The sequence below is a fragment of the Canis lupus genome, chromosome 34 (assembly GCF_011100685.1).
Source record: "Canis lupus familiaris isolate Mischka breed German Shepherd chromosome 34, alternate assembly UU_Cfam_GSD_1.0, whole genome shotgun sequence".
NCBI lineage: Eukaryota > Metazoa > Chordata > Mammalia > Carnivora > Canidae > Canis > Canis lupus.
Genome location: NC_049255.1, coordinates 30405873 through 30477961, shown reverse-complemented (window position 1 = coordinate 30477961; position 72089 = coordinate 30405873). Strand labels below are relative to the sequence as shown.

The following is a 72089-nucleotide window of genomic DNA, read 5'->3' as shown; positions in this document are numbered from 1 at the left end:
GAAATTAACAGTTAAAGAAGATTTTCTAAGCTGATTTGGCCAAAGCAGCCTTATTTAGGGCCATGTTAAAATTTGATTTTTATGATGAAAATTATATTTTCTGATGAAGTTTTGGAATAAGGTGAGGCTTGATGGAGTGAGGTCTAGAGCCAATGACCAAGAAAACTTGAGATGTCTTTGGTGCAAAATGGTGGTTTTATCAAAGCACAGGGACAGGATCTGTAGGCAGGAAGAGCCACTGCCCTGGGCTGTGAGAGGTGGCTGATTATATACCTGGCAGTGGGGAAGGGTTTGAGGTTTTCGAGGTCCCTAAGGAATTTTGGAAACAAGGTTACCAGGACCTTGAGGGGGCTGGCTATTGCTGGGAAAGGTCACTTATTACCATCTAATAAAACCTGAGTTATGAGACCCTTCAGATGTATATTGATGGGCCATGTGCTTGGGGTATGGTTGCCAACACTTATCTTGGGGAATTCAGAGATAAAGGAAATTTCTAAAGGAATTTTTACATGTTAAAATAGACTTATAAGATCCTGAAGGTCAGGCTAAGATTGCCTTTTGCCCTTACAAAGTATTAACATGGAAGCAATTGAATCCGTAGAGGAATGTCCTTCTGCCTGTCTCAAGGATATGTCAATGTGCTCCCCTGGGCTTGTGCTTTGTCCTCAGCTACCCCTGTGTTCCCCCGTCATTTTCTACTGATAAACTTGATAACAGAGCAATAAAACCATGCCAACTGCTAATATATACACATACTTGTTCACTTGGCCATAATTCTGAAAGCTTACTTCAGAGTGACAAAATATTGGAAAAACATAACTCTATAAGGCAAGCTTGTCATGTTGTGTGGTGTTTTTTTTTTTTTTTTGAAGTTTTATGAACACTTTGTTTCTGTATTCCTTAATTCATTTTAATAACTAATAGAAGTTAGGGCTCTTCAACTAGCATGGGTAAATCACATTTATAAATTCATACTGTAATAGATAAGTAGGAATAATCTGCCCTTTAGAGATGTAAAAACAGTTTTAAAAATAATTTTCAAAAAATATATTTTCAGAAACAATTCAGCTGTATATTTCTGATTAGTTATTTATTCAATTATTATGCGTTTACTGACTCCATATGTTCATTGAGTGTCTATATTGTGATTAATAAAGTACAAAATAAATTTTAGAGGGAAATTAAATTGTTGTTATAATAAAAATTATAATGAAGTCATAATTTTACTGCAAACACAGATTGGCGTGATATAACATTCTCATATGGGAGCAATTTTTTTTCCCTAAGGGACAATTTAGTGTCAAAGTTGAGAAACCTTGGTATAGTAGAATGTAATTTTTCTTGAAATTTAACATAGGGCTAGCTGATAAGCAAGTTAATGCTGTTTTATTATTTCTAAAAAGATTCTTTTCAGATCAACTATTTCAAATGCACAGATAAAATTCTAAGATACTGCCTAATTTAAAGGAATTATAACTAAAAAAAAAAAAAACTCAAGTTTCTGTTAGCTAAGGATACAGTTTCATAGTAACTGCTTAAATTTTGCCAGTTGTTTACTGATATATTCTTTAATGGGCCCAGGAATAATTTGGTAAAACAAAACAAACAAAAAAGATAACTCCAATTCTATTGTAAAATTTCTAGAGAAATCCTGAAATAATCAACTTTTATGCCCCACATGCTTTTTCCCCAGCGGTCTTCCTTCCTGTGGTGTTTCTCCAACTTTAATAGCAGAACAATGGAGAGTAGCTGAAATTTTGCCTCTTGGGCCCTATTCCCATTGATTGTGATTCAGTAGTTGAGGGTGTAAACTTGAATTTTACATTAAAAAAATATTTCACAGATATCTTATGTAGGTGGTCCATGAGCCAGACTTTGAGAAACACTAGCCAATTCCATTCCTGTTCTAAACTGATTTCATAATCTAAAAATCAGTGCGTGCTTAACAGTCCCCTACTAACTTACTCGCATAGAGCCCTAATTAGGTATTCCAAAAGTGTGAAGTATTACAACCTACAGATTTTTTCTTTCTTAAATAATTTTGGAAACATTTTCTCGTACTCCTGGAAAATGTCCAAGTGATGAAAATATCAGTATAAATTGGAGCATCAAGGGTATTCCAGAGTAACCTGCAACCAAGGTCAGATATTTAGAGTGAAACATTACCAGTATTTCGTTTTCCCCATGAATGTAAAATAATTTCTTCTAATGCATTTCACATTATTTGATTTGGTATTATGAAAATAGGAATAAAACTCACCTACTATAAATGAGACTGTTTTGTAGCAAAAATCTTAGCATATTCTTGGACTTCTGATGGCAAAGTAGCAGGAACACATAGAAATCTTACGCTCTTTCAGAAAATTTACAAGAGAATAAAAACATAATTCCTTTCTATTTCTTTTTTGTACTTATTTTTAAAATCTTATATAATTCATATAAACATAGTTACATTTTATATATGTATACACATAGATGTGAATAAGTGTATATGTGTGAGTGATATGTCACTTTGAATTTTACTCATTTCAAATCAGGTATTATAAGAAATAATGTGGTCTTATAGAAGAAGGTTTTTAGGACACTGAAGTCTACAAAGTAGTGCAGAGTCAAAATACAAGGAGTAGAGGCATCCAGCTCCATATATTGATAGGACAGAAATAGTAGATGAAATTCAATGGAAGAATTAGTATTAATAAGGGTCAGTTCTAACGCTATGGTGATAATCATTTTGCAATTTGTGAGTGCATCAAATTATCATGCTGTATACCTTGAACTTGCATAATGTTATCGGTCAATTCTATTTCAATAAAGCTGGAAAGAAAAATGGAATAAAGTAAAATGGTCTAAGTAGTCAAAAAGAAGAAAAAAAAACAAGAAAAACAAAAGAAAAGAGAACAATGGGCAACAACCTCTTTATCTTTAAAGATGGAATTCAGCACACATGGTAGTTCAGTCATGTGATGGAGTTTTATGCAATCATGAAGAATTTTGGAGGTCTACTTTTGATATTAACAAATGTCTATATGGGTAGTCAAGCTTAAAAAGCAAATTATTAAACATAAATATACTATGCTCCCCTAAAAAAAGTCAGTTTGTGCTAATGTAAGGAATTTCTGAATTATGTTTTCATATACTGTGGGGGACTCGGAGTTGGCAAGTGTGAAATTGTCTGTCTTTATTCAATTTATCACAACATAGAACCACTATATAATAAGAACCTCCTTAGTGGAAAATTTATGGCTATTTTAATTTATCACTGGTGCTGGCTTTTAAATTAATATTTTCTATTGAGGAATAGAAGAAATCTGATTTCCCAAAGTCTCTCATGAGTTTTGTACTCCTGATGTTCATGTTATATATGTAATATCTAGTGCATAAGATCCAGCCTGTAAGAACTATACATATTTTCATGAAGTACTTTTTCTTTAAGTCATGAGTTTCAGCATCAGAATTTTATAAATAAACTAAAATTATAAGTTTATTTTATTTACTATTACTTTAAATTTTCAAGTCTTACAAACATTTCTTCTGGTAAAGAAAACATTTAGTAGAAAACTAATAGTAATGCAAAATTTCTCAAAATACTTTAAACATATTACACTTTTTTATGAAAGAAAATGAAATGTTATTGAACATGCATCTCTTAATGCACTTAATGGGACTTCTCTCAATTCTTGTATCTGTGAGTTAACATAAACTACTAATTCAATGAGATAGAATTCACTATCAATTACACTCTTATTTTTCTCTTTTAAGTATTATTCAAATTGATAAACCTTGTTCACACAAATAAAATAACTAAAGGGTTTGGTATAAGACAGGTCACTCAGTTCTTTAAAATTATCTGAACACGTTTAAACACGTAATTGTATACCAGCAAAAGAATTACTTTTTTTAAAAAGATTTTATTTATTTATTTATTTGTGAGAGACACAGAGAGAGAGGCAGAGACATAGACAGAAGGAGAAGCAAGCTTCCTGTGAGGACCCTGATGCAGGACTCGATCCCAGGACCCTGGGAACATGCCTTGAGCCAAAGGCAGATGCTCAACCACTGAGCCACCCAGGTGTTCTCAGCAAAAGGATTCATTTAAAAATATAAACAGTTATTTCTTCTTCTTTTCTCTCTCTCTCCTTCTTTCTTTCTTTCTTTCTTTCTTTCTTCTTTCTTTCTTTCTTTCTTCTTTCTTTCTTTCTTTCTTTCTTTCTTTCTTTCTTTCTTTCTTTCTCTTTTCTTTTCTTTCTTTCTTTCTTTCTTTCTTTCTTTCTTTCTTTCTTTCTTTCTTTCTTTCTTTCTTTTTTTTTGTTTTTGAACTGCAAATAATTGGAAACATCTGACTTTGAAAATGTCATGTTACTCATTCATTAGAGTTATTCAGGCTATCAAAGACTGAGTCTATTCATAACACTTAGCCAAGATTTAGCAAATAGCACTTACATTTTGATTTACCTGGCTTAATCCAATATTCTCAGATAGGGTTGAAAAAAATAAAAATATAACTAGTTTCAATAAATTTTTCATAAACATTATTTTCATGATTCATCTTATCACATGTCAAAAATCCAGAAATAGCAAAATTATAACTGCTAAATCAATAAATAGTGTTAGTAGAAGTTTATTGTGCATACACTGTTACAAAAGTAGGTTAAGATTTCATGAACTAAGAGCTTTCAAGTTCAAAGACTTAAATGAAGCTCAGGGGCATGGCACTATAGGATGGCTTATAAAGAGAAATGGGGGAAATTGCTTAAGTTTTGCAATAATTGTTATTACAAGCAGTTTCCAGATAGCAGAGTATTGATTAAAAGTTATTATCTCATTCCATTTTTAGAAAGGTAATTTAAGGTTCTCTTATGATTATCAGAGACATTTACAATAATATATCAATTAAGTTTAGCTTATGTTCATGAAATGAACTAGCTTTAGTTTGGCTTATATGGCTTAAATGTTTCTTTTCTGCTCATGAAATTCTCAAGACCTGTCTTCATTTAATATTTCATTTTAGCAGCACATCATTCAAACAAGTTTTCATTAAATATGGGGAGCTAAAATTTTAGCTTATTTGATTTATAGAAAATGTCCAGAATTTGCAGTTCCAGTACAATGTAATGTAATTGCAAAACAGTCTTTGTGGTCAAATACACTTAAAGGAACAACAACAGCAGCAATAATAATAAAAAAAAAGACACTCAAATGAATTATGGAACATATTTTGCCAGGAAAGTTGTTAGAAATAGAAGTTAAATTGTGCAGATATCAAGATTTTATCTCTAATGAAATTACCTAATCATTTTTATTAGTATAAAATGAGATCAAAATGGTATTTCTCATTACTTATTTTGAAATTATATTCTATGTCCCAACTTTTTTAACCATCTTGAAAACAAAGAGTGTTGTAAGAGAACACCAAAGTTTGATATATGTATGCACACCTTTGCCCACCATACACCTAATGCACACACACCTAATGAATTTCAATTGAAACACAGAATTTAAAAAGAATGTGAAGGAAACACTTACCAGAATTTGAAAATGATAACCACCTAGGCCTGATATATCTTTTTCCTCTCTTTAGAAGACTTTCAAGGTGCTAAAAATAATTTTTAGCTTTGTGATTTATCCTCATTTCATTTTGGATGTCATATCAGTGCATATTTATATAAATTCCTTTCCTGTAAAATCATTTTGCTGCACTTGATAAAGGTCATTACCTTGATACAGGTCTTACTGCTCATTACATTATGTTCTGTAAATGCTCGAGCATCTCCGAGGTTGTATACACATGAGAATCTGGCTATGAATGTATTTTCCCTTAAAAAGCAAGTGCTTTGCAAAGATTAATTACTAGCAGTTTAATTGATTATTATTTACCTATATAACGAAGGTTAATAAATATAGCCATCTCTGTTCAGAGTTTTATAATAAATTGCAGGAAGCTTACAATTTCCCATTGTATATGTGTTATTAAGATATCCAATTCCTTGATCACTTATTACATACCATATACCGTGCCAACACTTACATGCGTTGTCACAGTTAATACTCACTCTACAATTTTAGGAAGGTAGAATGATAAGCTTTGTTCAGATATGGGTGGTGGAGGCTGTGGTATTTTAGCTAAACCACATATTTGCTACTGAGGCAGATTTGCAGTTCCAGTCTCTGGCTCTCTGAGGGATTTTTTTCCCCCCACTAAACCCTACTGAGTTTTACGATAAAGCACATTTTGAAGAAAAGAGAGATGAGAATTTTCAGTAGCATGGGCCAAATGAAGCTCTATGTGAACATTTTAGGTTGACATAATAGGAAATGGCAAATAATGCAATTCTTTGTGATGCTTTAACAGGCAGTGTATGAACAGCGCGGCGGCAGTTGGCATCCACTGAATGAGTCTTTCCTTCCCTGGTCCTTCTTTGCAGACAATCATGGCTATAAAGTTGACCAAAAGACAACAGCAAATGCTGGTTGAGGCAGACTTTTCTTTACAAAAACAACAATCTCTTTAATTACACAGTCCTATAGGGGTGTTCATGTATGCTCTCTCTTTAGCTTTCTCTCTTTTTTTTTTTTTTTTCCTCTCTATTTCTTTTCAGGGTTAGAATTTAAATTTAGCAGGACAAATTTACCCACTTTGTTTGGAAATGATATTAACAGTGTGCTGCTCACAGCACAAAGACACACAATTGTTTCCAGTTCAAGGTATGGTTTTCAAGTTGTTCAAGTTAAATTTTTCTTACCTGTGCAAATTATTTGTAATAGGCTCATTTATATTTCTTGACAAAAGTGATGTGTTAAGAAGGAGGGAGTTTATGGATTCCATTTAGGATTGAATCACAGAAATTTGGAAATAAAATGGACCATGTGACAATCTATTTTAGTTTTTTTTTCTCTCTCTCTCTTTCTCTGTAATTCTTAATTTGAGACACTAATAATAGCTATAGACTCCTTTCCCCAAAGATGCACATGCAAACTAAATTTTGCACTGTAGTTTCAGGGAAATTCTGGAGATGCATCCATGAAACATCCACTGGTTGAGAGCTAGTGGTCTAATCAAATCAAGCTAATTTTAAGCTAAGAAATTAAAATTTCAGAAGATGATGCCTCTATTCTAGAAAATTAGCATAGAGATTTAAAATGAGCATTTATATTTTGCCCCTAGAGGCTTTTTGCTGTTCTACCACAAATATGTATGGTATTACCAGTTATTATCATTATGTTTGCATAGGTTTCATAAAAATTTTGCCTTAATTATATTCATCTTAATGGTCATTTTATGCCCAGATACTAACTAACCACCATTCATATCCACTCTATACTTTTTAGAAGGTAAGAATGAAAAATAAAATAAAATAAAATAAAAATTTACATTAAAATAAATCTACCACCTAGAAATATCATTAGATTCAGAGGTGAATTTCTCTAGGAACAGTGATTCTTATATCATGTATTGTACACTGACCTGTTATATGAATTTTTTTGTCCCCCAAAGTTAGCAAAGGAAAATGATCAATTAATACTTTTAAAATGTGAAACTATATAAATACCTTCAATATTGCTTTAAGTCTAATATTTGCAAGAAAGAAATTAAATGGCAAAATAAATATGATTAGTGAAATTAGAAAAGCAGATTTGGCTGCTATACATAAACCTCTGTAAACACTTACTTAGTTTAGGCAATAGTAATGTCAGTAGCAACAAAGTTCCATCAATTTTAAAACAATGTGCATTGAAAAGAAAAAAAAGCTATTCAAAAACATGTAAAATACCATAACTTCAGGGTAGCTCAGGTGGCTCAGAGGTTTAGCGCCACCTTCGGCCCAGGGCTTGATCCTGGAGACCTGGGATTGAGTCCCACGTCGGGCTCCCTGCATAGAGCCTGCTTCTTCCTCTGCCTGTGTCTCTGCCTCTCTCTCTCTCTCTGTGTCTCTCATGAATAAATAAATAAAAATCTTTAAAAAATACTATAACTTCAAATTATATTGTCTACTTTTACACTAAAATTTATGAATATTAGTTTAAATATTCTGGTAACATATGCCTATAGACTTAGGTTTATCTTAATTCAAAAATGACACATTTCAGCCAAATTTTATTTACAGATTGACCAGAAAATTAGAAAATATTCACTGACTATGTCACCTAAACATTTTAAAAGTAACATTTCTTGAATTTTAAATAATGTATTCCCTCAGCTGCAGATAACTTCAATTTACTAATTATGCAGACTGGATATGTAACAATCTTGTTCTATATTTAATTAATGAACATCTGACCATTGGAAAATAGCAAATGTCCAACTATACTTATTACATATATGTGAATCTTTTTTAGATTATAGATCCCAATGACAAAAGATACAGTCCCTCATCAATATTTTAGAGTTCAGTGGATCAGCAGCTTCGAACACCCAGTTATCTCTGGAAGTCACTGACTGTCCATTCAGTAGCATTAAAGTGATCAGAAAAAGTAACAATAACATTTTGTAAGTGACTTTTAATTTGACATTTCTCTAGTTTCAAACATGTATCTGACCTTTATTATCATCACCTAGAAATCAAGTATAAAAAATATACTCTTTTTTTTTTTCTGGTAGACAATGTTTTTCTCAAATATGAGATACTTTGTTATTTCTTTTTTTTTTTTTTTAGTTTTATAACTTTGTTATTTCTTTAGCAGGCCCTTCTATACAAAATATGAAAATTCTTCTACATTATTCCAATGTTGTCATTTAAATATTTTGACAAATGTTGCTAGGAAAACAAATTTTTTAACAAAGATGAAGTGGGGATGGGATATTGAGAAAGAGACAAAAGTAATTGTAACAGTACAGTTAATATTTAGGAAATATCAAAGATCAGTTTGTCAGAAAATATGTTTGGAAACTATCAGAGATTAAAACTAATTATTTTTAAACTATGTCTGTTTTTAAGGCGTATGAACGCACCTTGTAGAAAGGAAGGTAAATAGAGTAATTTTATTATGACAATGACTGTCTAAATTGACGCTGACATGGAAAACAAAGAGGCAGGTATAACAACATACTTAATAAGCATAAATAAGTTCTTTAAAATTATAAATGCATTTGAATATGGCATTTTCCAACTCTGAACCACCTTCTAGACATTTAGTAAGTTTACAAAAAGGTAAACATGATTTACTTCTTTTTCATCACAGATTACCTCCAAATTCTGAAATTTCACTTATCTTGACTTTAGGCCCTTCTACTGCATTTGTCTTTCTTTCAAACCATTGCTCTCAGTTATAAAAATTCATAACATGGCAATATGCCAGGAGCTACTTAGGTTTAAAAAATAGCTTCTCATTTAAATAACTCTGCCGAAGCTTCCTCCTAGACTTGCTTACTGGAAATGGTAACATAAAAAGAGGCTGTGTCTGTTTTAGATTGTGGCTTAGGTTTAAATGACTCAGTCACCTAAATTTTTTTTTTTCTATATACATGTTGCTGCTAAAGTGTAAAGTGGCAGGGAAGATTTCTCTAGTAAGGTTATATTTGCACAGTGACCTATAGAAAGGGAGATGCTTGAGTGTCTGGGGAAGAGGATTTCCAGACATAGTGGCCAGCAAGAACAAAAAAGAGCTTGGGACCATCTTGGCTTGTGTGATTGGTAAAACAAAACTTGATAGATGAGATAACAAAAGGAAGCTGGGTAGGTTGTTTCAGTCAGTGGAAGGGTTTCAATTTTTACTCAGTGGTTAGGCACCTATTGTTGTGGGTAGGTAGGAAAATATTTAGATGGAGCAAGGGTGCAAGCAAGCAGAATGAACAAGCTATAATTGTAATAATCAAAATTGACTGGATGAAGGTGGCAGTATTGGAATTTGAGACCTTAAGAAAGTCTAGTAGGAAGGAAGGATTTGCTGATAGATGGATGTAGACTATAAAACAGAGGGCCCTGGAGATTTTTTGGCCTGAGAAACAATGGTCAGACACTTAGTCGTAGATGAATTGGAAAGGAGCAGATTTGTTTGAGTAGATAGATGAGAACAGAAAGCTTGTTTCTAGACATATTACTCCTTAATTGTCTGTTAGACATGTAAGTGATGATGTAGAATAAGCAGTTGGATTTTTGAATTTGGGGACCAGAGGAGTACTAGAGGCCTTACTTGGGAATCTTCAGAGTATAGATGATCACTAAAGCCATGATACTGTAGTGAGATCATCTGAGAAATCATTGCATTCCAGACCTCCACCTGGGAACATGTCAACCTCTGTAGACTGGGAAGAGGAAAAGGATCCAGGAAAGAAGACAAAGAAGGAACATCAGATGAGAATGTAATGAGGGCAAGAAGCAAATTATCTTGTTACTAACTAAGCTTTTTCGACAATGGCCAGCATTACCATAGCTTATTGCACCACTTTATGGAGATTCAACTATAAGAAGAACTCTGGTTGAGAAAAATAAATCTAATGAGAAAGGCATACCCATTTCTTTAAAAGGTCCATCCAGGGGACAAATTCTAATAATGTAAGAGCTGGACTTATCTTTGAAAAATAGCCTTCTGGAATTACAGATTTTAAATATGTTATATGAAGAAACTTTATAAAATGAAGATGAGTATGCATGTGTAATTTTTTTCATTTATTTTATGATTTAGGCTTGACACTAGCATTGGGCCTCTAGTTTTTTTCAGTTCAGCATTTACACATCTCAACTGAACTTCACAATGACTACTTTTATGACCAGGAAACACAGTCACAATGATTTTTTCATGACCCAAATGGAAATTGGCCCATCTTTATCTGAAATACATTGCCAGATCAGGAAACATACCATACATTTTTTTTCAAAAGTTATTAGATATCAATCATATTAAATTTTTGTGAGTCTTAAAGTTTTATCTATCACTAAAAGTATGTAATTTCTAAAATCAATAAATGAGGAAACGACTTCCTAGAAATTTCCACTAATACATATAAAGCACTTTGTAAATGTTGGATACGTTATGAGCATTCAATGATAGTTGGTTTCTAGTCACTTTATTTTGGAATCATGACCTTTTTTACCCTAATAGGATACATTGAAATAGGTAAGGATATAAATACCTTGATCTACTGGTGTATAGATACATTACTTTAAGCTATTAAATAAAATAATGTTCTGATTAAAGAAAATTGTGAAATATCAATTAAAATATTGAAATATCACAATTTTCTTTAATCAGAATATTATTTTATTGGTATTGAATGGTTTTATAAAAATTTTGTTGTATTTTACATATTTTCCCTTCAGTCCTTTATACTTAGTAATAATGGCACATCTCATTTTTTTCTAAACAATTTTTTTTCCACATACTAAGTTGATTTAAGAATTTCCCCATGAAATTATTTGGTCCCCATAAGCATCATTATTGGTGACTACACACAATTCCCATTGTCTTCTGTTATAAATAATAGTGTAAGTATCATTTGTTCCAAAACTTTTTCTGGTATTTCAAAGGCAAGTGATTTTAACATATCACTTATATCACTTAACATCATTTGTAGTTCTTTTGATTGTGTCAAAAAGTCATGGTTGCTAATGTCAACATTAGCACTAGATGATAGCTTTTGCTTTTCATACCCCATAGGGCTTTTTTAAGTTATTCTGACTTTTTTTTTTTTTTGCAAATATAAGACATCTTCCACCTCTGACACAGTATTAACAGTAGTAGAAAAATAATTGCTATTAGAATTTAAAAGTTATAGCATTTATTGGATATAATGTTTCAGGTATTACATGCTCATGATACTGGACATATTCTTTCAGAAATTTCTCTCCATTTGGTTTTTCTTGATGAGTGTTTTTGCCTTTATTTTATCTTAAAATATTTATGTATTTTAAAACTGCCTTAAGTCACTTGGGAAACAAATTTTTGGATTAGTAAAGACAACTAAGTCACTCTTACAATTATAGTGGAACACATTCAACTAGAAAAAGAATTGCCTAATTAAAATGACTTTTTGAGGGGTGCCTGGGTGGCTCAGTTGGTTAAACGTCTGCCTTCAGCTCAGGTTTTGATCCCAGGGTCCTGGAATCAAGCCTCACATTGGGCTCCCAGGTGGGAACTGCTTCTCCTTCTCCTTCTGCCTGCCTCTCCCCCTGCTTCTGCTCTCTCTCTCTGTGTCAAATAAATAAAATCTTTAAAATATAAATAAAATTATTTTTGAAACAATTTAATAGGCTTTTACATATTACATGATTGAATAGAATGAATTTGAGGTAAATAGGCCATATAGAGAAAGAAGATAAATTAAATAATTAGTGCTAGAATTTTACTATTCTTTAAATGTTCAATTAAAAATAATGTATTTGAATATTTGTATTTTCAAAAATTCTGTTTTCCTTCCAGAATAATCACCGTTTATATGGCCATCACACATTCTTCTTATGCTTGATATATGTCACTTTATCTAATTCTTATAGCTTTACGTACATCAATTAAAATACATAAGGGTAAGATAACAAGTCAAGTTTGTCGAACTTTATTAGGCCTCAAGGTAAGGCATTTATAGCTCTGAGTAAACACAGGAGCTTTATTTTTCACAATTCAGGGAAATTTGAACACTTACTAAAATTTCTCAAATCAATTCCTTAATTCTTACTTCTATTTTTATTGCTTTGTTTAAGCTTACTCGAGTACCACTGATACCTTAATACTAGGTGCTTGAACTCCACTTGAGCCACTGAAATTAACTACAAATGATGTGAAAGAGATGGTGGCTAGAAATTGGGAAGCAGGCATTTCTTTTGTTAACTTAGTGACTGAATGTTTTACCAAACATTTAATTTCCAAAATGACCAATATTGACATTATTTCTTCATATGTACATGAGTATATTTAAATATGTATGTATGTATATTTTATATTTGTACATAAAATGATTTCATTTGATAGATTTGAACACTAGATAGAAAGTCAATATTTTATCAGTATATTTATTGCCTTGTTTTTTCATGAGCATTAAAATTTAAAAAGTAATTATAACTCGGTAAAAATGCAGTGTTTCATGTCTATGTGTAACTTCTTATGTGAAAAAGCCCGACCTCACAGCATGGTTATCTAGTTCAGTTACAATTTCTTGAACCCTCTGAAAAAAAATATTTATGCTGTCTCGTGAAACAAAATATATAGTAATATCATTCAAATTTTGAAAACTTTTAAAGAATATGTTGATGCTATGAATGATTTGTATTAAAAGTAATTTCAAAGAAATGTCTATATTTTTCATGACTCCAAAGCTATGAAATGCATATTGGATGTTGAATATTTTAAACCTCAAAAAACATGTAATTTTTTCTTTCCCCCATCCACATGGGCTTTATTTGGGGACAGTTGGGGGAAGGGATTGGGGGGAGCTAGGACTGTGGGTTGATGGGGAGGGCCTTCTCAACTTGCTTTCTAATTTAGTGTGTGTTGCCTGGAGGTTAGGATGAATGAGAACAGATGAAGTTGTAGCTCTTGGGTCCATCTTTGTGGATCTCCGCTCTAGGTCGCAGTCCCTGGTGTGGCTGGCCTTCCAGCTAAGGGGATCTCTGTAGTCCACCTGTGAATCAGGGCGATGGTGTGAGTCAGTAGGACACATCTGCCCATGATCAAGGCTGAGGGAGGCCACTGGGACCCCACGAAAGACATCCCTGATGCTGAGTTCAGAGGACCAGGAGGACACAGCTTGCCAGCATCATGCCCTACTCAGGTGTAACAGTGATAAGCCTCTGCTTGGACAGCTCCCTCAGCGTGGCCAGATTGGCCAGCAAGTCCAGTTCACAGCCAACCAGCACAACCTTGGCATTGGAGCAAAACTCTCCCCTTGCCGCTTCTTGAGGACACTGTCCCCAAGCCTAAAATTGATTACTGATAAGCACGATTGCCTTTCAGTATGTTCAGTTCACTGATATTGGCATGAAAAACTTCAGTTATGGTGAAATCAAATTCAAAGGCCTTCCTGAATTTGCTCAGGATTTTCACAACCATGGTCAAAAATACGCCAGAATTCTGGAAGTGATAGAAGATACTACTTAAAGTTCCTCCTTTGAAAATATAATTGTCTTTTTCTATGTCCTCCTTTTTTCTTTTGTTAAGAATCATGGTGTTTTCATAGAAAAAAATAAAGAAATGGAGGAGCATATGAATTCAATGATAAAGGAACAGCACAAAAAGTGTAGATTAATCAGTCTGATGGCATTACATTGATTATTGAAGAGGTAACTAGTAAAAACCTAGTTTTGAACCAACCACTATGTTATTTAATTTGTTGGAAGGGAGATTAAATCGAGAGGTTAAGATGGTCCCATTTCATTTGCCTCCATCATATAACTCAGAACCTCAGAATCACTCTGCTAAACACCTGCCAGGTGGAGAGTTATTGTCAAAATTGCAACAAATCTATCCTAAATGTATCAGAAGAGAACATAAAAAAGACAGGCATGATGTTGCCAGGAAAATTATAGTAATTTTTCTGTTGATCCTTTGTTCTGGAAAGTTCAGCCCTCATTTCCTGCACTATATTTTTCTCCATGGACTTCCTCTTTCCATCCAATCCGAGTGCCCACAGATCTCTGTAGATTCTTTGGAAATTATTTATAGAGGCCAATAATTTACCAGATTAGTCGGTTCCTCTTCTTGAGACCTAGACCTTCTTGTTTTCTGTCTCTTTTTCCCTGAGGAACAGAAATACCTTAACAATGGAATATATTATTTTCTTCTGAAAGTAATTGTTTCTCTGAACTAACCTTAGTTCATTTTTCCTTCTCAAACTCTAGTCTCAAAAGGGACCTGGAAAACCTGTTTCTGAATCCAGTGTCCTCCCTGGGGTTGAACACAGTCGGCCATGTGGGGGCTTGGTCACATTATTGCTTCTCAACAACAGTTTAGTAGCGTACACGGTCAGAGCTCCCAGGGCACCTTGCCGGGCTGATAGTCACGAGGCACTTAACTAAAACAGTCCCTTGGCTACTAAAGGACAAGTTGAAGTATCAGAGGCTCTGAGATACATGTGGGGGCATGCTTTCTAGGTCCCAAGAAGAATTAAGAATCAAATCTTAAAAGGTTTATTGTGCTCAAAGGGACCATTTTGATGTCATGTTTTGTAGCCAAATCACCTGACGTTTGTGTGGGTCACTCTTGCCCACAAGAGAATGTGATTCCCAAAACAACCCTGGTAATAGCTACTAATAGAAATCATTATTTTCATTGTATAAGTTGAAAAAAGAAGTGTGGGGAAGCTCAAGTTTCTCATTTTAAAATAGAGGTCACACATTTCTTGCAGGGTTGTTATGAGTTTATAAATGATTCAACTCGCATAATGCATCGAGCTAAAAGGACAGGTTTAACACATGGAATGTACTTAATAACTACTTGCCAATAGCGGTATAATGAAAAGTAATATTATGTTAAAAATTTTACCTGGGATTCCCATTTTCTGATTTGTGACCAAACATAATTTCCAGTACTCTTGCTCAACTCCTTATCATAATTCAGTGTCATGCTTGGCACATAATAGTCAATCAAAGTTTTCCAAGTACATAGGTGCTTCTAAAACTCTGTATATGAAAAGAAATAATAGGTATACCAAATAGCCAAATATTGCAAAATTTACATTTTTTTCTTTAAAACTATTATTATTTCATAATTGGAGAGCTAGCAATGGAAGAAAGGAAAATGATTGATAATAATACCAGAACTACATAATTTTGGAGTTAGTTCATGCATATGATTTATTTCATTATTGAAGAGTTATATTTTTTGAACCATAAATGATAGTTGGTAGTATTCTCTAGGGGTGGTGGAAGGGGAGGAGGGCGGGGGGTGGGGGTGACTGGGTGGTAGGCACTGAGGAGGGCACTTGACAGGATGAACACTGGGTGTTATTTTGTATGTTGGAAAATTGAACACCAATAAAAAATAAATTTATTACTAAAAAAAAAAAGAAAGTTGGTAGTATTCAAAACTGCCCATCTTACAGTATGAATATGCCATTATATTAAATTCTGAGAATTAAAGATTATATTCTTAATATGTGAAATATACTGTGCAGTGTAGTTTTATGTTGATGTTAATTGATATTAATCATATGATAGTTTAAACTCTAATTGGATGTCAAAAGTTGTACATGCATTAAGCCACTCTAAGCATTTCCTACTGAGAAATATTTGATAAATAGGATAACCATTTTCCAACTCTAAGCCTTAAAAAGGTATTATTAATGTAATTTTTACTTTTGGCTACAGATATATGGCATGTTACATATTACTAAACTCTTAGCTTTTAGTTGCAGTCAGGATTTACTGTGTACCTTGACTTTACCAATCCGGCATTTGTTATTTGGTGGGTGAATGAGAGTGAGTTTTTTCTCCAAAAAATGAAATTCAGTGGTCTTAAATTTGTAAGTAATTGTTTTACATTTTGTTTCAGTTAAAAAAAATAGTATCAATTGCTAGTACTATTCATAGATAATAAAATATATTTCCTATCAGGTTTAATAAACTTCTTTTCTTAGTAATTCTAATCATTTTGATCTAGAAGTTCAGTTCAGAAATAATCCCTAATCATCCAGGGGAAGAAAGATGAAGAAAACTCAAGATTTGTCTCTGTCTACTTCACTTTGTCCTTCCCACTCATGGATTCAAGGTGTAAAAAATATGTCCTTCTCCCTCTTGAGCTTATTAATTCTAAATCTAAGATAATCTCTCAATAATCAATGACATAAAATTTTGAGGTAATAGTAAAAGTTGCAGTAAAAGAATAAAATTCATTAGGACACCTGAGGATTAAAACCAGTAATTTAGCTTCATGTGAGCTATGCTGTTCTTGAGACTTTTAGTAAAATAAACTTCAAAATTGTTTTTGAATTTATGGTATGTACCTCGGACTTGAATTAGGTAACAGCAGTGGTTTTTACCCAAGGGTGATTTTGTTCCATTCAGGGACACTTAGCAACATTGATGTCTTGTTTGGTTGTCACATACGAGGAATCCTATGGGCATCAAATGACTGGAGGCCAAGGATGCTGTTAAAACATTATAATGCAGGGGATAGGCACCTCCACAAACAATTATCTGGCCCAAAATGTCAATATTGCCAACATTGAAAAATGGTGGGCTGCAGTGATATAAAGACGAAGTAAACCTAGCCATGTATTTAAAAATTGGAACTACAATATGCTAAGCTCTATGGTTATCACTTTGCACAATGTTATCTTATTGCCATATGATTATGTGAGAAAAGGCTTTACTCACAATTATATGGCTTTATGTGGGTATCAGCAGACTCCACTTGTTAGCAATGGGCAAGGCTTTACATCTATTTACCCATGACCTAGCTACTACTAGGAGATATATTTCAACTGAATGCAAGTCATATAACAGTTTGCCTACATAAAGACCTTTCTTAGCATGCAGGCTCAGTAACAATCTCCATCCCATTCTCTAGGCTCCGCAAAGAACTAGCCTTCTATCCTTGATGTGCTCTCACACAATTCTCATTGCACGGAATGCTTTTCTGACACATGCAACAGTATTCGAGCAGAAATGTCAATAAGATTTCTTGTCAACTTTAATTACAAGTATGATCAGGATCCTAAGTTTTAGGTGCATTTCTAAAGGATAGAAGTTAGTGGTTGCTCTAGATTCTTTTATCTGGTATGTATAAGGTAGAAGCCTGAAGAAAATATTTCTAGCCAAGGTACAAACCTTGAATATCTCATTTAACAATGAAAAAAAATAATTAAATATTTATAATGCTAATTAACGAACTCTTTGATATTTAACAAAAATAAAGATAATTGAAGCCATTGGAGTAGCTTCATGTTGATGTGGATGTCTGATTAGAATCTTTCAAACACTAATTTGCCCCTCGGGGGGTAAGTGTATATTTCTGATCAGTTAAATATTGTGCACATGCTGAGATAGTTTAAAATAAATAATAGGCAATCTTAAACTCACTTATATCTCACAATTACTCATTTTACTCAAGTACAAAAATTGATGTACAGAGAGCTTCAATACATGCCCATTATTACAAAGTAGTATATTACTAATCAAAATATGACAAAAGCTTGTTTAACTTCAAAGTTCTCACTCTTATGCAATATATAATTCCTTTTATAAGAGCTACTACCCATGTGGGCAGATAGATAATAACAGTGCAATTTAATAAGTGTAACTATAGTGTTTTTGTTCAAGATGTAACTGAACCAGATAAAATTGCTATATAGTTGAGTTGGAGGAAAAGAAGGAAGAGCCATTACCATACCTTTCTGGAAATTCATACCCTTATGGTATGGAAAAACCAGATTAACTGAAGACAACACTGGCTATTACTGTGAAAATATATCTGTGAAGATAGAAGATGAAGTAGTGCAAAATTAATTTGCTGCATTAAATAAGTTGCATTAATAAGTTGCAGAGTACTACAGCCAAAGGGAAACATTGATGGATTTTAAATAAGAGATTTACATCTTTAATAGATCTCTCTGGCAAATGCAGGGATGACTGATTTGGGAAGAATGAATTTAAGATATGTGTGAACCTCAATGTTTATAGCAGCAGTGTCCACAATAGCCTAATATGGAAAGAGCCCAGATGTCCATCAACTGATGAATAGATAAGCAAGAGGTAATATATATCACATATGCATATACATGTATGTAACATATACTGGAATATTACTCAGCCATCAAAAAAGAATCCATTTGCAACAACATGGATGGAACTAGAGGGTATTTTGCTAAGTGAAATAAGTCAGTCAGAGAAAGACAAATACCATATGATTTCATTCATATGTGGAATTTAAGAAACAAAACAGATAAACATAGGGGACGGGGAGGAAAATAAAAATAAGTGAATACAGAGAGAGACGCAAATCATAAGAGTCTCTTAACTTGAGGAAGCAAACTGTGAGTTGCTGGAGGGGAGTTGGGAGCAGAGATAGGGTAGCTGGGTGATAGGAACTAAGGAAGACACATGATGTAATGACCACTGGGTGTTATATGCAACTGATCAATCACTAAGTGCTACCTCTGAAACTCCTAAAGAAAAACACTTATGTCATAGATACTTTAAAGCTGATATTATGGTGTATTTCAATATATCATTTTGCCAAAAAATTACTTTTAGTCATAAGGAAAGAAGGCTCAATGGGTTTATAGTCAACAAATATTTTCTGTGCCAGATTGTTATTTCTCTCCTAGATTATAATGAATAATAAGTAATAAATGTAACACCATGTTTTGTTTAGCCACTATTATTGTGCTCTTTCCACAATTCATTCATTTTTCTGTTTGCTTTATTCTTTTAGGTAGCTGCTTATTCCTATTTTCCAAAGAGTGTTATGTAATGCTACATATTAAGGCAGCATGTTCTATAAGGTTCATGTTCTCTGTCCTTACATAGCATTAACCAGCGATATGTTATGAGTCAGTTTTTTTTCATATCCTGGAATAAAAGTGTCAGTGACTATCAGCAGGTTTTCACACACATAATTAATCTCATTACTGAAATAATGGTTTCCCAAGTGGAACTCATCTTCAGTTTTGCAGCCTGAAGGGTATCCTAATGAGCTATTAATTATTCAGAGTGAAGTTGAAAATTCAGGCCAATTAGGTTTGGTGATTCTATGCACATGCACAGTAAGGTGGGTAGAATTATTCTTAATATGTGTATTCAGATTTAGATGTAGATGTACTCAAGTAGTTAAATTGGAATTCTATGACTGAAAATTATAATTCTCAACATTAGTTTTCCATATAATTTCAATGATCACTCTTGCTATCATTTCGGGCAGCACTTAATCCTGTAGAGGGTGAGAATAATAATATAGCTCAGTATATACCACATACTCTATTAAGTGTTTTACATTTAGTTATCTACTTTCTCTTTTAATCCTCATAACAACTCTATGAAGGAATATTAATCTTACACCATTTTGAGAGATGAAAAATTTGAGGCGTACAGAAAGACAAAGTAAACTAAGTTGACATAACTGATGGTGGCAGAACTGGATTTAGACTTAGGTGTTCTGGCCCTGGAATTTGTGATTTCAGTTGATAAGATATTGAAAGGTAATCTTGTTATAAATATTGTTTGATCTCCTCTAAATAAGGAGATGCAAGTATTGGTATTTTACTGTGATAGCTACTTTTTATTTCATTCTACTATGGATAGTCACACTCTTGTGTATCATGACACTGTTGTTGAAAATACAGAAAAAATTATTGGAACATAGACCATTTTAAAAATAACTAAAAGCAAAACAACAACAAAATAGCTTATAATGCAGTGCTAGTATTCAGTCAGCACGCAAACAATATTTGGAGAATAAATGGAAGGAATGACCATTGGTCCATCTGGATTATCTACATAAAAACTGAATAAACAAGGCTCTTAGATAGAATTATTTAGTATTATATATTGAGCATGAAGAAAATGTGTGCTATGAACAAATTATTGAGTTTTAGTATTATTCATCCCGAGCAATTTTTCTGATATCAATTAAACCAGAGTACCATTTTCCTAGTTGTTCATTTTAAAGTAATTGTTTATACTGCAAAAATATATTCATTTATACATGAAAATATATTGCAAAGTATACAGTTAAGAAAATAAAATCACCTGTAATGAAACTATTCAAAGACCACACTGTTAGCATTTTAGTGAATATTCTCACATTTTAATTTTTTTCTTTAAAACCTGTGTTAATATTTTACACTTGAGATGAGCACCAAGTGTTGTATGAAAGTGTTGAATCATTATATTGTACATCTGAAACTAATATTAGGAGGCATTGCCATCCTAATGATAATAAGTGTCAAAACATTAATCATATAAATCATGGGACTGTATAAGAAACTTATGCACACCTTGACTCCTTCCGCTTTTTTGACTAATAGTTAATTCCCTGGGTTCTTTTTTACTGCCTAGGTAGGCAAATTCATAAACAAAAACAAAACCATGAATGTCCTGCAAAAGTGATTTCTATAGGTTAGAAGTTAATTTTTTTTAAAGATTTTATTTATTCATGTGTGAGAGAAAGACAGAGAGAGAGACAGAGAGACAGAGAGACAGAGACATAGGGAGAAGTAGGCTCCATGCAGGGAGCCTGACGTGGGACTCGATCCCAGGACTCTAGGATCACGCCCTGGGTCGAATGCAGGGGCCAAACCACCGAGCCACCCAGAGATCCCCAGAAGTTATTTTTTTTTTAACAAAAGTTGCCAGTAGTTGCTTTTACTTGATATGAGACCATCAACATCTAAATGCTAACATGATTAATTTTCTATCTAAGCATAACTGGTAAAATTTTAGGATGCAATAATATTATGTACCTCAAATACAACAGTGTTAAATATGCAAAAGAGTAGGTTTAAACAATAGAAAGTAATATGCTCCTTTTAAATAAATACATTATTTTATTTTCACTTTCAAATGTATACAATGTACTATTAAATGCGCAAATGCTGTATTCAGCTTCATTAATGTTTATATGTTTATATCCTTATAACCCTGGAAATGTAATTTTTAAATAATAGACACTATTTAAGTCTTAATTTCCTTTCCAAAATATAGATTTCATGAGAATTAAAGTGCAAATACTTGGCTGATTCAGTAAAAAGTGATCCGCTGTATTGCACAGTTAAGACATAGTCCATATCTATGTTCATTAAAACTTGAATTAATTTGTAGTGAAATATGATCCCTTGATAATAATTATTGATAAAAATTAAGCAGTAAAATATGGAAATATTTTCATGAGTAAAGTACACGTACTTGACAGTTTTCCTTAAATGAGGATAAGATTTGAATTATGGAATATTATTTATAGAAATTTAATTTGATTAGTTTCTAGTAACACTACATGAATCAGAGATTATCTCCAGCTTCAGATTCATAACTCTAGGATCCTTTCTGGGTTTAAATGCTTTGAGCTAAATTCTAATTTTACCTGATTAGCTTCCAAGAGCAGATGCTAAGTAAAAAGTAATAGCTAATATTTACGAAGCATCTCCTAACGCACTAAGGACTACTGGGTAAGATAAGAGATTATCTTATTTCATTTCATGACACTGCAAGGTAGTAAGACAACATTTTTGCTTCTTTATGTGTTTGGAAACTGAAGGAGTGAGTTAGGGCCATTCCCTTCAAGTAACAGAAATGTATTTGAGTCGGAAAATTGGAGAATTTATTATGCAGAAACAAGGGCAACAATCCATCTGGACCTCAGAACGGACCTGGGAAGGTGTCAGGATCTAACCTTCAACTTTGTGTGTATGTGTACAAGGTTCATCTACTATGCTGACCTATGATTTTTAAGAAAATGGTTTTAACCAGAAGGTTCTTTTAAAAATTTATTTATTTATTTGAGAGAGAGAGAGAGAGAGAGAGAGAACACAAAAAGAGAGGCAGAGGGAGTGGGAGAATCAGGCTCCCTGCTCAGGAGGGGCTAGATCCCAGGACCCTGGAATCATGACCGGAGCTGGAGGCAGACACAGAACCCACTGAGCCACCCAGGCACCCCCAGAAGAACTTTATTTTCTGAAAATCTATGAATCTCAAAGTTAAATATCCAGGACAGAAATCCAACTGTGGTTGAAGCAATTTTAGTCAGTTTCAGGGAATACATACCTGATTGGTCTGTCCCTGTGTGGAAGTGATACTTTACAGGTATTGGTGACAAAGATAATCTAAATGTTACCTTTCACACAGAGCCTCAGGAAAGATTAATTCGCTAGTAATGTATAACCAGATGTCCTCAGATCTGATTGGAAACAAAGAATTTATCCTTCATCCTACACATTTTAGACTCCTTAACCTATATATACATATATAGTGATTTTTTTTACTAATTTGTTGAATTTCTTTTATAGCTTAATTATCAGCTATAAGATTGCTTTGTGCAGTGTGTACATGCTTTCTATTTAGAAGAGAATATTAAAAATACAAACTTTCTTCTTTGAACTTACTGGAGGAATATGTAAAGCCATATACAAATAAATCTGACTTTAACCAGGATGTTTTATTAAAAACTTGACAGCCTATTATGTCCTTCTAGAAGACTTATATTTTAATGAATTACAAATCTAAATTGCACTGTAACCAATTTGTCTTTTCCTTACAGTGGTCTGGAAGTGGTGGTAGTAATTCCTTTAAATATTAATCAGGGAACTGAAATTATCTAAGTAAACAATGTCTAGCAACCCCTCCCACACTCCATTTTATTCTTCACATTTCTTTCTTAATTTTTTTATTATGGTAAAAAAACATGTAAAAGGAAATGTATCCTTTTAATAAAAATTTAAGTGGGCAGAATGGTATTGCTAATTATATATACTTTGTGGTACAGTAGAAACCTAGAACTTATTCATTTTGCATTGATTGAAATTCCATATTCATTGAACAGCAACTCCTCAGTTCTAACTCCCTCCAGCTGCTGGCATACGTTTCACTTTCTGCTTCTACATGTCTGACTACCTCATATACCTCATACGTATGGAATCATTCAGGATAGGTCCTCGTGACTGATTTCACTTAACGTAAGATTGTCACAGATGATACCACTTCCTTCTCTTTAAAGGCTGAATAATATTCCATTATATGTATATACCACATTTCCCTTTATATTAACATTCATGGTCATTTAGGTTGTTTCCAATTCTCGGAAATTGTGAAAAATGCTTTAATGAACATGAGAGTGCAAGTATCTCTTTGAGATACTGTTTTCAATTATTCTATATAAATACCCAGCAATGGAATTGCTACATCATGTAGTAGCCTTATTTTAGTTTTGTGGAACCTAATGCTATTTTCCTGAGCTGCTGCTTCATTTTGCCTTCCACTAATATTCTCTAAGGGCTCTCATTTCTCCACATGCTTGCCAAAACTTGTTATTTTACAAATAGCTTAAATCCCTTGACAATCACAGTTGCTCTTGGCCCTATACTCAGAGAACTTTAGTCCTCCCAATAGTGGTGTAATTAAAGGACATAGATGGAGATCCCTAGGATTGTACCTCAGTGTTGTGGCTGGCAGTTGGTCTCATTAGACAGTGTCCACACAGGATTAGTTATTAAATACATAAATGTATCTTGTTAAGTATTAAACATATATATATTACAATTATATTTATTATATTATCTGTGTATCTTCATCCAGGTATTTTCAATCTCATGTTGGACAGATATCTAACAAGCTCTGTTCTTGTACTGTTCCATCCCTACCGTTCTGTCTGCTTCTGTCGTTGGGTTAAAGCCAATGGAACTTAACCCTTCATTCATTTAAATATGTTTTTCTTTATTATTTTTAATTGAATTTAATAAAAAGAAACTGAAAAAATAATGCAAAACTTTATAACAGCATGGTAGCCAGGAGTTACTTATTATCAATATTAATTTATTGGATCTAATAGAAACTACTAGTACTTATATTTTAATTATCCCTGAGGCTACTACTGTTTTATATCAACGTCTGAAAATTAGTACTGCATCATTAAGGAATTATAAAACTATCTTCTGCATCCTTAGTTGGAGAAAGAAGAGAAATACTTAGTGCATTTTACAGATTTTTATTAAAAATGTGTAAAATAATAAAAAAGTTTTAAGTTTATTTTTTTTTTAATTTTTATTTATTTATGATAGTCACAGAGAGAGAGAGAGAGGCGCAGAGACACAGGCAGAGGGAGAAGCAGGCTCCATTGTGGGATTCGATCCCGGGTCTCCAGGATCGCGCCCTGGGCCAAAGGCAGGCACCAAACCGCTGCGCCACCCGGGGATCCCAAGTTTTAAGTTTAAATGAATTAGAAATGAATAGCATAATTGATACTACAAGAATAATGGTTCAAAGACTTGCTTTCCTTTGGTGACTAAGTATAATAAGTTTCATTTTTGAAGGATGGTTTTTCTCATAGCAAGTGAGAAGTCTGAATACAACATATTTTTTTAGTTTCAATTAGCCAACATATAGTACATCATTAGTTTCATATGTAGTGTTCAATAATTCATCAGTATGTATAACACTCAGTTAGATACCCTATAGTCACCAACAAGAGAGAGTAGAATAATGAACTACATAAACATATGATAAACCAGACTATAAACTCTTAAATTTCAGTCAGTTATTATTCCATCATGTGTATCTATAGTTATGAATTGCTATGACATAAACAGTGGACTAAACATCATTTCAATGTTCCTCTAACTGGTATATTGGGAAATAATAGAACAAAAAATCCAGATAAAAACAAACACACAAACAAACCAACACATCTCACATCCACACAACCACACACATATTGACATGTTATAATAAAAAGAATATTCTGTATTCTAATATATAAAGTAAATACTGACACAAAGAACTGAAGAAGTAACTTTACAGAGAGATTTCTCAGATACTTCAGTTTTACATACTGCTAGGGCAGTGTGCAGTGAGAATTTCCAAGAAGTAGGCATCCTGTGTTATCTTCACAGAGAGATTCAGAGAAAACTTTTTTGGATCACTTCTGTAAACACCTTTCAGAACAGGACTGCCAGTTTAGGAACTAAATACATTTTAGATTTATGGATAAAACACTCTCTATAGGGCAAAACTTAGTAATTGTAAAAGTTGAGGCAATGAAACTCTATGATTATTCATGATTTTTTGCCAATAAAAAAAGAGATTAAAAGAGATTCTTACATGTAGATTAGAACTTGAGTGTGCTAATAAAGGGGAAAGGCATTTTTTAAAAATATTTTATTTATTTATTCAAGAGAGACATGGAGAGAGAGAGGTAGAGACATAGAGGGAGAAGTAGGCTCCCTGCAAGGAGCCCTATGTGGGACTTGATTCTGGGCCCTCGATCAAGCCCTGAACTGAAGGCAGATGCTCAACCACTGAGCCACCCAGGTGTCCCATGGGAAATGGCATTTTTCCCTTCTTCCCAGCTTCTAGCTCAATGTCGTATTTCTCACTCCAGATGTAGGAAAAAATGAAAGGGATCTAGAAAATGGAATAATAGAATGGGAATCATGATACTTAAAACTGGACTTTTAAGAGCTGAAATAATACTGAAAAAAATCAAAATTTAATTTATTTATATTGTTTTTTTTTTTTTTTTTTTTTAGTTACTGTATATCGCAGTCACTTTTAAAAGATAGGGTGACTTATTTTATAAATTTTTACCTGGATGTTTTTACCTCCTAATCTCCTTTATGAAACATGCACCATAGACAATACAGTCAGTAATATTATAAAGTGTTATTTGATGATAGATATTGACTGCATTTATCACTGCGAGCACTGAATAATCTGTAGAATTGTTGAATCAATATATTGTACACCTGAAACAAATATAACGTTGTATGTTAATTATATTTCAATAAAAGCAAATGAAAAAAAAGAGTGAGATAAATTCTACTTTTTCCATTTATATTTTAAAATAAAATAAATTTGTCAACACTTAGTAAAATGTATTCTTAAAGTATTTTGGATCAAATAGCATATTATTATTCTTTTTTTTAAAGATTTTATTAATTTATTCATGAGAGACACAGATAGAGAGAGAGAGAGGGAGAGACACAGGCAGAGGGAGAAGCAGGCTCCATGCAGGGAGCCCGATGTGGGGCTTGATCAGGATCAAGCCCTGGGCTGAAGGCGGGTGCTTAACCGCTGAGCCACCCAAGGATCCCCTGCATATTATTATTCTGATATCATTTTTCTAATGTATTTTTTTTTTTAGTCTCAAGATTCAGCATATTTTAGAAATACCTTTCTTTGGTTAACACATCAAGACACTATTTGAGCATTTATGTACAAAGTTGCCTTATCTCTATATTTTATAATTCCTATGTAAATAGGGCACAGTGGCTAGGCCATTTTCATATGAATAAGTCAGGTATTCACAAATCAGTATCATTTTCCAAGTATATTCAGTTACCCTTTAAATATGCTAGATATATACTGTAAGAAATTTATAAAATAATTTATAAATTTATAAATTTACAAATTTATAAAATAAGTAAACCACCAGTTTCTTTAAAAGTTGTCAGTGTTGTTTAACAAATTGGAAATAATCATCCAGCAAAATATTTCAGACCTTAGTCATGTATGTATAAATACTTTAACAATGAAATGTTGGCCCTTGTATATGTTGTACAGCACTGTTCCTTTCATATTGAAGGGCTGCGATTTGTAACTATCTCTTTAGCAAAGAACCACTACTAAATATTAGCAGCAAAAGGAGCAATGGATAGAACATAATGCAACATGGAAGTTGTACTAAACAGGAATATATTAAATTTGTGGTTAGCCTTTTAAAATATTTTATGTGTAAACACTTGAGTGTCATCATTGTGCAAGGGCCATGCCAATCTTCTTCCAATTGTTCCGATTTTAGTATATGTGTTGCTGAAGCAAGTACACGTTTAGACACTTGAAAGACCAGATTATAAGCTAATATTTAAAAGTATGAAAAGTTACATGGTGAAATTGGAGTGGCCTAGTATATTTTCCCCTCCTGAAAAGAAATATAAATTATGTAAATAATTTCATCCTATCCATCCCTTGTGAATGGTCACTTTAATAACAAGCCATATATTCTTCAAAAATAATAAAATGATAAACTCTTAATAAAAAGAAAAAATAGATATGGAGATAAATTGCTTTAAAATCCCAAGGAGCCGCAGATAGGTTTACTTAGAACAAGAAAATTTAGTGGTCATATTTACTACTTATATTATGTCAATATTTTACTGTATCTTAGGTTTAATTCTGGTAGAAATGCCAGGGCTGAGGACCCTCAGTTCTTATGAAACTCACTTATCACTTCTGTCCTGAAACAAATTAAGTGCATGTTTTGGAAAATTAGTCCACATTTCCATACAAGAATTCTTAAATATATAAATACCTGGAAATTTTCAATAATAATAATTATTAATAGTTTCAATTTTATCTGGCTAAGTTTATTGTGGATCAGTATGACAGTCCAATGATTATGATCATTACTAAAATTTATAGTCAATATGAAGAAAATGCATGTTATTAAAATATTTTTAAAATATCAAGGAATAGAGAAAAGTATAATCTGCCCTCTCTCTACTTTGAGACACCCACTTTTCACATATCACTGAATATCCTACTGGGCAATCTAATGTAAATACGTGCAATTGCCTACTCATTTAGTTATTTGTTTGTGTTTGTTTTTACAATGATTGGATTATGCTACATAGATGATTTTATTTTATTTTTTTCTTACTTAAAATAGTAGAGAGTGTTTCTAGAGCAATAATATACTAGTTCAGTAAAAAATAACTAGTTCAATTGCCCACTTGCTGTTGATATTTTAATATCTAGCCTGCAAAGTCATCAAGAGTAGTGTGATGTATTGTTGGGCAAATGGACTTACATTTATGATTTCACAAAGGCTGTGTTGGAAAAATACTATTTAGGAATGACAACTGGAAGAAAATACAGCTATCTCTTTTGAGATTCTAAAAGATGTTGTTTGGATTTAGCAAGATGACTAGAGTGATACTTAAGTTATGTGAGTTTGGAATTTGCTGAACTCTGCTTCCACATAATGTATCAAACAACGACCCTTGGATGTCTCAGTTGTATTTCTGCAGACTTGTCATTAAAAAAAAATTCATCTAACATAGCATAATAACCATTTCATGAAGATTCTTGAGTGGGAAATGTGTTTCTACTCATTAATTAGCTTGCTTTTTTATCTTATGGGTGTAAAATGATTAACCTGAATGTGTCCTACTTCATGACGGTTAGTCCAAAACCCAAAGATTTGCTGTCTTCCTTTAAGCATATCTTTTTAATAACTTGCTTATAAATGGTATGCAATTTAAATTTTAATACTACCTTCCTTTTTTTCCTTCACTTGATTTTTCTGTTATATTTTTACCACCTTGCATATATCTTGTAAGCTATTTCAAATCCTTTTTATATTGAAACATGGTAAAAATAATTCCATAGAAAAAGACATAAGTAAACTAATAAAATCAGCTCCTTTGTTTATGTACAGATAATTGGGGGGGGGAGTTCACATTTTGGCTCTTGGGAATTAAGAATATTGGTAATTTTTTTGGTTTCTGAATGTGGCTTATGGGAACAGAGGTTTGTGGATGAAGTATGTAGTTATGAAGTTTATGTTGCAATGAATGCTAGCCACAAGGCAAACTCATGCTCAAATTCTCCTGTCAACCTCTTCAATTTAGTTAATTTATGAATTTAACAAGACCCCAGTAAACTTGATAATACTCTTTGGTTTTAGGGATTACAAAACAAAGCAAAACAAATAAAGCGAATTCCTGCTCTGGACCTAGAATTTTACATTTCTGCAAGTAATCATAATCCCTTTTAGTGAAAAATGATATTTAGAATCTGCCATTTGGATGATAGGGTATTGTTGCTCTTGGAACTGGTCATCATCCATAGACCTTTTGCAATGAACAAAGCCAAGGAATATGTATAATTTAAAAGAGAAAGTATATTATGAATTATAGTGATTTTTAGATTTGAATTTAGAACTGTAGGGTTTTGCTTATCCCTTTAATCTACCTTTGAATTTTTCTCATACACTTAAATTTCTAGTCTCTAAATATTAATGTAATTATTTATTTGATATGTTTATTTCAGAATAAAGACATTAGAATACCACTAACAATATTACTAAAAGCTGTTTAAAGTATTTTTCAGCCCAGCTATTTTCATCCCAAGTTTATTTATTTTGGTTTATTTTATAATCAAATTCCTGTGCTTAAAAGTTACTTGAATATATCCTCTACATCATGGAGCCACCAACTCATGTTTATTTGTTCTATTTTTCTCATAGTTTTTAGGGATTGGTTTTATTTTCTACTTTGATTTAATTTTGTTTTATAATTATGCAAAACCTTTATAAGCTTCCAGTGCCATATCTACACAGCAGTATATTCAGAAAAGTAAGCTTCTGTCTGTTACTGACTTCTCATTTCTGTCCTCCATAAACTATTTAATTCACTTAGTGGCTTGTTCTTCCATTTGAAATAATTTCACAGGTGTGGACATTTAGTCATTTTTCTGAAGATAGTTGTTGCCTAAATAGGTTTTAATCATATTCATACTTTATTATAATATCAGAATCCCATGGCATTCATAATTGCCTAAGTTAATTTTTTAAGACATTTATTTATTTTAGAGAAAGAATGCATGCATGTGCATGCAGGGCAAGAGGCAGAGGGAGAGGGATCCCCTGATGTATTGTCTTTTATTAGTAGAACTGAAATGCAACAACCTACCCAAATCATTTCTAGGTGGTAATTATTCTTTTATTACTATGGAGAGATAAAGAGAGTACAGGGTTGGATGAATGATTGGAAAGACAGATAAATGATAGACAGAAAGATGGAATCTAATGCTATATACAAATAATAATAAATATAAAGTTATATGCACATAAAGAAAAGTTGAGCATTTTCCTTTCCCAAGCCTTTGAAATATGTAAGATTTAAAAAAAAAGGAAAGTTAGGATATTCAGGGAACAAGGTTAATGATTGAAGGAGACCATAAGGCACTAAAGTCAGGTATCAAATGTGGTTCACTTCTTTTATCTTTGAATTTAATTATCAAACAAGTTTATGCTATCTGAGGTTTAAGTATAATATTGGGATATGAAAATATACAATAAAATTCATAAAAATCTAAACATTCTATTACAACCACAGTAGTTTTCAATCCCTAAATTTTTAGTGTACATTTCACCTTTTTTTGTAATGGAAAATTTCAAACACATAAGGGAACTGGTATAATGGACTCTTTTTTGCCTGTCACTCAGCTTCAAAACTTATCAACTCTTGATCAATCCTGGATCATGTACATCAACCCCAACGCCCTGCCACCGCATCCTTAACTCTGTTACTACTGGGTTGTATCAGTGTTTCAACATCAGACTATTTCATTCATATTCCTTTTAGAATATATATCTGTAAAATATATGACCTTAATAAAAATTTATCCACTATACTATTTCATGCCTAAACAAATTTAACAAAAAATCCTTAATATTGGGACGCCTGGGTAGTTCAGGGGTTGAGCATCTGCCATCAGCTCAGGGCATGATCCTGGAGTCCCGGGATCGAGCCCCACATCAGGCTCCCTGCATGGAGCCTGCTTCTCCCTCTGCCTGTGTCTCTGCCTCTCTCTCTCAATGTGTCTCTGATGAATAAATAAAGTCTTTAAAAAATCCTTAATATCATCAAATATCCATTTTGTATTAAATTTTTGCAATGGGATTATAATTTTTATTATTATTTATTTAAATCAGAATTCAAACAAATTTTAAACTTTATAATTTCTTGATTTGGGGGGTATGTCTTGTCATTGTTCTCACTTCTTATATCTAAAATCATTTCAGTTCTTTCTGTATGCTATGTACCATTTTTTATTGGAAAGCCTTTTGTTATCTTCAGTCTCCTCATCTGGAATGACTTTCCTCCCATTTTTCACATGGCTAGTTATATTTAATCCTTTGAGTCTCATTTTAAATTTCAGCTGTTTAAGAAAGAATTCTCTGTTTACTTATTATAAAGCCTGATCCCCTCTCTCAACTGTCTTTATCTATATTCACTGTGTATTTTTTAAAGCACATTATCTCTTTTTAGCTACTCATTTGTTTCCTTATCTTTTAATTTGGCTTCCTGCTGGAATAGAAGCCATACACATTTCATTTTTCAGCAAATCCTCAATGGTCAGCACTGTGCCTAATTTACGTAAACTCTCAAGTGTGATTTGTTTAGTGAAGGAGTAAATAAAGCCCTTACTTTCATCCCATGACATTGGTTTCCTACATCAATAGAATGATAAAAATTGTCCAATGGGAATTCTTTCACATTTCTATTTTTCACTTCAAACATCACCATATTTTTCAATTATTTTATTCTCTCCAGTTTCAGAGAAACACTTAACTCAGTTACTTGAACAACCGGTCTCAACTCTGCCCAGCCCTGCCTGGGTTTCTTTTTGTATCTTTAGTTTCTCTCTTGTCTTCTAGTGACTCCTTCTACTCGGCTGCCAAGAACCCAGGAAATTCAGTCCTTGACTGTTCTCCTTTTTCTTGCCCTTCTATGTCTGATGCTTTAAAACCATAGGCTATTCCCTGTACTATTTTACAACCCACTTCATCATCTAATGTGGCCTCTGCCAACAGCCCTCACTAAAATGTTTCTCAAAAAAGATTGATTTATCAATCACAAACCTCTCTCTTAGGCTTTATTCTGGCTAGCCTTTCTATCACATTTGACTCTGAGGCTGTCCGCTTGAGATTCTTGAGGCAATCTTAACTCTTAGTCCGTTGTGCTCCTTATCTTTTGATAGTCCCTCTTCTCTTACCTTACATTTAAAATGTGAACATATTTCTAACTTAAGTCCTAATTTTTTAAAACTATTCTCACTGTCAAGCATCTACTTCAATGTTAATCTTCCGTATAGAAATTCCATTAATTATTATGTTTTATATACACTAAGTGCTTAATAAATGTTTTGTCAAGTAGAATTGACTTGAAGTGGTGGGTCTTAATCCTAACCTTTGTTTTTCCAGATTTGAATATATTGAGTGGGACTGGCATGGCCACCCCAAAAGTAGTTGCCTGCTGGATTGGGTCAATGAGACATAGCTGACTCAATGGACCCTTCTTTTAAAAATGATATAGTCTGTAAGAGAAACAAAATCGTTTTCTGCAAATGTTCTACTTGGACAACCAACCATACTGGTTATCAGTCTACATTAGTGGAGGAAGGAAAATGTGAAGAGGACTGCTAGAGGCAGTATGGGTTTTATGCAATAACCATGTCCTTTTAAAAATATTGAGTGATAAATAGTTTACAAGTGCAATATTGAGGGATCCCTGGGTGGCTCAGTGGTTTAGCGCCTGCCTTTGGCCCAGGGTGCGATACTGGAGTCCCAGGATCGGATCCTACATCGGGATCCCTTCATGGAGCCTGCTTCTCCCTCTGCCTGTGTCTCTGCCTCTCTCTCTCTCTCTCTCTCTCTCTGTGTCTCTCTGGTAAAAATAAATAAAATCTTTAAAAAAATAAAAATAAAAGTGCAATATTGAATTAAATTAAGTGATTGAAATCTTGATACATTTTGAATCTAATTTAAGACAATTTGTTTTAAATTAGGCAGTCTCAGTCTTCTTAACACACCCCAAACACTTCCCAAAATGATATATTTTTTAAAGATTTATTTATTTGTTATTTTAGAGAGAGAAAGAGACAGAGAGAAAGCGTGCACATGCATGGGGATGGAGGGTCAGAGGGAGAGTGAGAGAGAGAATCTCAAGCTGACTCTGCACTAAGCTTGGAGCCCAATTTGGGGCTTGATCCCACCACCCAAGATCATGACCTGAGCTCAAACCAAGAATTGGGCACCTAACCAACTGATTGAGCCACCTACATGCCCCTCACTGATATTTTTCAAACATTCTGAGATCTGAGACATTTTTAGGAATATGGTTGTTTCTGGTATGTTAATATTTCTACTTCTAATCAAATTATATTGCTAGACCTCAGCCTTAAATGTGTTCCTTAGTATTTTTAGTTTCCAAATATACATGGAGGTTCTGATAGCCATCTCATAATCCTTATACAGAGAAATACAACATGTTTTGCTAGTAAGAATTGTTTTGTACATGGAAGGAGAGAGATTGGATCAAGGCAGTAGAGTGGGCATACAACTTAGCCCCATCCAAATCACGGAGAGTACTTTAAATAGAGCCTAACAGTTATAACATGACAAGTGTCATATATAGAATGTTTTTTTTTTTTTTTTGAGGTATGTTCAAAAAATGGAAAGTACTGATTTCAGAGGGATAGAGAAATCAGGGTCTGAAGTCATGGCCTGAATCTCAGAAGAAAATAGAACAATTCCAGGCCCAGAAACAACAAATACAAATAAACAAAGGGAAATGCTGGGATATTAATGAGACTGATTAAACTAATTAAAATACTGTCTTTAGAAGAGCTGGCTCTGGTGGACCCCAGCCTTTTTCTCTTCTATATATGCTTAGTAGGTGACTGGTTACTCTTCGCTGAAACACTGGAGCTAATTTCCAAGCATATGACTAAAGGACTAGGAGCAGAGTAGTCTTCCTGTGCACCTTCACTTACAATGAGGGGAAGAATGAAAATGGAGAAATGATTAACCTGGGTATATTCCCTCTGAATAATGAAGTGGGCTACGATAGGGAGCTGCTAAAACAGATACCTGGAATCTAGAAAGAGAGAAGTATCCTGATTATATGATTACCTAGAAATTTAAGGATTCTGACAATCCTAAATCACACGACCCATACATCCTGCCTCTTCAATCTCACATCCCCACCACCCATACATTACTGTTACATGCTCCTGTAATGGGGAGTTCTGTTTACTAGCAGCATACAATGATTTCATTTGGGTGTCAACATATATTCCATTTATCTATAACTACTCTGATTCCCTGCCCCAAACCATAAATATGGTTTGAAGGAAAACATGTTTTGAAGGAAACAGCACAATGAAAAAATTGTAGAACAAATCTCAATGAATTGGTTAATAGAGGAAAAGCTTTTAAAAAGTATAATGAATATAATGTATAAGTATAATGAATATGTTGTATAATGAATAACAACCTTAACAAGATTCTAATCTGGATGATATTGATTCCATAGACAATTATCAAATTATAAGAAAAATATCCTTTATGTATAAATCAAACCAGAATACTTGGAGATTATTTTTTTTTCCCTGAGAGCACCATGCCTTTAAAAAGAGAGACACAAGATTGGCTTAGTGAGTTTGAAAAGGGAATTGATAGATTGCTGAGAAAAATACATCTCCAACTGTCACACACATCTTTCAAAATGTATAAAATCTTTTTACAAAAGTAAAAAAATAAATGCTAAGAGAAATAATAAAAAAAATATAAAGCAAAATTGGGAAGCTATGATATCTGTGTGGTAAAAGATTCCATAAGGACAACAGAGAGCATAGGCAAACCAAGAAGACAAAATAGTAGAAACTATTTCTCTGAGTTGAAAATAAGCAAAAGATTTTAATTTGATAGAGGTAAGTTGGTTGATAATTTTAATATTTTGATATCATTGCCTAATAGCAGGCAGTTGAAATTGTTGGTCAGCAGTTTAGCTCATGGATTAAAGATTCTGGCAGAAATGTTGAAATCAAACATCATATACAATATTGACTTTATAACAGTAAACAAAATAGTTATATGTAAAAATATTATATAAAAGATATTACATGAGAGCCTAATACATTGTAGCATGATGGAAAATTATCTTATTAGAAAAAAAATTATCTTATTAGATGTATCTGCTTTTACACCTGTTTTGTGGTATTGAGGAATGATGGTGAGATAAAATAACATAGGTCCTGATGCACATTAACTGCCTTAATTTATAATAATTAGATTTGATGGTGCAAAGTTCCCTCATATCCAAGAAAAATTAGATTTATAATAAGGTAAGTTTGTAAAAAAATGAAAACAATGTGAGAAATGGCAAAAATAAATCTGATGCCCAAATGCTTAAATCAGGATTTATTACTGGTTTCAAATTAAGGCCTGAATTTTGAAATGCGTAGACCTAAGTTTTCATCAGGAAGTAAATGTATGTAGGGTAATTAATAAACAATGTGAAAACATATTGGCAAAATCTATAAATACAAAGTAAGCCCCTGTATAGCAGTCTCTATCAATAGTTTAAAGCAGAATTTCTCAACCCTGGCTGCACATTATCACCCTCTGGGGAGATTTAAAAAGTATCACTGCTGACAATGCAATCCCAGAGATTCTGATTGAATTGGTCTGGATAGCATTCTGGAATGGCAGTTTTCAAAAGCTCCCTAGGAGATTCTAATATTCAGCCAAGGATGAGAACCACTGGTTGGAATTAATTGTATGGATTATTAGTCAATATTAGCACATGTATAAATATATAAAGAGATTTTATTTTATCCTTAAAAAAATACAGAAGCAAGGTGTGGGACAGAGCCTTGCATGTTCCCTAACATATTTCTATTTCTGCTTTGTTTACCACCAAGGACAAGAAACTCATAGTGCCTGGTAGCCAGTAATCAAATAATTATTTGTTGAACTGTGAATTGAACTCTCTCCTGAAGTTACCTAATGCACCATTCCTTATGATAGTCCCCGCCCAGTGATTTTAAATGTAGAGAAGTCCTTTCTCTTGGCATAATCAGTGTAATTACTATTCATATTTTCTATACTCGTTATAGCTCTATTAAAAATAGGATATTATGTTTATACCCTATTTCATTCCCTTGGGATCCTCAATTACATGGATTTACCTATATACTCATTGTCATTACAGTAGCTCATCTCTCACTCACCTCCTATTTATCGCTGTTTATAACTTTAGACTAGGTAAAGAAGAAAAGCATTCATATTAATCTAACAAAAGAAACACGGATACTTTTGCACATGAAATAAAATTCATATTAATTGGAAGCATCTTGGTTAATTTTTTAGATCCTCATTGCGAATGTTTTAATTGTAGGCATTTTGGAGGAAAGCAAGCCATAGGCCAATTAGAATGTCCTCTTTTTTCCATGGCCAACCATCTGTGGTTCCAACTGTAGTGTATTATAATAACTTGAGAAAAGAATTTAATCTTTCATGGTAAGGAAGCAACAGAAATGGACAAATGAGATAAGCCATAGACACAATATCTCATAGACTCAAGAATGATCCTGTATTAGTTTGTGTGTGCCTATGACTACCACAAACTTAATAGTTTGTAACAGTATAGGTTTATTTATCCCATATTTCTCATGGATTAAGAGCCCAGGCACAGTTCACTGTAGCCTCCACTAAGAGTCTCACAAGGCTCCCAGGCCAATCAGATTGCATTGATGTCTGGAGACTTGACTGGAGAAGAATCTACTTCTAAGCTCACTTAAGTTTTTGGCAAAATCTATTCAGTTGCAATTAATAGGACTGAAAGCTTCAGCCCCTTCTTGGCTGTCAGCTGGAGTCTACCTTCAGGTTCTAGAGGCAGCCCACAGTTCCTTATCACATGACTTCTTCAATTTGACTGCTTACTTCAACCCTCCAAGGAAAGTATCTAGCACCAGTTTGCTAAAATGGAGTCCTATAGTATATAAACTAATATTAATAGAATGATATCTTCTCTCCTTTGCCACATACTGTCCTTAGAATATGGTTTTAAGTCCCTTGTCCACTCAACAGGAGATTACATAAAAGTGTGAACACAGAAGTAAGAATCATTTGGGTCGCCTTGGGATATGTTTGCCAGAGGTTTCAATAACCATAAACTTAGATTATGTGTGTAGGGAGAGATGTTCATCCTGGATGGAATACTAGAGGAATTTCATAAGGATATAGAATCAGTAAGCTCAGCCAATTCCCCCCTCCTCCCATACATAAAACTAACAAGAGTTACCTCTTGTGTAAAGGGAAGTCAGTAGGCCCTTGCACACACAGTGTTCCCTATTCCTCATCCTCTCTTGAAATCTGACCCCTTCTGCATTAAGTTGCTAAACTATTTTAGCGTATTAAGATAACAAAGGTTTAAGTGTTGCTCATACTCCATCCATCCAGGCGTGCTGCTTCCTGTCTTCCTCATTATCTGGAAAATTTTTGGTCTCCTGACATGGGAAAGAGTATATGGCAAACTATACACCTAGCTCTCAAAGTTTCTACTGGAGGAGACACATGTCACTTTTCCTTGAATTGACTAACCTAAGTCACATGGCCAACACTTAATTTCGAAGCGGTGGATAAAGAAAGAGTATAGTAAAGAGATGATTTACTGCAATGAAGACGACTACAGAGGGGAGGGGAGGGTGTTCCCAGTGAGAGATGGGAAGCCAGATCACTCCCTAGGTTGGAAAGAAACAAACATCTATGCTTTCAATGTTAAACTAGCTGAAGGTGAATTAATAAAATCTTTATTTCCTTAAATTAATCCTCTCTAGTGCTTACGTAGATAGCTTGGGGGTAGCTCAAGAGCAGAGGACTTCTCTGTTTATAGCACTCTGCTCCTGTCTACAGTAGAGGGTCCACTTGTACACTTAGAAGAAAAATTGGAATGATTTATATATGTATCAATGCTGCTTTCATAATTTTCATTTCCCTTTAGAACTCAAGTATTTCTATTCTTCCTCCATACATTGCAACATTTTACTCAGAGAGGAATAATGAAGGGAAGATATACTTTTATTTTCTGATTATCATTCTCCACAATTTTAACTTAGAAACTTATGGAGAATTTAACTTAGAAAATTATGTTATGTGTATCTGCTCATATAGAAGTTTTGAGAATGACCAGAGAACAGATAGGTAGGTTAGGTAGGTAGGTGGATGGATGGATGGGTGGACAGAGAGAGAGAGCAAGAGCTCAAGAGAGGAATAGATAGATAAAGGGAATAAGAAGCATGCTAAGGGATAATATTATATATTTTTCTTCCCAGATTTCTTGGTAGAGTTGAAGAAATGGGAGTTTTAAACAACCAAGATTTTCATTGGTGCCTCCCAAGGGCACATCCATATCCTTATTTTTTTATTTTCTTTCTTTTGTGTGATATGGTACTTGCAATTCACTATCAGCAAAACAAGGACTTAGGAAAAGAAATGCCATCTAAAAGAGATGTTGTATTTTAGAATTAAAAAATGTGGAGGTTATTATGATATTCAAAATGATTATAATCAGTGAAACAAACTAAAATGGTGATAAGCATAAATTATCTTAATCAGATTATGAAGATTAAAAATCTTATTTAAAAATAAGATTTTTTTGTGCTCACTTTGGCAGCACGTTTACTAAAATTGACACAGTTCAGAGATTAGCATGACCCCTGCTCAATGTTGACACACAAATTCCTGAAGCATTGAATATTTTTGTGGCAATAGTTAACAATAATGCATTGTGTACTTGAATTTGCTGAGGATAGAACCTAAATTAATCTTCCACCACACATGCTTGTATACAGTTATAATGGTAACTATATAGAAATGATGAGTATGTTAATTAGCTAAATTGTAGTGATTTATAATGCATACATATAACACTATGTTGTACACCTTAAATATATACAGTTTTTGTATGTGAAAAATATCTTAATGAGGCTTTAAAAAATTTAAATATGATTTTTCAGAGGTAGTTATTGTATTATTGTTTGAGATTTTTACTCAGTCTCTAAAATCTCATGGAAAACTAATTCTAGAAATCACACACTATAAAAGAAGACATAGTTAATGTTCTTCCTGTGTGAGATATTGCATGTGCTTATTCTGAATTTATGTGCTGATAGAAAAAAATTAAGTTGTAATCCATAATTTTGATTTTTTAAAAATATTTTTTATTTCTGTCTTTATGTGATGTCATTTTTGCTGCAGGAAGAAAAAATATTTATTTAGTTATTACTTATGTCGGTTGGGAAAATCTGATTTAGTTTTCTGTGAATGACCATTTCTCGGTCATTGATGTGAACTTCTGAGACCACTGCTATAATCTGTAATGAGAAGACTGTTGTTTTATTGTGATGATAGATCTTACATCCTTGTGATGACTATTCCAGCCTTTTTCTCTGAATTTCAGAGAAACTCCAGGAACCCTAGATCCATTTCCAGGTATTGATAAAGGATTAGAGGAAAGGAACACTAATTCCAAGTGTCCTGAAAACTATCTTTTGTCTAAAATATACAAACTCCAATAAATTTCCCAGACCTATTGCTGAACCCAGAATTAACTTAGAGGAGCATCTCAGCACTTCCACAAATTTATAGAATTAGTCATGTAGTATTTTCTCTATCAATAGGTAAGTTTAGTAGCACCCAGTGAGAACTGAAATGCTCAGTTAGCTGTCAGGAGCACTGAAGGCTGACAGCTCTCAATCCAACCCCTCTCCAGGAATTGTTCTCAACTGAGACCTGCCGTGCCTAAATCTCTATCCCCTTTTGCAGGGCAGCAAGGTCAATGACTGGTTTATAGGGGTACACCCAAGAGAACTCCCTTGTTTTAATACAGGATGATTCTGTAAGGTCATCCCAGCTCTAGAACTTCTTCCTCTGCACAACCTTCCCTCCTTTTCCCCTCACAGACAGCACTACCTAATGAACTAACTCACTGCACTAAAATCTCAGAGTCAGAGTCTGTTTCCCAAAGCAAACTCACTGTGACATGGATGTATAGTCAGATAACAAAAGCACAAACATTCATTCGCACCATGTATGTTTACAAATCCATCTTCTGGGAACAACCTCACAGTGAACACCTCTTGTGGCCCAAAATGAAAGCAATCAGAAATGTTCATGTACACTCCAAGGAATTCCTTTTCCTTTCCTTCCCACAAAGAATTTATAACTAGGGATATTAACTTTGTGGTCTTATTTGTAATTTCTAGAAAATTACTTGCTGGCAGACTGATGGCTTCTTCTAGGATTGGGAAAACAGCTGATTTTTCTGTTTAAATAGAGTGTGTCTGAGCCAGGTTGGGAACAGTCAGTAACAAACCCATAGCTCAGATTTCTAAGTAAACATAATGATAAATATAATGATATTTTTTTTTCAAAATTTTTTTTTTGAAATCTTGTAGCATCAAGCAGCAGTGGAGAGTCCCTGGTAGCTCTGCAATATCATGGGCACATCTGGATTCCACAGGCATATTATGAAGTTTATATCTACCTTACATTCTTAATGTTTCAGAGTCAAGAAACTAGATAGGAATGACCATAAAATAAACTATTCCCTTTGGTTTTGCCTAATCTACTATGTATTGCTAAGTGGTTCTTAACCAGTGATTTTGCCCCTAGAGAATTCTTCAAATTATCTGAAGACACTTTTGTTTATCTCAACTCTAAAGGAAGGAATGCCAATGGCATCTAGTAGACGGAGGCCAGGAATATAGCTAAACATCAATGTGCACAGTGTGAACCATCTAAACTAAGAATTATCTGCTCCAAAATATGTCACTTGATTGAGAAACCCTGCTGGAAGGCACTTGCTAATTAAGGAAGGATCAGAAATACTCCACTTCTTTTATGGAAAACTACTGTATTAGCCAATTTCTGTAAATATGGCATTATTCTGTAAACATGCCCATGGCTTATTTTACTTCTTTCTTTCTTATACTACAGATTTCCAGAGATCACACAGCATTTCCAGATTCCTTAACATCAGCAGCTGAAGGAAAAGTGATGAAAATTGTAGAAATGTACAATAGCATGTTGAGCTCATGTTTTACGGCTTATAGAGAGCACACACGCACACATACACACACACACGCATAAATATATATATACTTGCAATTTATCTTTTTGTTCTTTTGTGCATTAGAATTATGTGAAAGTGAAATCTTGAGCATCAGATAATAATGTTGGCGATGTGACCTCTAGGAAAATAAGACTACACATTTTTCCAGCAGTCTTTCCCTGTAAAAATGCTGTTGGACTGGTGCTCTAACACTTCAGTTCAACCCATAGTTATTGTGCTTACTATAGATACTGTTAGGAGGTTGGATAGAGTAGTATATCATTCCTGCCTGAACAACTTACAGTTTTCCAAGTGGCTAACCACTTAGAATTGTGACTAATCTATCCTCTTAAACAAACTTAAAATTTATTTCCTTTTTATAGTCTACTTTTAGGAAAGTAAAAAGGAGATGACTTTTCTGGCTTAAGCCACTAGTACCACAGAATGAATTTTAGAGAAGTCAATTTAAACAGAGAATTTTTTGTTGTTGTTGAAATGCTACTTGCAGAAGGTTAACTAACTGATCAACCAATTAGTCAGATCGATTTTTCATTTAGCCAACTATTTATGTAATTAGTTAGATGGTAAAACTTGAAGTTGTTAGTCTAACTGTATTAACAGAGACTAAAGGCAAAGAGCCAATCTCAGTTGAAGGGTTGATTCTCTCCCAGGAGTTAAACTTAGCCCTGCCATTTCCATGACAAGTCATGATACTGCGATCTAGATACTAACTCTATAGTTGTCATCAGGAGTCTGATATTCTTCCCTATGAAATTTACAATGTCCACAAAAGAAGATAAGAATATTTATTTAAAAAATACCCCACTGTTGGCCTCAAAGAAGATTTAGAGGTCCCCTGAATGATACTATTTCAACTTATTTTTTAATGGTCTGCAAGGTCTTGACTTTGGTGTTTTGAGTTGTTTGTCCAGCTTAGAAAAGGCAGGCCATCCAAAGCCAGGAGGAGCCTTCAGTTTGAACAAAAGATACACTTATGGATAGTGGGGCAAAAGTGTCAAGTCCTTAGATGCCAATGGAATAAAGCTCCATCTGTCAGAAATTTATAGAAGGAGCATCTGAGTCATGTTACTTGTCAGATAGAGGGTCCTTTAGCCAGGTTCTAATAGGTCTCAGCCACTGGGTCTATACTTATTGCAAATACTAGCAGAAAAACACTTACGAGTCATCTTGTTTTCACTGAAGGCCAGTAGTAAGTAGATCCTAATAATAAAAAATAGACACAGAATATCCAGATTTGCCTGTGTTCAGATATCAGCTCTACCACTTGCTAGCTGTACAGAGAGACAAATATACTAAAGCTTTCTTTATCTGCAAAACTTGAAATAAAGTACGTCTGTGCTTTTTGGGAAGATTAAGAGGGTTAAAGTTAGTAGCAATAACATTCTGAATATTAGGTACAATAAGGTAAATATTTTAATCTCAGCCTTTAAAATTCGAGAAATCAAATATGCTTTCATTTTCACAAATTTGCTTGGATTTTGTGTGAGTATAAGTAATAAAAGGATTCTAGTTAGTATTTTACTCAAGGAACATTTTAAGAATTTTCAATCTTTTTTTTTAGATATTTTATTTATTTATTCATGAGACACAAAGGGGGAGGGAGAAAGAGAGAGAGAGAGAGAGAGAGAGAGAGAGACAGGCAGAGGGAGAAGCAGGCTCCATGCAGGAAGCCTGATGCAGGACTCCATCCTGGGACTCCAGGATCACTCTCTGGGCCAAAGGCAGGTGCCAAAGTGGTGAGCCACCCAGGGATCCCCAAGAATTTTCAATTTTAATTGTTTTAATTGTTTTCCTACACTTAAAATGAGCTAGGAGTCAGGCTCTAGTCATACCTCAAATAAAGTTGGTCCAAATAAAATAGAACCTGATTATTTAGCATTTAAAAAAAGAATGAAAATATATAATGTGGAGTTAAATGTGAAAGTAATCTCCAAATCATAGAATTCCAGCATGAAAACTCTGGTCTTGGGATTAAATGGAGAAAATAAAAGATTACAGTGTTCAGTGCTTTCATGGATATCATTAAGAAGGAGTTCAGGATAAAATTCTAAATAAGCTCAAGAAGAATTTACATAAATCATAAATAATTCACCAAAGGAATTACGGATATTTGGTTTCATAATTACATTCTAAGGATTTTTTAAGGAAAATTGCTTGAAAGGAAATGATAATTTTCTTCCCAAAGCAATCTTTATTGCTCTTGTTAGAGACAAAATATTATCCCAGTTGGATTATTTTAATTGGGCAGGATGATTATCACATACATAGAAATTAGTGGATATTAGATTTTGCAATATAATAAATAGAATGGTGAATTCAAATTAGAGTTGAGGTGACTTTTGCTTCTGGGTGTAGGCAAGGCAATTCTTTTCTATGAACCTTTGCGGATATAAAGTGAATAATAGTTCCTTTCTTTACTTTACATAATTAATTTAGACTAGATGATAACAAATTTATATTTTTGAAAACATTAAAACAATATCAAATGTAAATAATAATTATCATATTATTATTATTATTATTACTTTGCCTTATTTAACAGGGAAACAACCCACTGCTTCATCACCATGGTCATTTTTAAACAAATTACATGCATCTTAGAATACTTAATGACATTTTAAAGATATTTACAGCTGACAGAAATTGCTCTGATTGACCTTATAGAATTCAGGTTTTAGTGAAATGAGAAAATCTTTTTGAAAATTTAAAAGGGCTAAACCTTAATTCTTATTTTAAGTTCCTTCAAGAACTGACAATGCATAATTCAAAATTCAGACACTTTAGTGTAGCATCAACCGGTTGAGGAATAAATTATAAGGGGAAATTGAGGTGATCTACACTAATATATGAACCATGTCCTAAGAATATGGACAATTTTTGGAAATAAGATTTCAGTTCACTGAGCTTAATATTTACAAATATATAAATTCTCCTGTTTTCCAATCATTATCCAGTGAGTTTTATAAGGTTAACTCCTTGTTACATGATTATTTTGCAGGAGAGGGAAATCATCAAAAACATGCTCAATAGCTCATTTTCAAATAAAACCAAGAAAAGAAAATTTTGTATTTGGAAAGTCACAAGTAAGACTAATTTCACTAGATAGTCCTAAGATAAGAAGCAATTTAGTCTACAAAAAATTTGTGATTTCTTTCTCCAAAAGTTCTAATTTCATTACACTTTAAAAAAAAATTAAGATTGTATTTATTTGAGAGGGAGAGAGAGAGTCTGTGAACTCATGCATGCACACACAACCAAAAGCAGGATCAGGGGAGGGGGAAGAGGGATAGGGAAGGGGAAGAAAGAAGGAAGAAGAAAGGGGCAGAGGAAGAGGGAGAAGGAGACTCCGTCCTGAGCAGGGAGCCCAACACGAGGGCTTGATCCCAGTACCCCAGGATCATGACCTGAGCTGACCTGAGCTGAAGGCAGACACTTAACCCACTGAGCCACCCAGAAGCCCCCTTTCATTACACTTTCTAAATCTAATATATATGTGCATATCATAATTTAAAACAAACAGTTTTATTGTTACATACATAAAGAAAATGCTTTTATTTTGCTACTCCAAAATTTTAAAATAATCTCTTCCTCAGTGAGGTGGATATGTTCAACCACTTTGTTCTTTTTTTTTTTTTTAATTTTTATTTATTTATGATAGTCACACAGAGGGAGAGAGAGGCAGAGACACAGGCAGAGGGAGAAGCAGGCTCCATGCACCGGGAGCCCGACGTGGGATTCGATCCTGGGTCTCCAGGATCGCTCCCTGGGCTAAAGGCAGGCGCTAAACTGCTGCGCCACCCAGGGATCCCCCTCAACCACTTTGTTCTATTCTCTTGATACCTTTCTCAGTATAGATAGCAGGGTCTCTGCTGAACAGACATATGACCCTATACACAATGTTAGTTGATTTAAAAGGGCAGATTCCAATTCACACTTAACTAATCTGTTTTGTTGTCTATGGAATTGGAGTTTGTACTGAGAAAACAATAATTCTATGTAGATTGTATCAGCAGTAGAATGAGGATTTGTCTCAAGAAGCAGAGGAAGAAAATAAGCAGAGAGAGAGAGAGAGAGAGAGAAAACAAACAAAACCAGAATCAAACTGAGAGCATAGCAGAGAGAAGAAATCAAGTAGCTCTAGGAAAACTATATCTTGGTAGATTCCGGTTTTGTGCAAGTCCCAACTATACTTCCTGCTTTTGGTTTAATTGCGGTACACCTTTCTCCCATTTTATTAAATTACCCTTTTCCCTTTAAGCCAGTAGGAGCAAATTTTGTGGAATAACTATGTTGTTTCTGTAATCAAAAGACACCAACTTGCACAGTTTATACATTTGCAGTTGAAGAAATTGTGCTGAACCTAAGAGGCAGATTCACAGGTCACACTGTTTGTCGTTGACAAAGCTGGATTAGGACTCAGCTTTTTTTGTTCAATGTTCTTTTCATGTTTGTGCATTCTATTTGCCTTCATGTTATTTTTCTGTTTAGATTCTCCTAATATCTTTATCTTCCCAAGATCTCACATGGCCTCAATCTAACACAGTACACATTAGCAAAGATAAAGTCTTGTCATTTGGTGAAGAAAAAGAAGCCCAAAGCAAAAAACCTGCAAGTATTTTATGCCTTCAATTAGAGCAATACAGTTTTCAGAATACATAGTGTTTAATGTAGAATCTTAACTGACCATAAGCAATAGAACCTTCCTGGAGGATGTAGCATTGCATTTTTACCATTATTTCTGGGGAGGGGATCTCTTTGAAATGCAAGAAATTATATACGATGTATAGCTTGTTAAGCTCTAATAGAAAAAAGAGAACAGAGATAAGGATTCATTCATTCATTCATTCGTTAACAGTTCTTACCAATTTTCTTACAAGGGAAGACTACAGATTTAGGGTATAAGGAACAAAATCTAACCAACAAGCATTTTTAGTACTTTACAATTAAGATCAAAGCCTTCTAAAAATCCAGCTGTGAATTTCTTTTAATTAGCTCGCTACTCAGTCTAACACATATTGCGAGTATTCCTTCTTGAATAACTTCCTTGAATAATGCAGCTGGGAGTACAGTCAGTTGAGCATTGATGCAGCTGGGTAGCTGAAAAGATGAAAATCAAATGTGAATTCTGATGAAGTAATTTCATTTTGAGCCTTTCATATTTCTTCCCCCCTAAATTAAAAAGAAATGAAACCTTGAGTTCAGCTGGTTCACTGCCTATTCCATGCCAATTCACATTTTCAGATAATAAGGGTATTTTGCCCAAAATGAATACTAAACACAAAATTCTATTTTCTCACCTAATGGTGAGGAATTTTTTTTTATATGTGGAGCCTTTGGTAATTTACTGTGATAATATAATAGCTGACCTGCTTTGTGAAGGGAGGTGAACATGTTATTATTGCTAATATAGTATAATGTTGCTGTAATTTCTCATTATGAGATGTTATCTTCTCTACAAACATTCACTTATACTATGTTCGGTTTCAATAAGAATTCATTGTGAAATAACTATAGTGATTACCCTAGGATAATCTTTTTATCGTGAAACAATATTAGTAACATTGCAGGCTATTTTTCACAACGTACTTATAATGCAGTGAATGCCTTCAGGAATTTAATCAGCTGATAACATCATAATTTCAAACAATATATCCATGAAATTCTATTAATATAACGGAAATATCCCCTATCTTAGTTATATGTATGACAACATATTTTAATTACAGTTTAGATTTTAGTTTTAGCTCTCACTTGTTTGTTAATATAATACTTACATATATTAAACTTTAAATTTTAGAGTATAAAAGCTTCTTTTTTCATTTCATTAACATATTTATTTATTTATCCAAAGAGTATTTATTGAGGACCCACTACATGTTGGGCTGTATGTTAGGTACTTGAAATACAGAAGTAAATAATTCATATCCCCAGATTTTTGGAGAGAGACAATCTTACGAAGTCTACATAACCTAACAGATTGGCTAAAAACAAAACAAAACAAAATGCTGGCAAAGATGTGAATAAATGGGATCGCTTACACATTGTTGGTGGGAAAACAACATAGTTCGACCACTATAGAAAAATTTTTGACAGATTCCGATAAAACTAAGCATGCAACTACCCTATGATTCAACATTTATACTCCTAGGAATTTACCCCAGGAAAATAAAAACTTGTTTTCAAACAAAAATCTGTACACAGATGTTCACAGCAGCTTTATTCATAGTAGCCAAAACCTAGAAACAGCCATATGTCCTTCAAAAGGTGAACGGTTAAACAAACCGTTGTTTGTAAGTACCATGGAATACCATATACCTCAATAAAAAGGAATTAGCCCATGTAGCAACTTGGATGAAACTTTTTATTTTTATTTTATTTTTATTTTTATTTATTTATTTATTTTTTGGATGAAACTTAAAGTAATTATGCTGAGTGAAAATATCCAATTCCCAATGGTTACAAACTGCCTTATCCCGATTATATATATTTTCAAAATAATAATTCAATAATAATTCAATGGAGAACAGATTAGTGGTCGTCAGTGGGAAGAGGTAGGTATGCTTATAAAATGGCAACATGAGAGAGACTTGTGATAAACTGTTCAGTATCTTGACTGTGGGAGTGGATATATGAACACAGAGTGTGATAAAATTGCATAAAACTAAATACACACACTCAAGTGAATAAAGTTAAAAGTGGTGAAGTCTAAGATCGGTGGATTGAACAAATTTTAGTGTTTTAGTTGTAATGTTATATAATAGTTTTATAAAATATTACTATTGGGGGAAATTGAGTAAAGTGTACAAGGAATCTATGTTATTTCTTACAACTACATTGAATACGTAATTATGTCAAAAATTTCAATTAAAATAGTACAATGAAATGTGAGTGTTGCTTTCATAGAAGACTGCATAGAATATATTAGAACCATAAGAATGTAGCATGAGTTCAATGCAATGATGTGGATTTTTTCTCCATTGCTGATTAATTGACTGATTCATCCCTTCATTCAGTATGTATTTATTGAGCACTAGTGTGTTGCAGGCTTGGGTTGTAACAGTGATGAAACCGTGAATGAATCATACAAATATTCTTGGCATGTGCTACTCCTGTTCTAGTGGGGTGATATAATTATCTTAAAGAATGAAATACATAATACATTGTGAGAAGTTACATGAAGAAAAATAAGGTATGCATTGGGGAAGAAAAATAAAGCAGGAGGGATGAGGTGGGATAGGTAATCAATGCTTTGACATTTACTCTGAATGGAAAGAGCAATCAGAAAAATACCATTTTAGGGCAGCCCGGGTGGCTCGGGGTTTGGCGCTTGCCTTCGGCCCAGGGCATGATCCCAGAGACCCGGAATCAAGTCCCACGTCGGGCTCCCTGCATGGAGCCTGCTGCTACCTATGCCTGTGTCTCTGCCTCTTTCTCTCTGGATCTCTCGTGAATAAATAAATAAAACCTTTAAATAAAAAAAAAAAAAGAAGAAAAATACCATTTTATTTTATTTTTGTTTATTTTTTGAAGAACAGTATAAGTACATAAAGTGCAAGTATTGTATGTTTACAGTGGATAAAATTTTGTTGAACCTTTGATTCATTAAACACCAAGGTAAGAAACAAAATCTCATACTACCTTCTGGTCAGAGCTAATCTAGCAGAAAACCATAGGAACAGATAAAAATAAAATGAACTCTTCCAATTCGGAGGCTACCTTTGGATCTGGAGCCAAAAGATTTGTTTTTGACCATCAGCTCCATCTCTAGTTTCTTCACATGGACTTCACTTTTCTCACTTATTAAAATGACAATAATGAACTTAGTTTACAGGATATTATGAATGTGAGAGATAATAAAAGTGACAGGATTATTAAGATGCATATATATTAGTTTTAGAACGAATAGAGCTTGCTTTACTTTAGCAGTTACAAGTCTTTCTTTTTAAGGAGTTTCATCATTTGAAATTTAAATTTTGAGATATTCTGAATTCCCTATTTAATTCTTATGCTCTCCCGGTAATTCAGGTACCACTTAAGTTGTTTTTCATTCATACCAATTTTCAACACCAATTTAGTAAAATGGCTTTCTCTAGGTATGTTATTATAATTGGCAGACTTTAATAATATGCCTATTTTTTAAATGCACTGATTAATGTGACCAAAGTTTGTATAAAGTTATGTATTTTCCCCCCAAAGACAATTCTTCATATCTCTAAAAAAGCATGTGGTTCTTCATATAAAATGTATGATGTTCTATGTTAAGTTTCTGTTAGCTTTTTTCCTACCTTTAAGGGGTTTGGTTTCCCAGTGAAAAGATAAATGAAAACAATTTGTAATGTATACTTATAAAAATCAATAAAATTTATTAACCTTTCTTCAGTCATTTCGATTTCATTTATGTGATAAAATTTCTTTCTGTTATTCTATTCTGTGGGTATTATATTTCACAGGTTTCTTCCAGAACACAGTAACAGCATAATTGCCATGTTTTACTTCTGATTTATGACTTCTTTAAAACTTTCCCGTTTATAACAAACTGTGACAATGTGATTTTTAATGAATTTTCCATTCAAGCTGAAAAGGATAATGTAACCAAGAGCCTGCAATGTTTATTATATTTAACTGGAGGATGATATTTTGTAATTAACATGTTTTGCTATTGCTTGAATTTAAGTAAATATAAACCACTCGTTTAGGATCATGGATAAATATTAAGTAGTGAAATGTGCCTAGTGTGTTCTTTCCTACTAAGGAGCTTCTTAAATTAGACTTGGTTTGTTTTTCTGTGTAGAATTGAAAAGCACACTTGGTGATATTGATAGCAATTTAAAACAGACAGCAGTAACACAAAATAAGGGCTCGTAGTGGCAGAGAGTAATTGGATTCTAATCTTTCAGCAAACAATTATCAAGTGACTACTATGTTGGCAGTGATGAGTAATAAGGAAATGGGGAAGCCAATACCCCAAGTAATAATTGATCTTTGATTGTTTTATTTCATAGGCCCTGAAATAAACTAGTCTTCTCATAATTTTATTATATGCATGAAATCAAGTTAAACCAAATACTTTGTGTCAACTTGCTTTCCCATGAATTATTAAAGACAAAGAGATTAGATACCAATTTTAAGTATATTCAGAATTTCCTCATGCACTTGATTCATTTCCTCATATTAATTCTGTGTATAAGGGAAAGGAAAATGAAGAATAGCTCATTTCCTATTCAAAACAGTAATCATTTTATTTCCAACAGTTATATCGTCGTAAGAGTTGTTTACTCTTGATGAATGGATTTAAGTAGAACCTGAGAGATGAAAAAGAATTCCAAAATTATATTTATTCTATTTCAATTAAGTGACAATTTTCTTCAACAATTGTACTTGATAAAGATGTATTCACGTAGCTTCAAACAATGCTAACCACAATATTTAGACTCATGGGCAGCCCGGGTGGCTCAGTGGTTTAGCTCCATCTTCAGTCCAGGGCATGATCCTGGAGATCAGATATCAAGTCCCACGTCAGACTCCATGCATGGAGCCTGCTTCTCCCTCTGCCTGTGTCTCTGCCTTTCTCTCTCTCTGTGTCTCTCATGAATAAATAAATAAAATCTTTAAAAAAAATTTAGACTCATGATTAGATAGTGACAGCATTTCTTTTTAACTTAGTAGTATAATTTTAAAACATTTCCAAAAAGTTTATATTCATCGTTGTTGAGATAACAGGATTATATATGTCAAGACTGACTCTTCTTTTCAAAGATGAGATCAAAGGTATAGATTACATACACCAATGAGCACATTTCTATCAAATATTGTGGTAAACCTACCAAGACATTTATTATCCTACATCATTCTTTTCTGGATAGCCTTAGAATTGCAATCACATACAAAGCCCTCTTCTAATGGAAATTTCTGAGACTAAATAAGGAAGTGACAATTAGAGGTTGTTTACACTTAAGTTATCCTGTTTGTGTTATACCTCCATTATCTTGTTCACGGGGATAGACTCTAGACTAAAAGGCAGCCAATACATAATTGTCTACAGTCTAGACAGAAATCTACGTGGTGGTGGACAGCAAGATTCCACTCAACATCATTTCCCTGGAGAGGTTACTCAACTGCTGATCATGGCCAAATAGCACTTATTATTATTGTAATTTTGGTAAAGATATTTTGGTTTGGCAATGTTATATTATGTGTGTAAGTGTGCATTGTGTGCATATGCATGTGTGTGTTAGGTTAAGTTACCTTCCACGTGAATGAATTTGCTCCGATGGTTACATGCCCTTTAAAATAGTCAGTGTGTAATCAGAAACACCTCACTTGAGAGATGCTACTTTAAGTTTTTCAAGCTACCGATCTACATAGGAACTTTTGTTAATTAGCAAAGGAAATGTCATGATTTTCCTGTAAAAATATTGCAATGTACATTTTGCCGATTGGCTAAAGCAGTCTTAGGACATTCTTTGAAAGAGATGCTTCTTATGACAAACAAATTCTCTTAGTCTCATCTCTGTTTCCAGCGACTACTGCAGTAAACCTTCTATGGATGCTTCCATGCAATTTATAATGACCAATATCCTACTAAATTTGATATCTCCTTTATTCAGTTTAAGAAAGAATATGAGCAAAGTATATCATACATCAAGAATTAATAGCCAAAAAAAAAAAAGAAAGAAAGAAAAGAAAAGAAAAGAAAAGAAAAGAAAAGAAAAGAAAAGAAAAAAAGGAAAGAAAGAAGAATTTATAGCCATGTTGGGACATCTTCGTGGCTCAATAGATGAGCGTCTACCTTTGGCTCAGGTCGTGATCCCAGGGACCTAGTATCCAGTCCCATATTGGGCTCACCACAGGGAGCCTGCATCTCCCTCTGCTTGTGCCTCTGGCTCTCTGTGTCTCTCATGAATAAATAAATAAAATCTTAATTAAAAAAATAATTTATAGCCGCATTTAGTTGAATGGCAACCTGTGAAACATTATTTTCTATCAGGGTTAAGTGGTGTTTTTGTTTTTGTTTTTATTTTTAATGTGCTCAGATATGTTAAGAAAATACCAGTTAAAACAAAGTCAAATAGATTAATTTACTGTAGGATAATAGAGTACCCTTAAAATGTTAAAGAATACTGTGACTTTCAAAACAGAGTTGCTACACAATGTATATATTACTCAAACCCAGGAAAACACAAACAGTGGGAAAGAAGCTATAGCAGGGTGTCAGGGGTACTTACATATGACAAACTATATGTAGTTTCTAATTTATTGGTTCTCAATTAAGACCATATGCTACATTTATAAATAAAGAAAAAAATCAGTTTTATATTTTCATTTGCCCACATTATTTTACATTTTTAAAAATCTTATTGTCAGGGAAACAAAATGACTTGCTTAGGTTAGGTTGGGTGACCACCACTGTCTTTATCAATTACAGAAGGATTTTGTTAAGCTTCTCAGGAAATAAAGTAGGGATTTTTTTCCTGATTAGATTCCCTCAGAAAACTGGAATGATTTTCTGAACATATTTATTTTCCCTGGCAAGGTCAATGACGTCTGATTAGAAATAGGGTCTATCTGAATCCCTGTTTAGAGAAACAGGAGAGCTGTGTACCATCTTCTTTTTAAAGCAATGATACTGGACTGGCCAGACAAAATAATGAGGGCAAAACTTCTGATTTTTACCAAAGATAGTGGAACACACAAGAAATACAAGAATCACAGCTCTCTTCAATTTGCATTCTGGTTAAATCGAATCTAATTAACTGTAGATTAACTAGATCTAGTTAACTCCTTCCACATCCAATACTTTCTTCTAGCTGACACTTTTTCTGTGTGATGCAATCACCTTTGAATTTCCTACTCAAATTTTCCCCTGAATGGAACTAATTAAATCACATGTGAACTCTAAACTAATTAATGTTTACATTACAAGAAAATTATTTTCTAATTATAGTTGCTTTACTAAAATAGGGATCTGACTTCTGGGGAAGCTAGGAGAGCTTCACACCACACAAGACATTCAAACACCTTCAGTACTATGGATAAAGGAATGCAAATCAGTCCTCAGTTCCATCTGTTTTCCTTCTATGTTTTGCCTTTCTCTTCCTACAAGACTCTACTCTCCTTAAGGTCTAATTGATCTGTACATTTGCTCCTGCATATACTAATTTACCTGCTTGAAGTATTTTGACTTACTCATGAATATTGATGTTAGTATATATGTTAATAAGTTAAGGAATTTCAGTGTTTAATCCAACTTTGACATCTTTTCATGAACTCTTCAAAAAGATCTGCTGCCATCTCTTAGAGATAGGGAATAGGGTGAATGGATCATGAGTTTGGTCTGGTAAAACAATACTCCAAACTGAAGTTGCCTGCAATTACTTCAGTGTTTCCACAAGGCCCTATGTATTTTGTGTATGTTTTGTGATTTAGTTGCCCATATTTTAACAGCCAAATAAATTTGATAGTTTTGACAAACCTACATGCAATATAATAGTTTTCTCAGTAAGAAAGCATAGATATAATATTACATTCCTGTTCTTCAGAATAACAGAGATAGTTATTATGAAAAGACTCATTCCCTATGGTGTCATATAGTATATAAGCTGCTATAGGTCTCAAACTTTTTTTTTTTTGAAAGGCAAGATGTTATTTAAAATTAGCTTTTTCATGTCCTATGTTTCTTATTAAATTACCCTCTGTAATACTATCTAGAATTGATTTTCTAGGTGTTTTTCCATTAAAAAAATAGACTAGGGCCACTTGACTTACATATAATTTATATCAAACACTTGTTTGTTTTGCAAAATGATAGATAGACTACTTGCTTAGTATATCCACAGACACTTCCCATATGGAAAAGCTGTACTGGATGACACAATGCCTAAATCTGTCACCTTAGGTGTTGCAGGCAGGTTCAGATAACCTATCAAATTATTGCAACTCAGTGGGCATTGCCTGCATGGATGAATTCTTATTACAACATCACAGATGGCTGGAACAGATCTTCATTGATTGTTGGAATTAACAGTGCATCAACTTATTGTGACATGAACTGTTTTCACGAGGGAAAGGATAAAGTAAACCACCAGATGTAGTAGTTACTTAATTTCTAGACATTCATATGGGAAGCAGTTGTTGAGAATCGATAGTATTAAAAATGGATATTAATTTAATAAAGATAAGATAAGGAAAACTTTTATAAAGCTCGTACTAAACCTGAAATGAGAATTCTTTTTAAGGAATCTAGTTTGATAAGTTATTATTATATATCAATTAATCTTCATAATACAAAAGATTATCTATCATCTATCTATCTATCTATCAATCAATCTATTTAATGAGAGTGGGATATGGACAATGTAACTAAAATATGGTAAATCCATTATAATAAATATGGAAATAATATTTAATGGGAAATTCAGGTCAGGCATTCCATCTAGATTGTGTTCTCTTCTAAATTATCAGCTGAACAGTAGGTCACTTAGGGTTGTAAACAATATAACCACTATTCAAATTTGTTATTTATGTATTTGAGTTTGCACTTTTGATAGCAGTACAGAAATAAACTAAGTCAGCTGTATATTTTGAAGTACAATTTGGAGTCAAGATGAATAGCTGACTAGTTAGAAATGTTTGCCTTCAGCTTTGGAATTCTCCTCATTCCACCCCAGCCCCCTCCCCCCCCAATTTAATCAAATGAAAACTGCTTTTTTTTTTTTATGGTCTCTGTTATAACAGCAGTCATGTAGTTGTGTTCTAACAGGTAAATAAAGTCATATATTTTGACAATGCGTGCAAGTTGTATATGGGGAAAATGCAGGAAATTATATACAACAAACTGCTGTGTGAATTTCAAAGTAACATGGAGTCATAAATCTGAAATCTAAAAGTATTTATAGGTGATTATAAGACTCATGCTTGTAAGATAAGCAGATGTTTATTTTGCTAGGATAGTAGAGGTAGAAAATGTTCAGTGGAATTTTTGTTGCAAGAAACTATTATTTAGAAAACAAATGGGAACTGGCTGAATAAAGGTAGGGTGGGGAGGAATGGGTGGGTAACTCCTGGCTGGAGAGACCACGGTGTTTGAAGCAATCAACTGAGCTATTCACTGTTTTATCTTTGATACTTAGAACATGTTTACATCAAGAGAGTTTATGTGACTTGGTAGCCGAAAGACAGAGAAAGTAGAGTTTAAAGTCAGTTCTTGATCTTGTCAGAGGGCAGTGAGAGAGATGCTGCAGTTGAGGGAGACAAATGGCATAGACATTGAGAAACAAGGCTAAGGGGCTGCAGTTGGAGTGGTTCAGATCACACATTAATCATAGGTCTTGATGAACTGCAGTGATCATACTATTCACTGCTTACCTACATCCTAGAGATAAAATTAACAAGCATTTTAGTAAATTAGAATTGTGGAATTGGACACAGAATATTTAAAAGGAATCAGAAGAGTTTGCGAATTCTGGCTTCCTAAAATCCTATAAAGTACTTCCTAATCCAATTCACTAAGAATTAGACACAAATGTGACAAGCTTGGGCAGTTTGCAGAAAGAAGCAAGACCCCAAGCTGATCCATACTATGACCCAGAGGTTAACACAGAGAACATAAAGAATGAGCAGAGCATTCTAATCAATCAAATCAAGTTCAGGACGTCACAGGCAGTCACAAAATAACCAAAGCTTGATTATGGGCAAAGTAGCAAAAGTTGGGAAAGTGCCTAAACATGATTGATCTGACATTCACTGGCAGCATCCTAAACTTCTTCTTCTTCTTTTTTTAAAAAAGATTTTATTTATTTATTCATAAGAAACACAGAGAGAAAGGCAGAGACATAGGCAGAGGGAGAAGCAAGCTTCTTGCGGGGACCCCAATGTGGAACTCAATCCCGGGACCCCAGGATCACACCCTGAGGCAAAGGTAGACAGACACTCAACCACTGAGCCATCCAGGTGGCCCAGCATCCAAGGAAATAGGAGCCCATAGTGGGCTGCCAAGTATACTGGATATAAAGGAAATGCAAAAACAAATACCAGTGGGACATGGACTAAAGAAGTAATACACCTTTTGGGATGAGGCCTGAAAAGGTCAGGTAAAAGAAAACAGACCCTAGGACACCAGAACAAAGAAACTTACTTGGTCATCATATAATAAGACCATAAACTAAACCACCTATTCATTCATTAAAAAAAAAAAAAAAAAAAAAAAAAGCTTTTGAATATTTAAGATATGTCATTCACTGTGATAGATATTTGGGGATATGGCAGTAACAAAAGAAACATGTTCTTATAGAAAGTATAGTCTAGGGATCCCTGGGTGGCACAGCAGTTTGGCGCCTGCCTTTGGCCCAGGGCGTGATCCTGGAGACCCGGGATCGAATCCCACGTCAGGCTCCCGGTGCATGGAGCCTGCTTCTCCCTCTGCCTGTGTCTCTGCCTCTCTCTCTCTCTCACTGTGTGCCTATCATAAATAATAAAAAAAAAAAGAAAGTATAGTCTAATAAGGAAAATAAGCAATACAAAATAAGAAAATAATTAGAAATTCTGATTAGTGAGAGAAACAAGAGAATGTGAAAGGAAATCTTCAAAAATGACTAAATTTAGGCAATAGGATCAGAGTTAGCTTTCTGTGATAGTAAGAATTAAGGTGGAAGGTGAAAACAGTGCGTCTATAGGAAGAAGAGAGATATGAGGTAGGCAAAATGTCAGGCATGAAGATTCTGTTTCGTTTTATGAGAAAATATAAGCATTGTCCTAAAGGAAAAATTTGTAACTATTTTGAACCCTCATTTCTGTATATCGAACATATTTATTAAACTTATCTCAGTTTATTAGATTTTTAAAGATTAAACATTGCATTTCTAAAATCTATATTTAAATATTCAACTTTAAGTGGGGAATTATTCTATAGAGTAAATACTTTCTTGAATTTTATTCTGATAAATTACACAATGTGTGTACTTTATGAAATATTGTTTAATTTAATTATTATTTTGAGATCACAAAATATTCGTTTTGTTCTTATTATTTTTGCCCAATTCATTTCGAATAATTTGTTATCATTTTTAAACAGTTTTATTTTGTTTCAGGATAACAGAAATAAAAGGATTTAGACACTTGAAATTCACATCTAAGATACAATTTGTTTTCTTTTTTAAAGATTTTTGATTATTTATTTATTTGAAAGAGAGAGAGAGAGAGAGCAAGATCAGGGGAAGGGGCAAAGTTGGAAGGAGAGGGAGAGGAAGACAGAGAATCTCAAGCAGACTCCATGCTTGGCTCAGAGCCAAATCCTGGGCTCTATCTTGTGACCCTGAGATGATAACCTGAACTGAAACCAAGAGCCAGTTGATCAATCGACTGAGCCACCAGGCACCCTCTAAGATGTACTGTGGATAATAGGCTGTGTTAAATAGTTCCAAATTTCCTAAACTTCTGATGGAATTTTTGGACTTTTTCTCCAGAATAAACACACCCATTGAAATACAGCTGCAAAAAAAATTGCATGTTCTTTCAGGGTATTTGTAGGTAATATAAAACTCTTTCATGGGCCCATAGGTTCTCAGGTCAAAAATATTTGCCCAAAATAAATTTTATGATTGATGAGTAGGAGTGGGGAGCAATAGGCCCCTCTGTTGAAAGTGCTGGTGCAAATGAAAGCATCTCTCATCTACAAACCATGTCTAACATTTAGTCACTGTATGTCCTGAGGCCAACTTTTAAAAATGATGACAATGGCAGTATGCTTGCCTAAAAGATGTCAGTATTCAGTAAGGCAAAAATTAGAAAGTATAAAGGTTTGGCTGGGTCAAAACCCTCCCACTCTGCCCCTTCCCCTGCTCTTACTCTTTCTGGGGCATAAGCTGAAGGCAGAACAATTTTAATCATTTTGATTGGCCAAAAGTTGAAATTATATGTTCTGTGAAGAGTGAATTAAAGTGACAAAAAGAAGAAAATGGTGTCTTAAGATGCTTTCAACTTTAAGAACAGGGTCAGGAAAAGCAAATGGGCTCTGGTTTGAAGAGCAAAAAAGAGTCTGAACTAAGGTAATTGATGTGAAGATAAAGTAACCAGTAAATGAAAGAGACACAGGGGAGAAAAAAAAATTAGGAGTTGAGTTGAAGTCATTTGCTCTAAATTGAAGATTCCTGGCTAAAAGAGACATCTTGAAAGTCCTTCTGGAAAAAAAAAAAAAAAAAAAGGAAAAAAGAATAACGTACTTTTAAGGCTGTTGGCTTGGGAAGCTCAGAAATAGGTTTACATTCACAAAAAAAAAAAAAAAAGTCAAAATTGGTGCAATGAAATAATTATGATATTCCCTACCTTCATTGCTCTAAGTCTCTGCTGTTTTAAGGGGTGCTGGTAGGAAAATGAAACCAAATACCAATAGAATCCAATGTTCCTAAATTCCAAGTGTGTGTTCTTGAGATCAAGTGCGGTTCTGTATGGTGGACTCAGCAAGCTGTGACATGTAAGGGCTTTTCCAGTCGTAGGCACCCAGAGATATTAGTTTTACTTCCTTTTGTCTCTTTTAGGCATGGAATGGGGTGGATAGAGGGAGGGACACCAGTTTATATCACCCAGATCCAACATTCAGCTAGATTACTTTCCAGTTATGCTGAAAAGTCTACCCATGTTTTTAGTCTATCTGGTTAGCCCATGGCTTTCCATGGCTCATCTCAGTTCTTTGCAAACTTGGTAATTCAGCTTCCATGATTTTCCAATCATAACAATTAGGTCGAATAATATAGAGAGAGTAAGTTTGCCCTTTAGGTTTATAATTTCCTTTTTCAGCTAGATTTATCTCTGAAATCAAAGTTTTTTCTTTCTCCTGGCTCTCAGTTTTTTCTTATTCCTGGAGTTGCTGCATTATCATGCAACCTCTTTCTGAAGAGAGCTCTCTGGTAGATCCTATTCCCTCCCTCTCTCCTAACCACTGAGTCCTTGCTCCATGCCCCATGACTTTTTTGATGGTTTGCATTTTCTACGTTCTATTCTCAAGCATCTGAATACATATAAAGAGCTTAAATGTTTCTGAGAAATTTGACTTTCTCCTGTCAGTGGCTTCAACTGGGTAAGAGGGCAGCAAGTTGAAGCAAATACAGACTGGCTATATGTGTTGATAATCTTTTAATTCCTCTTCTTTTCCTGCAACTCTTCTCCACACCTGACAATGTTTACCTGTAATTTAGATTTTATTGTAAAGGGTCTGGGCTGTGATTTCTTCTGCTCTATATTCATTGATACAGCTACTTGTGTGTTCCATCTACCAGGAATTCAGCAAATTCCTATGCTTTTTCGAATGACTATTCCCCGATATCCTTTATGATTTTTTAAATGGATTTTATCTTTTCTTTTGTTACAATTTATGTAAATAGAAATAAATTTAAGTGTTCCATCCACCATGTTGAGCTAGAACTCACCTTTTCATATTTTAACTATCATCCAATATCTATTTTAATCTCATCTGTTTTGAAAAAAGGGGATTCCCATATACAATTTCCTGGCCTTTGAAATATAAAATTAATTCATAAAGAGCTCATGCCCCTACAAAAAGGAGAGAGAGACACACACAGAGACAGAGAGAGAATTGTCAAGTTAAAATAAAGAGGATCAATAGTTAACTATTTTCATTATTTTTTCTTTTTTTTTTTTTAATTTTTTTTTTTTTATTTATTTATGATAGTTACAGAGAGAGAGAGAGGCAGAGACACAGGCAGAGGGAGAAGCAGGCTCCATGCACCGGGAGCCCAATGTGGGATTCGATCCCGGGTCTCCAGGATCGCGCCCTGGGCCAAAGGCAGGCGCCAAACCGCTGCGCCACCCAGGGATCCCCTTCATTATTTTTTTCAATCTTAATCTAAAACTGAGAGGGGACGTTCAGAATGGAAGATCAACTAAACCAGATTTGAGAATGTAGGCATTAATTTGAATTCATAGTTGATTTTTACTTGAAGCCTAGAAGTAGGCTTTTTAGAAAAAGTGAACACCTAGGACATTGTCCAATATCTTATTAAGAATCTCTTGCTTTGAGCCCCCATGACAAAGTCCTCTCAGATTTAAGAGATATTAACAAGCTGGTAGATTTTCGAAAAAAAGAAGTCCAGTTTTTGTAGAAAAATTATAGATTATAAGTCATTGCAAAGATTTTTTGGAAGTTGGTAGTGTATAAAAATATAAATATAATTTTGTTTATACTTAAGAGGTTTAATTTGTTTTAATTTAATATAATTCAATTTTTTCCCTTTGCTGATTAATTAGGAGATTCATTTTGTTCTTTTTGTAGAAGAATGGAAAATCTGTGACATAAAGTACCTAAGTTTCTGCCAAGAAAGAGCAGCTGAGTTTCATGTGGATAGAGAAGAGGATTGTCAGGGAATTTCCTTTTTCTCTACCATCTTGAGGGAAGTTTCCCATTGAATATTCTGGGTTCATTGATCTAATTATCTTCCTATGTCTTTCAAGTAACAATAAGCTTCTAAATTATCACACATTCCCTAATCTTTTTATAATAAATAAAAATGTTTTGGATGTTTTTAAATTTTTGTCACAATGAATATGACTAATTGGAGAGAATATTTCAAAAGGTTTCCTTTTTCTAGGAAGATAAAGTCCTTATTAACAGTAATGTAAAATATTACTTCCACTCGATCAATTCCACATAGCTAAAGAACTAAAAGAAAATGAATTTTAATGGATTCCTTTAGAGTAATAGATTATGACTAATATTATAGACTGGTAATCTCATGCATTATGAGGAATCTTTAAAATAACTTGCATCATTTGGTATATATTAAAGAAATTAATATATTTTGTTAGCATAATTTTCATTTAAGTTCTATTTAGAAATATAGTATCTAGAGTTTTTTAAAAGATTTTATTTATTCATGGGAGATAGAGAGAGGCAGAGAAGTAGACAGAGGGAGAAGCAGGCTCCTTACAGGGAGCCATATGTAGGACTCAATACCATACCCGGGGTCATGACCTGAGCTGAGGGCAGAAGTTCAACCACTGAACCACCCAGGGGTCCATATCTAGAAATTTTCAACCACTACAGTGTTCTATTTATTATAAGCATATAAAAATCATAATAAAGATATTAGCTTATAGTATTTATAATTTTAAATATCCCCTGTCTTTCCAAAACAAACAAAAATACAAAGGGCAAATGATAGATTGGCTGATTAAAAATTAATTTTTCTGATAAAAAAATCCTTTACTTAATGGAGAGACAAGACACACATAAAAAGAAAAGAATACTATAGAAATAAAGGCTAAATCTTACTTAGAAAATTTGTTTTCTATTCACATTATAGTAGTTATATTTAAAGCTATTGCATGGATTAATGGAAAAAGAAATAATGGACTATAGGACTTTTTGCACAAGATTCAAATTATGTCATTTTTAGCAAATTTCTTATCCTCTTATTTCTCATTTATTTGCAAATAAAGTTTTTATTATTAGATTACTTATTATATTAATTAACACCTAAAATTTTTCTTAATAAATAAATAGATCCAATACTAGGACAATCAGATGGCATTATTATTACTTTTTTAATATAATATTTTTTGGAACAGTTTTAGGAATATAGCAAAATTGATTGAAAGGAAAAAAGATTCCTGTATTTTCCCTGCCCTCAAAACATGCACAACTTCCCCACGATCAACATTCTGCTTCAGAGTGGTACATTTGTTACAATTGATGGGTCTATATTGACAAATCGTTATCATCCACAAAGTCCAAAGTCAGGGGTCACTCTTGGTATTGTACATTCCAAGGTTTTAGACAAAGATATAATGACTTGTATCCACCATTGTAGTATCACAGGAAATTGTTTCATTGTCCAAAAAATCCTGAAGTTCTGCATATTCATCTGCGTCCCCACTAACTGCTGACAATCATGGATCTTTTTGCAATCTCCATAGTTTCGCCTTTTCCATAATGCCATATAGTTAGAATCATACAGTATGAAGTCTTTTCAAATTGGTTTCTTTCACCTAGTAACATGAATTTAAGATTCCTCTATGTCTTTTCATGACTTGACGCCTCATTTCTTTTTAGCACTGATTGATATTCCATTGTCCAGATGGACCACAGTTTATTTATTCATTCACCTATTGAAGGATATATTGGTTGCTTCCAAGTTTTGGCAATTATGAATGGAGCAGCTGTAAACAACCATGTGCAGGTTTTTATGTGGACCTAAGTTGTCAATTCATTTCAATTAATTCCAAGGAGTATGATTGCTGGATTGTGTAGTAAGAATATGTTCAATGTTATCAGACACTACCAAATTATCTTTCAAAGAGGCTGCACTGTTTTGCATTCCAGGCAACAATGAGTGAGAGTTTATATTGCTCCACATTCTCACCACCAGTGTTTTGGATTTAGGCCACTGTAAAAGATAAATAGTAGTGTCTCGTTTTAATTTTCAATTCTAATGGCATATGATATTAAATATCTTTGGTTATTTCTACTTGCCATCTGTTTATCTTTTTTTAAAATTGAAATAACATTAACATACAATATTATATTAACTTCAGGTGTACAAGATGGTGACATTTTTACACATTACACAATGATCTTAAATCCAGTAACCAGATGTCACCTTACAAAGTTGTACAATATTATCATCTCTACTCCCTGTGCTGTATATTATATCCCCATGATTTATTTACCTTATAACTTGATGTCCTTCACCCATTTGCAAGCCCCCTTTCCTTTGGCAACCATCAGTTTTTTGTATCTATGAGTCTTGTCTTTTTCTTTTTTTTTATTCATCTGTTTTGTTTCTTGGATTCCACTTACAAGTGAAACATATGGTATTAGTTGCTCTCTGTCTTATTTCACTTAACACAATACCTTCAAAGTCCATCTATATTGTTGCAAATGACGAGACTTTCTTCTTTCTTTCTTTCTTTCTTTGTTTTATGTATTTATCTATGATTCTTTATGTTAGGTTTCTTTCTTTCTTTTGTTCTTTATTCTTATGATTCTTATCTTCCTTCTCCATTCCATTCATCTTCCTTCTTCCTTCCTTCTTTCTTTCTTTCTTCTTTCTTTCTTTCTTTCTTTCTTTCTTTCTTTCTTTCTTTCTTTCTTCTTTCTTTCTCTTCTTTCTTCTTTCTTTCTTTCTCATGTTGGATTTTGTTGAATGACTTTTCTGCATCTATTAATATGGCCACGGAATTTTTCCTCTTTAGCTTGTTGGTATGGATCATACTAATTGATTTTTGAATTTTGAGCCAGATTTGCATATCTGCGATAAACAGCACCGGTTGTGGTGTCTAATTCTTTTTATACATTGTTGGATTCAGTTTGCTAATATTTTCTTAAAGAGTTTACATCTATTTTCATGAGAACTATTGGTCTATAGTTTCTTATTATATTTTTATTGATTTTAGTATTAGGTGATTTTCTCTAATAGAATGAGTTAGAAAGTATCCTCTTTTCTTCTATCTTCTGAAACAGATTGTAAAGATCTGGTTTTATTTCTTCCTTAAATGTTTGGTAGCATTTACCAGTGAACTCTCTAGTACTTCCATTTGGAAAGTTATTATTTATTCTTTCAATTTTTTCAATTTCTAGATATAGATTTATTCAGATTATCCATTTCTTCTAGTGTGAATTTTGACAGAAAATGGTTTTATTTCATCTGGGTTATCAAAGTTGTGGCAAGAATGTTTTCATAGTTCTCCTTTTGATGTCCATTGCCATTATTATTTTTTAGTAAAAATACAAATAATTAGTCATTCAAATTAAAACAAAAAAACCCCTCAATTTCCAGATTGATATAACTCATATTTACAGATAGAAAAGTGTAATTTCTTGGATGGCAATAGAGAGATAATACGTTTTAATCAATGTGTATTAGTATATAATTATGAAAAGACATTTGATGAATGGGGCACTCAAGTTAGTCTTAACTAAATCTAGGATTAAATTCATTTTATCTTAATAGGAATCAATCTTTCTCATTTTGCTTGTGTCCCCATGGTTATAATTATCTATATTTTGAAAATTAGTCATAAGGATTTCTAGCCATTTGCTGCACTTAAGCAAATCTAGAAGTATTGCTTTACCTACATTAAAGAGAATGCTTAAAATAATAATATAGCCCAATTATCTGAAAGTTTGTAATCAACATAAATATAAATATTTATATAAATAAAAACATAAATATAGCATCTTCTATGATAATAGAAGTTAATAGCATATTCTGAGATATCTTTGGTCTCTTGCTCGTAATCTTTTTATTCTCTTGTATTTTATTTATAACATTTTTTTTAAAAAAGATTTTATTTATGTATTCATGAGAGACACAGAGAGAGAGAGACTTACGCAGAGGGAGAAGCAGGCCCCTGGCAGGGAGCCCATTGCAGGACTGGATCCCAGGACCCTGGAATCACGACCTGAGCCAAAGGCAGATGCTCAATCACTGAGCAATTCAGGTGCCTTTATTTAAATCTTGTTCACTGACCCTACTTGTAATATTCAAATTTTTCTGCCTATCTGGGCTGTGCATGTTATTATTCATCTATGTCAGTTTACTGATGCTTTTGATTATCTAATTAATTTTATGGATCCATTGCACTCTCTTCTTACAGAAATGCTCAAATGTTTATTGTTTGAGTTCATGTGCTCAAATTGTTTGCACACAGATTTTGCATACAATTTGAGATGGTTCCCAGATATTCTGAAGCCCGCCCATTTTCACCTTAGGAGACTGAGGATTTTAGGATAAGAAGCTGTGCTTGGGATCTGTAAACTCTGCTTCCCAAGATTCTACATTTTGCCAGTACCATATGCTGTGGTCTTACAGTTGATTCCAACCACAGCTTCAAATTTTGAATTTAATTTTTCAGTAACAATGAAATAAACTTCTTGTCTTGATGTGTTCTTTCTTTATGATCCCTTCCAATGTTGTATACACTAGCATCAGCATTATTTAATACCCAAACAATAGTTATTTTTCAGTCTTGATGTCAATCCATTCAACATTGAGAATTATTTAAATTATAACTTAAGAAATTATTTGTAAAAGGTGAAACCAGGATAAGTGGCTAAAATAAATGACCGGTCTGCTGTTGAAGTTATGTTTTCCATATATATTCATCATGCCCCCTTGAGCTCAGCTAACTACCTGGAGTCCATAGTTTACCTGTTTCTATTTGTCTGATAAGAAACCTGCATCTTTGCTTTCATCTTCACCTCATAGTTGGCAGTATGGATTCAGAATTCTATTATAATTCAGTATTAGGCAGTAAATATGATATTTAAGTTTTATTTGATGTAAATCTTAACAGTAACCTTACCGGGCACTTCATTCTAAGGATACTACAGGAGCTGCATCTAGAAATATAAAAAAATAAACCTTGTTATAAATGGTGAGGATTAGATATAAATGCTTCCATAGTAGTAATATACATATATGAATTATATAATTGCTCAGAGATGGAGTTCATAGGAAGTTTTTTATTCTATTTATTTTTACCTCCAAAGAAATGTATTTTTAAGCCAGAAATACTGGAAAATATGTACTTTAAAATATAGATGATTCTTAATACATATGATAAAGATTTTTAGAAAAAAAAACTGATTTGGAGGGAAATGGTGAGAATCAATTTTTAAAATCACAATCTGATGATTTCACTTCTGAACGAAGTCTCCAAGTAGAATTACTGGTCTTTACAAACATGTGTGTTTTATTTAGGAGTTTGAAGACGAGTCATTCTTTAAAAACAGCTGGATGTCATCTTCAAAGAGTGAGAGTTTGACTTCTTTGCCAATTTGGATTGCTGAGACTAGGACTTCCAGTACTATATTGAACAGCAATGGTGATAATAGACACCCTCGTTGTGTTCCTGACCTTAGGGGAAAAGCTTTTAGTTTTTCCCCATCGAGAATGATATATAGAAAACCCAAAATACTCCCTCAAAAATTGCTAGACCTCATATGTGAATTCAACAAAGTGGCAGGACATAAAATCAATGTATAGAAGTCAGTTGCATTTCTATACACTAATAATGAGACAGAAGAAAGAGAAATTAAGGAGTCAATCCCATTTACAATTGCACCCAAAACTATAAGATATCTAGGAATAAACCTAGCCAAAGAGGCCTAAACCTAACCAAAGGATCTGTATCAGAAAACTATAGAACCACTCATGAGATAATTTGAAAAAAAAAAAAGGAAAAATGTTTTTCCTTTGGAAATGGAAGAACAAATGTTATTAAAATATCTATGCTACCTAGGGCTGTCTATACATTCAGTGCAATCTCTATCAAATATCAAAATATCATCAACTTATTTCACAGAGTTGGAACAAATAATCCTAAAATTTTTACTGAACCAGAAAAGAACTTGAATAGCCAAAGGAGTGTTGAAAAGAAAACCAAAACTGGTAGCTTCACAATTCCGTACTTCAAGCTGTATTACAATGCTGTAATCGTCAAGATAGTATGGTAGTGGCACAAAAAGACACATAGATCAATGGAACAAAATAGAGAACTCATAAATGGACCCTTAACTCTGTTACCTACTAATCTTTGACAAAGCAGGAAAAAATAGCCAATGGAAAAAGTCTTTTCAACAAGTGGTATTGGGAAAACTGGACAGCTACACGGAGAATGAAACTGGACCATTTCCTCACACCATACACAAGAATAGACTCAAAATGAATGAAAGACCTAAATGTGAGACAGGAACCCATCAAAATACCAGATTAGAACATAGGCAGCAACTTTAATGACCTCAGCCATGATAACTTCTTTTCCCGAAGGCAAGGGAAACAAAGGCATGAATGAACCATTAGGACTTCAGCAAGATAAAAAACTTTTGCACAGCAAAGGAAACAGTTGATAAAACCAAAAAACTGACAGAATGGGAGAAGATATTTGCAAATGGCATATCAGTAAAGGGCTTCTATCCAAAATCTATAAAGAATTTATCAAACTCAACATCCAAAGAGCAAATAATCCAACCAAGAAATGGGCAGAAGACATAAACAGACATTTCTCCAGGGAAGACATACAAATGGCCAAAGACACATGGAAAAATATTCAACATCACTTGGCATTAGGGAAGTACAAATCAAAACCACAATGAAATATGACCTCACACTGGTCAGAATGGCTAAAATTAACAAGTCAGCAAACAACAGATGTTGGTGAGGAAAAGAAGAAAGGGGAACTCTTGTACACTGTTGGTGGGAATACAAGCTGGTACAGCCACTTTGGAAAACAGTATGGAGGTTCCTCAAAAGTTGAAAATAGAGTTATCCTATGACCCAGTAATTGGACTATTGGGCATTTATCCAAAGATATAAATGTAGTGATCCAGAGAGGCATCTGCACCCAATGTTTATAGCAGCAATGTCCATAATAGCCAAATTATGGAAAGAGCATATATTCCATTGACAGAAGAATGGATAAAAAAGATGTGAGATACACACACACACACACACACACACACACACACAATGGAATACTACTCAGCCATTTAAAAAAAAGTGATGTCTTGCCATTTGCAAGTACATGGGTGGATGGAACTAGAGGATATTATGCTAAGTGAAATAAATCAATCAGAGAATTATTATATGATCCCACTCATATGGGGAATTTAAGAAACAAAATAGAGGGTCATAGGGAAGAGAGGGAAAAAAATAAGACAAAATCAGAGAGGGAGACAAATCATAAGACAGTCTTAATCATAGGAAACAAACTGAGGATCGCTGAAGAGAAGGATGAAGGGATGGAGTAAATGGGTGGTAGACATTAAAGGAGGGCACGTCATGTAATAAGTACTGGGTATTTTTTTTAAAGAATTATTTATTTATTTATTCATGAGAATAACACAGAGAGAAAGAGGGAGAGACACAAGCAGAGGGAGAAGCAGGCTCCATGCAGGGAGCCTGATGTGGGACTCGATCCCACGTCTCTAGAATCACACCCTGGGCTGAAGGCAGTGCTAAACCGCTGAGCCACCGGGGCTGCCCAGTACTGGGTATTATACAAGACTGATGAATCACTGACCTTTACCTCTGAAACCAATAATACATTATATTCCAATTAATTGCATTTAAATAAAAATTTAAAAATAGCTGGATGATTCTTATAAGATGGGCTATGGATAGGCTCTTAGTCCCTGATTGGAGATGAGATGGAACAATGAATAAAATCTAAAGTGTTGACTGTACAAAATGCTTTTCTACATAAATCCTTAGCATTTACAGATTTAGCATTCATGAATTTGAGTAGTCACAGGTGAGTTTAAGGGATAATGTAATAATTTTTTATGGAGATATGATATTGGGGAACTGGTGTGGAGCTATAATTCATAGCAGAAATTGAGACAAGTAATGAGTTCAGAGTCTGCTTCTCAAACAAATTCTTGTTGCTATCTTCTTAAATTATTGCAGCTTTTCTTTTAAATAGTAGGAAACTATATAGTATCTTGGATTAACGTATTTGAAGATATGAGATTTTCAGATATGTGCCCCAAATGTCAGGAGTCTATTATATTAGCAACACTTTCTAAATTCAATGTGGAAGGAAAATGAATCAACTAAATTGGGAAAGCCTGATAACAGGGGACGATACATAGTTGCCCAGCATGACCTATCAATTCCATATTTCAAAGAGTGTTGCACAGCAAAACCTTAGGCTAAGTGTAAACACTTTTTGTATTTATTCTCAATAATAAGTGAGGATAATAATGGTTGCAACACAGAATGTTTGTTTTGACAGTTCTGAGTGGGGACAATTAAACGAGACTTTTCCTTATCTAAAGGGATATTGTCTTAACCTGTTTGAACTGCCATAATGAAATACTGTAGACCTGGTGGCTTTAGCAACAAAAATGCATTTCTCTCATTTCTGGAGGCTGGGAATCCCAGATCAAGGTCTAGCAGAGTTCAGTTTCTGGTGAGAGCTTCCTTCCTGGCTTACGGAGGGCTCCTTCTTGTGCCCTCTTATGGGCCTTTTTCTCTGAGTGCATAGGAAGAGAAGGGAAGAGCTCCACTGTGTCTCTTCTATCAGAATACCAATCCCGCTGAATCTTGACCCCACCCTAATGCCCTTGTTTAACTTTAATTATCTCCTTTTAGGCCCTATTTCGAAGTAAGTCACATTGAGGGACTAGAGCTTCAACATATGCATTTAGAAATACACAATTCAGTTAAAAACAGATATTTTTCTATGAGAAGTAATATCATGGCTAAAATCTGACGTACTAACTCTATTATAGAGCTTACAACATTGTGGCATAGAGAGCTTGACTAACAGTTCCAAAGTTACATAGGTAGTTCGCGGAAGAAAAAAAAATTATAATCAAATAGATTATTTGGCTTCCATTCTCTGGTAATTGGTACCTTAAAAATTATGCCACTCTGAATGGTGTGATCAAGCATATCAATAAATATTGTTCATTGACCAGACTGCACTAATACATAAAGGAAAGGAATTCTACTCTAGCTAAGATAGCTTTTTCCGGTAAATGTCTTGAAAAGCACTTTGAGTCAGGTAATGTTATAGAAAAAGGGTCATCAAAGTTAACTTCTAACATACTTCAAATTTTGTCTTCTGATTCGGAAACACATGTCCACTCTTAAGGGATTTATTGTCCATAACTCCATGTACCAGCTGAGTTTCTATTTGATATGGCATTGGAGCAGATGGGTCCTACTAGACGAATAAGCAAGCTAAGGGCTTGCTTGACAAGCTAAGGGCAAGGCAATGTGGTATTAATGCCACATGCTCTCTTGTCTTCCATTTTTAGATCTCAGAAGAAGTATCTATCATCTCCCAGATATTGATTGAAAAGCTGAGGGTGAACTAACTTTTAAAAGTTCCCCAAAACAAAGAACCTGCAAATATCTAATGTTAAATCAAGATTTGTGGAAAAGCTTTTCTAACTAGTCCGTTCCAAAATAGGCTTAAATCAAACTCAAGGATGAGTAAAAAGGAAACATGAATATATTAATAATTAAATAAGAATAATATTTTTAAAGGTTGACATGAAAATGCAATAGTTGAAAGATAAAATATCCTTGAAGCAATTACTTATTTAACAAATACATTTGAGTATCCTCTGCAAAACAGCAAATATGTTAAGTCCTGGGATATAGTGAAGAAAAACACTGAGTTAAGAGTCCAGTGGAAGATTAAGAGAGATACATGAACAATTATAATAAAAGGATAGAAGGGCTATAATGGAGGATATTTATTGTGCTGAGAAGTGTTTGTTGTTGGTTTTTAATTTTTTTTTCCAGAACAATCCAGCTAGACTTGCTAGAGTCTCTAGTCAGGAATACTAACCTGATACCCTGAAAGAAGTGTTATCTAGGCTGAGACCTGAGCATGAATGGGATTTATACATTTGAGATGCTTCTTTCAGTCTGATAGAAAAGCATTTATGAAATAGACTCTAAAGTAAGAAAATATAAGGAATTCAAAGATTAAAAATATTTCATTTTATATGGTTAGACCATAACATTTGAGGAAAAGAGTAGCAAAACTAATACCATTTATTACATTATGTTTTGGTTGTAAAGCCTGTGGATTTAACTCGGATAATTATTGTGAGTACAATCTAATATGTTCAATTCTTATTTTTATGGTTTCTGAATATTCTGGTATGTATAGCTTTAAATAAAAGACATTATCCAAAAAGCAATAAAGAGCCCTTAAAGGGCTTTATATGGGTGTGTCCTAATAATATTTTCTTTTTGGAGCACTTTAGATGCAAAGTGGATAATAGATTGTAGCAGAGAAAGACTGGAGGGAAGGATCTCAGCTAGGAAACTCAATGGGAAAAATAATGAGGCTGAAATGAGATGGTGGCTGGATAGTAAGGCAAATAGGGTAGATTGTGGAAAATTTTAGAAAACAAAATAGACATGAGTTGGTGATTGATTAAAAGATGACCAAAGTTTGATGTCTTGGTTTCCTGGTTTGGGTAGCTGGGTTATTAAAAATAGAGAAGATGAATAAGAAGTAAATTTGTAAGTAAATACTTACAGAATTTAGTTTTGTACATGCTTGTTTTTGAGTGATCTATGCTTAATCCAGTAACAAATAGAGTATTGAAGGTTAAACAAATTTGGATTAAAAAATAACTCTCAATATGAAAATTCTATTATAGTACATAACCCTTTAGTTTAAGTATTAAGCTGGTAGATTGTTTACAAAATATATATATTTTTAAATATGGGCAGCCCTAATCTGCCTCTCCTTATATTACACACCCACAATTCAGTTTACTCTTCTTTCTAACCAAAATAGAGGACCATCACTTCTAAAAAAATGCCCAGTGAATTTTGAGAAATCTTCTTTTTCAAAGCCCAGGTCAACATTTACTGGACATGTTCATGTCTGAATCCCAGTGTAATGCAAACTACGACATTTCTTAAACTGACAAATGAATATTTTGAGAAATCAGATAAAAGAACTTTGAGTTATAATCCTCTGCTTCTCAAAGTCTTAAATTATCTGCTACATGCTGAGCTACCTTCTGCTTTCTTTAAGCATTTATAACTTTTCTTTATTCCCCTCTATTTCAGTGAGGTCATTCACATTAAGATCACTAGTAATCAAATCTTGGAAACACAATTCTCCCAGATTAATTCTTCTTGCTCAAGATTGCTTTAACTCTTCAAGATCTTTAGTGATTCTATACAAATTTTAGGATTTTAAAAAGATTTCCGTGAAAAATGCCATTGGAATTTCGGTAGGGATTGCATTGTATCTGTAGATTACTTTGGGCATTTTAACAATATTAATTCTTCCAATCTGCAAATACAGGATATCTTTCCAC

General features: G+C 33.6%; 2 non-coding genes across 2 annotated transcripts; one reads left to right on the top strand and one right to left on the bottom strand.

Annotated features, from left to right (window-relative positions):
- Positions 1 to 27287: 27287 nt before the first annotated feature.
- LOC119867561 lies at positions 27288 to 27395 on the bottom strand. Its single transcript, XR_005384079.1, has one exon. It is a non-coding gene; the product is annotated as a U6 spliceosomal RNA (small nuclear RNA).
- An 11404-nt stretch (positions 27396 to 38799) lies between these two features.
- LOC119867556 lies at positions 38800 to 38903 on the top strand. Its single transcript, XR_005384074.1, has one exon. It is a non-coding gene; the product is annotated as a U6 spliceosomal RNA (small nuclear RNA).
- Positions 38904 to 72089: the final 33186 nt, after the last annotated feature.